The sequence below is a fragment of the Dreissena polymorpha genome, chromosome 11, assembly GCF_020536995.1.
Source record: "Dreissena polymorpha isolate Duluth1 chromosome 11, UMN_Dpol_1.0, whole genome shotgun sequence".
Lineage (NCBI taxonomy): Eukaryota > Metazoa > Mollusca > Bivalvia > Myida > Dreissenidae > Dreissena > Dreissena polymorpha.
Window position 1 is genome coordinate 53,152,454 of NC_068365.1, and position 72,089 is coordinate 53,224,542.

At 34.3% G+C, this 72,089-nt stretch overlaps 4 protein-coding genes across 7 annotated transcripts in view; all 4 read right to left on the reverse strand.

The window, feature by feature from the left end:
• Window positions 1-24,816: 24,816 nt before the first annotated feature.
• LOC127850948 (uncharacterized) lies at window positions 24,817-28,138 on the reverse strand. The gene is made up of 5 exons (XM_052384343.1): window positions 27,793-28,138; window positions 27,364-27,528; window positions 26,820-26,930; window positions 26,474-26,644; window positions 24,817-25,746 (listed from the first exon to the last, which is right to left on the reverse strand). Exons 1-5 carry the CDS (start codon window positions 28,022-28,024, stop codon window positions 25,505-25,507), a joined length of 921 nt encoding a protein of 306 aa, XP_052240303.1. The 5' UTR covers window positions 28,025-28,138; the 3' UTR covers window positions 24,817-25,504.
• Window positions 28,139-36,098: 7,960 nt separating this feature from the next.
• LOC127851580 (kelch-like protein 10) lies at window positions 36,099-49,751 on the reverse strand. Its single transcript, XM_052385418.1, has 8 exons — window positions 48,837-49,751; window positions 47,173-47,323; window positions 45,075-45,222; window positions 44,582-44,751; window positions 42,341-42,479; window positions 39,811-39,943; window positions 37,587-37,678; window positions 36,099-36,575 (listed from the first exon to the last, which is right to left on the reverse strand). The coding sequence occupies exons 1-8, from the start codon at window positions 49,644-49,646 to the stop codon at window positions 36,401-36,403; spliced, it is 1,818 nt and encodes a 605-aa protein (XP_052241378.1). The 5' UTR covers window positions 49,647-49,751; the 3' UTR covers window positions 36,099-36,400.
• A 1,755-nt stretch (window positions 49,752-51,506) lies between these two features.
• On the reverse strand, window positions 51,507-59,241 carry LOC127851639 (uncharacterized). The gene is made up of 6 exons (XM_052385460.1): window positions 58,467-59,241; window positions 57,248-57,445; window positions 56,631-56,727; window positions 53,719-53,847; window positions 52,740-52,906; window positions 51,507-52,606 (listed from the first exon to the last, which is right to left on the reverse strand). The coding sequence occupies exons 2-6, from the start codon at window positions 57,269-57,271 to the stop codon at window positions 52,571-52,573; spliced, it is 453 nt and encodes a 150-aa protein (XP_052241420.1). The 5' UTR covers window positions 57,272-57,445; window positions 58,467-59,241; the 3' UTR covers window positions 51,507-52,570.
• An 8,363-nt stretch (window positions 59,242-67,604) lies between these two features.
• Window positions 67,605-72,089, reverse strand: part of LOC127850395 (baculoviral IAP repeat-containing protein 7-like) — a 20,403-nt gene continuing 15,918 nt past the window's right edge. For 2 of the 4 annotated variants that reach the window (XM_052383413.1, XM_052383416.1), the window contains 3 exons: window positions 70,106-70,228; window positions 69,725-69,871; window positions 67,605-68,325 (listed from right to left, as the gene is read on the reverse strand). In XM_052383413.1, the coding sequence (XP_052239373.1) occupies window positions 68,081-68,325; window positions 69,725-69,871; window positions 70,106-70,228 (515 nt within the window). In that variant the 3' untranslated portion in view covers window positions 67,605-68,080. Of the gene's footprint in view, window positions 68,326-69,724; window positions 69,872-70,105; window positions 70,229-72,089 lie in introns of those variants that run through there. The other 2 variants (XM_052383414.1, XM_052383415.1) reach the window with 2 other exon arrangements.

Genomic DNA, 72,089 nt, shown 5'->3' on the forward strand with positions numbered 1-72,089 from the left:
TAATGATAAATAGTATATATCTTACATAATACTAGGAGACATCTATGATTGAAATTCAAAAGTGCGTATTACGCAAATCTACGATAGGCCAGGCAATATCAATTACGCGATTCTTTGCTAAATCAAAAGATAGGTAAGATTCTTTCACAATGAAACATCATTTCAGTTAAGCAATAAGCATTACAATCATTATATATACGTAAACGATGTACTGGCACGAGCGAAAGACAATTGCAACGTGCACAAAGTAAAAAGGACATTAATCCACGAAATTATTCTCAAATAGGTCTCGAGTATTATGGTATTATTTATTAACAATGACATTTAAATAGTACTAAAGTAAACTCTAGGCTGATACTACGATGGAACACACAATACTTTTGGTGCAAGATGCATGTAATTCATTTAGTTGCGATATTCATCTGAATAACAACCGAACTCTCTATCAAAGTTCGATAATGTGTAATATATACATACTTAAGTGACCATGTTTGAACAATTACAGGCATGTTAACTGTTATTCAATACTTGGTATATCTTATATATTCATTTTATACACGCATTATCCCCGCTAAATGAAACCCTCGGAGATATGTCCCACTTAGATACAAGCATAAATATGTTTTGGGTATTTGATAAAATCTAGATATAAACATTGTACGTGACTTCACATGCAGTATCAGAGGACACACGTTCAATGTTCGTTATGTTTTTTTTAATTTTAATATGTCAAGATCCTCTTAAACAAGTCGTTAACACTTCATGAAACAATATTGATGCAACGGATATTCGTACATCTAAGTCCGTGTCTGATTATTCGTCCTAGTAGACGTCTAAAATATATGTACACTGCATTGTGAGTTGATTAAGGCGCTTCTATCAATCTTAAAGAAACGTGTGCAGAAGAAAAAAAAACATTTCAACAATATATTAATCCAGGTGTTGCTTTCTACCATAAGTAAGCAACATGCAATTATGTCTGAATTGAGGTATGTCAATCACCACAGCTCTAATAATAAATCTGCAAACTGGACGAGTTGCAACTGTAAGTCAGTTTATTTATTCCCAGTATGCAAGTTTATCAATAACCTGAGTTTGACAATCGTACGCCCCAGCTATTAATGGCGTAACAAAAACAAACGACCGCTATAATAATTAATGAACAAAATTAAGTCCATATTCAGGATTATATATTTTTAACTTTATGACGTTCATGCAAAACAATCCAGTGGCATTGACTATGTGTAAAGCCAGTTATGTCAATTAATACACAGTTTAATTAACTCTTAGTGTTGGGAATAAAGAGTATGCGTATCCTTTAAATAACTGTTTAATAAATTTGATTCAAGTTAGCAGGGTCAGGTGCAAACTTGCTTATGAAGAAATTAAATGACTTTTTAATACATATAAATTAAATTATCAATTTTTATTCCCCATGTCTGTAATTTCGGACAATACGATCACCAGGAGAGCAACGCCCGCTCGTTTCCTATTTATGGCTGGTGACAAAGTGCTTATATAATGCGAGACCCGCAATAGGACATACAACATAACAACGATTAAAACATGGGGTAACCGCCTTGGAATGGTCCATGCAAATAACGTGGGGCTTTAAACTAGTTTAAAAGCGCGACCAAGCATTAATTACTTAAGGTACACAATATACAACAAAACAATTGCATGGTTACAAATGGTTTAATCCAAGGTTAACGCCTTCAAAGGGTCATTTTAACAACACATTGACGATATAAACTGGTTCATTTTCGTGCTGAACCTCAGACGTAGCTTACGAGTTATGACTAATATACACGTGCAAATATCATAGCATTCGATTTCAAATAATAAACATAAAAGGGTTATAAGGCAAGGAACTACTGCATTCTTAATAACATATAAATTATATTGTTTATCATAAAGTCACTATACTACACATATTCATTAAGCTTGTCAAATACACTACTATATAAGGGAGAACATTGATAATGCGCAACCAGGGAAATATATATAGGTATATGTATAGGCCCCTGGACAAACTAACAAAGAATGCAAAAAAGTGTAGGTATCGCATCCATTCCTTAGGAGCAATTATAAGAACTGACGGAAGACATCTCTTTAACCAACTGAACTCTCATGCTTTGAAGATAACCGTGTTCAATCGATATATATATATATATATATATATATATATATATATATATATATATATATATATATATATATATATATATATATATATATAATTTTCCCAAAAATAACATACAATTGTAAACATAAATAGTGTCAACAAAAATGACCCATTTAATAAAAAGATGTTTATCTCAAAATGAATAGATAATTTTCCATTATATATTTATCTAGTTGTTAATCTTTGTTTAATTCTGATGTTGTTTAGAACTTGTCCTTTAGGTTTTTTTTAAATTACATAGTAACTTAAAGTGCATTTATAAGCATATATTTTTACAAGAGGGACCATACCACAATCCTCTGTAATCATGTTGATTCTTTTCTTAACGTTATGACGATCATGTCTTTTTAATTTATTTAATTAATGGAATAAATATTATAAACGGATCGTGTTGATTAGATGTAAGTGCATTTGAATTGGCACAAACAAACAAAAACTCGATTGAGGTTTTCAAAGCATCGATTAATTTTATCTTGAAGTAACAACGTTTTATTTCTATTTATCAAAATTTATAAAACCAATATCACGCAATCAAAAAAGTTAATCATCAATTTAAATTTTTCGCCTTATCGTTCTCACAAAAGTTCATCTTTGAAACAAATTTATCAATTCTAAAAAAAAATTAATGCATTTCGATACGGCTGGATAATCTGTGTTTTTATGTGTTTTTTATTTGTATGTCTTTCACGCAAACGTTTTTCATTGAAATTTTATACGCATGGATCATTTTAAAGATATCGGAAAACGTTTACGCGTTGGTAAAACGGTAATGAAACAGTGATAAACGCAGTGTTGTAAAATGGCTTAAATATAAAAATAACAAGAAAATGACGGGGTATTACCGTTAATTACTGTTCTTAGTGAAGTAAAAACATTTCTATTTTCACGAGCGCTAGCAAAACTGAAACTGTTTAATTTCTTCTTTTCTTCTCTATTTATTCCAACAAGTCAGCGTAACTGACTTAAAATGACGGCCTTGAAAACACGATGCTGGTTACAAATAAGCACATATTCGCCATAGGCATGATTTTAAACAACGTGTAGTACCAAAATGACCATCACCAATGTCCAGTGGGTTTAACCAACACACTCGATATTTTGTCTGGTAGTTAATTGACGCAATAAGACTGAAGAGCTGTTAATTTATAGAGAAAGGTATTCAAACTGTAAAAACATGTGATTGTTTTCAATGTATGGTTAGATGTAATTAGTATTTGTGAGCGTTGGCGCTACTATTTAAACATGCTGATGTTTATCTTTATTTAAATTTTTATGAATAACGTTTATGAAGGCTGAAAGGACATTCAAATAAAAACAAGTTGAACTATTTTTAAAACATTCTGTAGTCAGATTAGAGAGAAAATTATTGGACTTTAATTTTCCAAGAATGTGTTATCAATTGGCACAAAATAAAACTGAAAATGTGAAAACTCATCTGTATCACGGATCAAAAAGTACAATCAATTTTACACTATGATTTTTTAATGTTTGATAGCACACTGTAACCTAGTAACTCGTGCAAGAACCAGAAGTTAAATGCATTTATCTTACGCTAAGAAACCGACCGTAAAACAGCCATGCAAAAGATTGTTAAGATAGTTTCCTTTACCCGATCTATTACATACAGATATATTTTCAGAGATGTGTGAACTACTATACACATCAGCATAATCGATTTTTGTTTCCAATAACATAAATAATTTGCAGTGATAAAATCGCAGTGAGCCACGTGTCTTTTTTTTACCACATGTAAAAATACATAACAATTATGCCATGTATATGAACGGAATAGTTTATTACACTAGATAACTGTAAAATGGTTTTAGATTTAGCGTATTTAACATCACTATTATCTTATATATGTTAATATTTTGCGGAAAACAGCCCTTTCTTGTTGAATGCAATTTCTCGATCGACTGTTTAAACTTACTTCCATTTTGAAATTAGTGTTGAGTTTTAATATTTTTTTTGAAAACTAATTGAGTGTGAGTTACATTCATTTTGGATTTTGTTTTGTTATGTTACAATAAAAACCTATATATATATATATATATATATATATATATATATATATATATATATATATATATATATATATATATATATATATATATATATATATATATATATATATATATATATATATATATTTATATATATATGTGTGTATTTAACGATCCGCTGTTTATTGTGTTTATATGCTTACAAATGTGGCTGTGTTACTTTTAAACCTGTGATGTTATCGTTTCCATAAACAAAGACACAAAACATGTGAATTTGAAGAACACACGAATCCCTTCTTTTGTTGCGGCTAAAATTGTTTATCCTACACCTATTTTTAATGAGCATGTTATTGACTAATTAAAAAAAACGAAAATGTATAAATTCGTGTTATTTTATTTAATTGTTATTAATGGCAATGACCATAACAATAAACTAAATAAATAACAATAAATCAATATTTTACACTGAAGTACTGTCGCCTGCTACAATTAAACATTTTACCAAGTAAAAATTATCAAATAATAAAAAATAAAATAAGTATTAAAAGACAAAAATCAGATAATATTGATTATATAACATTAAACATTTTATTGGATGATCTTATGCAAAACTTTATGGAAGATGATACAATTTAAACTACAAAAGACATAGAAAACGGGAAAAATGAAGACGATGGAAAGGGAGAATCCAAAAGGTCAGGTCCAGTTGTTCAAGGCGTATTATTGGATAAAATTATTAAATTGTACGGATTCGATCCAGGGGTTCTTGACGATACACTTGTAATACTTCTAATAAAGTAGCCAGCATTCCAATTCCTGAAATAAATGAAGAATTTGAGGACATTGACATTAGCAATGTTTAAAAGCTTATTTTAGAGCAACAAAACATAACCGTAAAAAAATCGAAGTTGACAAATTTAAACGATTCCTGAAATAAAAAGGCGAGATCAAAGAAGTGCATGTACTTGATGTTGATATTTTAGATGAATATGTAGCAAATGTTATTCTTTCATGCGAGACCAAGTCAGGAAAAGATCGGGAACCCTCAAGTATTATAAACATGTCTTCTAGCATAGATAGGGAACTATAAAACCAAAAATATCCATAGCTGATTATGTCAAACACTGGCCCCCAGTTCTGCCTATCACGGGATGCGTTCGCAGCAAGGTCAAAGAGTATAAAAAGACAATGCAAAGGCAACAAGCCGAAAGCTGCTTCTCCATTGACAGACGACGAGATTGAGACTTTGTACCAGAAGCAGATTCTTTGTTGTCATACGCCCAATGCATTACCATGTGGTACAACAACTGTGTCAACTTTGGCCTTCGGGGAACCACGGAGCAGTACATTCTCTGGTTTGAGTGAATAATTATTCGTGTAACCATTTTCTTCCATTTTTTTCAATTTTGCCTGAAGAACAAAACAATAAAGTTACATTGAATGATTACAAATAGAAAACAATATTACACAAAAAAAGTCAGCATAGTCCATTTATTTGCAAACGGTACAGCACAATGTTTTACATTTACTAATTATAAGAAATTTTTAAATCATGTTAAACTTTTATTTGTTTTCATTTTTTAAACTAAATGTTCTTATTTTTCTAGGTTTCAAATGTTCATCTATTTTTTGTCTTGAAAGACGTTACCCTCAGACAGACAGCATGTGGCACGGAGTTCCTTTAACTGAATGAGCACTTAACCAAAAACAAGGTAATGAGGAGATATTTCATGCATCCGGGAAGTGCCGCCTAGGATGTATGCCACACAAGACGAAAGATGTCACATTGCTGCCTACAAGTTGTTTGCCTCTACACTACCCAATGCATATTGTAAGCCAGGAAGTCCTTAAACAATTGCGCCAATTACCCAGGATTTGACAGGACTGAATGACGAGTGGTTTAAGATGCAGAGGGTTGGCATCAATACGATGGTACACATGGTTAAAAGAATGCTCAGGGACGAGAAAATTGCACCTACTGATATTATGCACTTCACATGCCACACAAGCATCCAATCTGTATTGAATTAAAGTGCGATTTCTGAATAAACACAGAAGACCGGATCACAAATACTCTCTGAAACTCAATCCAGTCACTGCAACTGTGACGTCCCCACTATCATCAGCACGGATTGCCATATGCGGTGAATAGACCGATGATCACGATGAAGCATCAACACTCAATTCAAGCGCTGTCAAAGCCCCTACATCCGAACCTAGGCCCGTCAATATTCCGAACATTGATATTCAGTCTTCCCGCACCCACTCGGCACAGAATCACGTGTCCCTCTCAATTTCGATTAATCTCCTTCAAACACAAGTTTTTGTTCCAGTTCTATATTAACACGTATTAACACGGTCACATGTTTCATTCATGATTGCAAATTGCGACCTTCTCCTTTTTGATGGCAAATTATTTGAGTATTATCATTAAATACTTAATATTTTATTAACAAAACATGTATATTTTAATGTATTTAATACATTTGAGTCAAGGTATATAATGTTTAATCTCTTCATTTTCAGCAATCTTAGGCTTAAGTGCAGATCTATTTCGCGTTCACGCGCAAGAAGATCGATGTGTTTTTATATTCATACACGAGTAAACATATGTTGTATTCTTAAAAGTAAAACCCACGTTTTTTAATTATCTTTTTATTTAGATTCGCTACATGTCTATGGTTTTGTAGGATAAATAGAATACTATAACCGGACCTATTTACTACCGATTATATTTATTTCTTACTCTGGATCTTTTTGGATATTTTAGGATATCTTGATGTTTCCTTCGTGTGTTTAATGTTATTCATGAAATGTTATTTCCATGTCCGCGTTAAGCACTAATTATTATATATATATATATATATATATATATATATATATATATATATATATATATATATATATATATATATATATATATATATATTCCTTGCCTGATGGTTTGATGTTAATATTTCAAAACCAACGTTCTTGCCAAGGCAGTTCAATTTTATTTTTGTAAAGCGAGACAAAAAAATATTATAATATTTTCAAAAAATATACATGTGAATCTACATGCACAGTTTATAATAGCATGTATATAGCATTTGAAATAAAATACTTATACAGTAATTTTCAGAAACATAGGATTTCAATAACTAACAATAATAAGCCTACATTTTAATATTTGTTGTATTAGTTTGCAGTCCAGTTATTATAAATTCTACACAATCCTTTACATACCGTATAATCCTGTAGAGTTAACAATATGATATTATAACAATAACATCCAAGAACAACTAAAATTAGTAATTAGCTATAGATTACCGCACTTAGTAAAATAATACAAACAACAAATGTATCCAAAATGTTAATAATTATAAGAATCATACCTGTAAAGCGAGACAGAAAATACAGTTTGCGCGAAGCTTAAATACTGAAAACAGGGGTGTGATTTCGATCGTGATAGGTCGGCTATCTTCGGACTTTCCGTTAGATAGTTTTCCACAAGAGTGCTAACTGGTATTCATCGGTTTCTCCTTTTTTGGTAAGTTCCTAAGTATGTTTTTCTGGTGAATCAGTGACCAATGAACTGGTGTTAATAGATTTTTATAATTCCTAGGTGCTGAATAAGTGACCTGCGATTAGTTTGCGTACTGTTTTTCCAACCCTGATTTATATTTTTGGAACTGGGGATATGTGTTTTGTTGAACCGAATTCTCTTATATTTATACGTCTTTAACCTCAACCGAAATATATGTTTAGTTTCGTTTTTGTTAATAAGAATTTGCTTGCGAAGTATTTTCTTGCTGTAGGAAAAGACAGGTGTAAAGATGTACTTATTTCTTTTGTTCTAGGTAACCATTTGCTATTCTTATATGATTATGATATATGATAATTATATCTAATATAAAAATGAAAATTTCATTTAATAAAATAAAATTAATAATTATTGTATATTAATCCATGAAGTCATTGTTTTGTTTTTAAAGGGATTACAATACTATGTTAGAGTGATTGTGTATAAGAATTTATCCGACTCGTCTCAAAAAGGCTTAGCAAACCACGCCATGTAAACCTTTGTTCAACTCGTCGGATAAATTCAAATACACAATCACACTAACATAGTATTCTACGTGTTGTGCAAATTACTTCGGGTGGTATGCTTTTTTGTTATATGTTTTAATATGTTTTTTTATAAAATGTGTATGAGCAATTGCCTTAGAACAGTCATTCTTGTCATATTAATACGTAATTGTCCATTTCGTTTATAAGTTTTTTAAGCATTTATTATGTATAGGAAAGATTATTGTTTCAGCAACTAAAATGATGATTTTTTGTTTTTGTGTAAAACTTATTTTAATTTCATTGTGATCTGTTGTTAGCCCCAAACAGGTTGTCTATTTGGTCGTTCAAAGGTGGTGTATTTTATGTTCTAGTTGCTTGCACTTTCTACCTGTTTGTATCATGTATATGTGTTTTATGTGTTTTGTGCCAGATTGATTGGCTATGTTTCATCTGCAATACATAGCGTAAGAACTTAGTGCTTTAAAATCCCAGTCCACTACCTTTATAACAACAAATTATTTAGTAAAAGTTTAAAAGGGTATCTTACCGACTGCACTAGGTATTTCTATACACTTGATAACTGTGTACACATCCAATAGAGTACACTACGTTTCAAACCAAGCGAATTGAAAAGTATACATGCAATTGCATCCAGTGCTTTCGAACATAAACACATTAAAAGTTAAAACACATTGCTTACAAACGCAGAATCTTTTTTTGCTAGTTTACCATGTATTAAATAATTTTTGGTGGACAGAGAATTCAATTAGATTTCTCTGCTTTACGAAATGACTCGCTGGTTCAGCTGATGTTTAATGATCGTTACATAGTGTTATATATCGTTTAAACCTTAAAATCACGTAGTACAGCAATATAAGGAAAGCTCCCTATTATTTGACGGCAATGCTTTAGAACGGTGCGGAACCAAGATCAAGCAACATATGTATATGTACGGGCCAAGTTCAATATCACCAAAAGTGTTTTCTCATAACCTTTTTATATGGCCATATCTGAAAGACTCTGGAATCTTATTTATCTGCTGGACACATATCCAAGCTCGTTTTATCAAGAATCACCACAAAGTATGACCATATGCTTCACGTAATGTATTTTAACGATGAACCATTACGAACGTAAGACAAAAGGGGCGCACAAGAGAATAAGTGTTTCTTGCTTAGCAATACAGTTGAAGACTTGATACGTGATTTTAAGATATTATGATTGGGTCGATTTGGAAATTTCATCAAAGCCATCGTTTCTGTTATAAGTAAGCAATTATATATTTGTAAAATACAATATGTATTCCTTATTTATTTGAAAAGTCCTGATGAGTCTTACTATAACATTTGTCAAATATTTGTGTCGTTATCTATTTTGATAAAATACGTTTGATTGAACAGCCTGTGGATGAACATTCCCCGTTCGGAATTCGTAAAAATACATTTGAAAAAAATATATGAACTTGTTCCTACCATGTGATTTGGAAAAAAAGATTAAATAAATATGCATTCGATATAGAATTATTTATTTACCTTAAAAGAAGCTTTTAAAGACACAAACGTTGATGTAATGCCAGAAACAATATAATGATGTATATTCATATAATGCTGTTTTAATGGAATTCGTTTGATACATGATATCTGTACCATAGTTTATCTTGTTGATTAATATATTTATGTAATGTATTGTATTGTATAAACAAATACCATAACTGTAAACATTTACATTAAGAAAACTTAATTGCGGCGATGTAAACATCATTTAAATATTACAAACGGGAGGCTGTCTGTTTCGACCGACACGACATTAGAGACTTTATAAGTAAATAAGTAGAGGGTATTACATTGAAAGCGCGTGTGTGGTTTGTAATGTTTGAAAACTGCAACACTTTTAACTATTGCTAAAGAAAAAATTACAATATGCTCATTATCCTATCGTTCAAGCACTCATTGCGCACAATGTATTGCAAGATGCGATCAACAAAGGGGCGAGCAGGGGAACCAAATAGTGTGTTAACTTTCTCTTTCATTCAGCAGTTAATTAATTATCTGGCCTAGACATCAGCTTTCCACAAAAATAGATATGTGTTGATGTATCAAATATCGTTGTGATAATGCTTGGCAGTATTTTAAACAATTTAAATGAATTCAACCATTGTCAGAAATGCACGCGAGGTGAAATTTGCTGACGAGTTCTCTTGTTTTGCGCAAGAAGGTGTGCATTTGGTTTATGCTACAGGCGTTATCAGATTTTTAACAGCTGGGTTCTCGGCACAACTAATATAAACTTTATTTTCGACACATTCGTAAAAAGAATGTATATGTTTAAAAGACTGTTACAGAAGACGCTCAATCACGTCATTCCATTGTAACAACACACGTTTATTGGTTTAAGTATACAGTATATACTGGTATGTGTTTATTGCTTGTGTGTATGTTGTCATATTAAATCGGAACGTTTAATTACAATGTTAAAAGGTGAATCAAATCAAACGTAATCGACTGCATGTCACGCGTTCTTAAATAGCGTTAAACACCAAAATGTCATTTATCATTCAACGATGCAGCATTTCAAATGCGTTGACAATATAAGTCGTTTAAATCCCTTCAACGGTGGTCTGATGTCTGTAAATATTGTAAATATATAAATATTAATATATTGTAATAGTAACAAATCAATAAAACCGATAAATGAAGTTTGTTTATTTCCTAACAGTATTTCCGTAAACCCAGATCGTAATGATTGTAGGTCACTGATAAATTCTTATTAAGACACACAAATGATCGCCATGTAAACGTGGAGCCCGAAGTTTTTGAAGAAACGTAAAATGTGTTCCTGTTTTTTTAGAAAGGTGATGATTCTGATAAATTACACCTTGATATATTTAACATGCATTTTCAAGGTTACGTTCACAATCAACTTGTGAAACAATATTTAATGAATATCTAAATGTATTTGTTGAAATAATAAATTTACCCAGCATCAATTTTTGTTATTTTTTTCCATGCAACACGGTATTATGGCAAGCGGTTCGACGCATAATCCCAAGAAACTAGGTTTCTCATGAGAACCTAGGTTCTCATTATCGCTTGAAGATTGCACATGGCTTCCAGAACCCAAGTTTTCAAATGAAAACCTAGATTTTTATAAGAACCTAGGTTCTCATTTGAAAACCAAGGTTCTGGTAAGAACCTAGGTTCTCAGAATGAGAACCTAGGTTCTCATGAAAAACCTAGTTTCTTTGGATTATGCGTCGAACTGCTTGCCATATCCGTGGTTTTCATTTGGGAACCATAGTTCTCATGAGTACGTAGGTTCTCATGTGAACCTAGGTTTCCAGAATTACGCGTCGGACAGCGTAAATTTGCTCGTTTGGAATACGGGACACATATTATTCAGGGCGCAAGATCAATGGGGTTCACATATGATTTGACACGGGCTGGACAGGATAAAAACACGCCGTTAAAAACTTTATATTTGCTGATATCTCAAGTTATTGAAATATGTTTGCTAAGTCTTTAGTGCATAAGTTTTTCTTGCAGTGTGGGCCGATATCTTAAGATTGAATGATACATTATTACACATTATCAATAGAGATTAAACTTCTATTTATACCATTATTATTGCTTTATATATCACAGACATACTTAAAATAGAAAACTGTACCGTACAGTCGTTTGAGGCCCGAACAAGGGAACTGAATATCTGAAACTCATTTAATGCTGTAACAATGAATTATGTAACGATTGATCTGAATTTGTTTCAATTTTTAGTTTCAAAATAATATTTACAATAAAAGATGTATTTCATAAACAGTTTACTTTTTTATTAACGTGTTCAGACCAATGTCGACCGATTTCTTTACTAATTTCGTTCCTCAAGAACATCCATGCACGGAAAACGTCGTACATATGAACAAGAGGCGGTCACCGACGGCTTATGCCTGTTGTCACAAATATTCACCAGATAAAAGTACACAAGTAGTTTAGCAATTCGACATTTTTGAGATTGGTTTTAGTTCTAATTTTAAACTTGACATATCAAAATGCATTAAAGCTACCTCTGCAAATTTTTCATTAAAAACGAAAAAAAGTATATGTAAAGAAATATTTAAAGGGCAATAACTCATACATAACTCATTAAACTGGAACGATAAAACGATATGCGCATCTCCGTTTGATACCTTAGGTTGATTTATAGTTTTAATTATCATACACATCGGTTTAAAAGCTCCTGAAAATGAGCGCGGAAACCGTGACGGACTGGCATACAAACCAACGAATATAATTATGTGGCCCATTCGGAAACGCATTAGAACCGCCTTATTAATACCTCTAGTTCTTTTAAGATTTCCTCTCCCGTAAAAATGCGCCCTGATGTAATTGTTTTCGGTTTCTCTTTGTCCTGTGGTGGCATTCTAGGCGGAATCGACGCATAATCCCAAGAAACGAGATTTTTCATGAGAATTTAGGTTCTTGTGTAATGCGAACCTAGGTTCTCATGAGAAACTAGGTTTATGAAATCCCAAGAAACCAGTTGTTTCATGAGAACCTAGGTTTTCATGAGAACCTAGGTTCTCATGATAAACTAGGTTTATGAAATCCCAAGAAACCAGGTTTTTCATGAGAACCTAGGTTCTCATTTGAAAACCTTAGTTACGTTAGAGAACCTAGGTTCTCATGAGAAACTAGGTTTTTCATGAGAACCTAGGTGCTCATAGACACATAGAACTAAGGTTCTCATGAGAAACTAGGGTTTCATGAGAACATATGTTCTCATTCTGAGAACTTCAGTTCTCGTTTGATATCCAAGGTTTTCACAAGAACCTAGATTCTCGACAGCTTTTCGCGTCGTTCTCTCGGATAATTTAAGTTTTCATGAGAACCCAAGATTTCATTTGGGAACCATAGTTCTCATGAGAACCTAGGTTCTCATTTTGAGAACCTAGGTTCTCATAAGAAACCTAGTTTTTTTGGGATTAGGCGTCGAACCGCTTGCCATACGGTACATATTAATTGCAGTCATTATTCATTTTCCAAGGGTCCCGTACTGGTAAAACATAATAATGAGGAAGTGGCCTAGATTGTGCATCAGCATAATGTTTTACTTTAAGCAATGAAACTATTTCAAAATCAAACCCAAGGCCATTTTGTGACAGCACTATTAATTTTTCTTTTGTCAATTATTACAGGAAATTGTTCACAGATTGTAGAATTGAAAATCTTCCAACGTTTATAAGATTTAATAGTATTATTTCCACCTTAAAATACAGATAAAAATAATCTGATTTAGTTAAAACTTAGTATTCAACGTCCTGTTCTGGTGTGCTTGCGCATGCTGTCACGTCGTTCCGCTCCATTTTGATGTTTTGCCCTTAAATTAGTATTGTGACATTTTCTTGTGTTCGTATCCTCATGAAATCGTTGGAACTTATAGTAGAACTTTTAATAAACTGTTTATGCAGTGCCCTAATGGGGAGGACATGAGCTTATTGTAAAGACGTTCCACTTCAGTTTTCTTTTCGGAAGAATTTCCCTTTGAGTAATTAAAAACTTTGTTTTCGTCCCAGATGTCATACATTTATGATCCGAATTTGAATACACTTTATATACAGCACCCATAAAGGATGGACATGTCCATATTGTAATGTTGTTCCGCACCAATGACTTTTTTCAGGTAGTAATTACCATTTGACACAACAGTGTTACTGATTGTTTTGTTCCGAGCGAGATCCCTCACACTTATGATCGTATTTTGATAAAACCGTACATGTCGTATCCTAATATATGTGCAAATTGTTAGGTCGTTTTATTTCGATGATTTTAGGAAGGTTTTTTTCCGTTTGATAAATGAATTGTTCGTTTCCTCATGACACTTTATGATTCAATAACTCCAAATTGATAGAAACGTAGATGATCCTCGCTCTATGAAAAGGGGGTTTAAAGCATGTGCGTAGGGTGTCGTCGCAGATTAGCCCGTCCAGTCCGCACAGGCTAATCAGGGACGACTTTTTCCGCCTTAACTTGATGTTCGCTTTCAAGAGACTTCCTTGAAACAAAATATACGATACAAGCGGAAAGTGTCGTACCATATTAGCCTGTTCGGACTGCACAGGCTAATCTGGGACGACACTTTACGCACATGCATTAAACACCATTTCCACAGAGCGAGGCTCATGTTTTATATGTATAGGCTGAGCGTGGGCATATTGCCGTGCTGATACCACTTTACTTATAATATATTCTACTTTATTTCTCCTTTAAAAAATGTACTTTTACAGGAACTTCGTGTTTCTCTCGAAAATCATTTACTCAAGATCCCCAATCGAAAAAACTATATTCAGTGTCCTTTTAAGGTAGACTAGCAGACATCGTGTGGTAGCACAAATCCACATCGTTTTTTTTCTGGGAGTCATTTATTTTATTAAATTTTGACCGGGAAGCACAGGCAATATAAAATAGAACCATTTATGCCTAGGAATGTCTTGTTTATTTCTTACAGAAATTCCTTCAAGCAAAAAGCGCAGACCCTGATGAGACGCCGGATCATGCGGCGTCTCATCTGGGTCTACGCTGTTTACCAAGGCCTTTTTCTAGACGCTCGGCATACATAGATTAAGTTTTCCGGAATACTTCGATAAAGGAGGAACTGTTGTTTGTTTGAACCTTCGCTTTTATAAAATTCTTTTAACCGCATATAGACACTCACTGTTAATAATATTCGTGTACTACGATATTTATGTTGTTTAATAACTAAAACTCATTGAAGTAGGTGATATTCATCTTATTTAAACTGTTAAAAATCAAATGAATGAGACTAGTTAAGTAAATTGCATACACTGAATGCAATAGAATCTCACAAAAATCACTTTATCCATAGAACGTGTACGCTGAACTTTCAAGTACATTAAATGCAGCAACAGGGGTAACTTTAGCTCACAAAGTGCGATTTAAACTCTCCCAAAACATCAAGATTATATTAATTAACGTTGAAATGGCGAGACATGCTTTGAAAAGATAGCGTTTTTATATAAAAAAAAGTTAATATTTAGAAAGATTAGTAATGCGGCTGGAATTTAGAGCATATTTATAAGTGCAGTTGTACAGAACAAGCTATACGTCTGAAGATCTTATTCAAACACAGTTTATAGTTTTGTTCTTTATAAACATGATGGTGTCGATAATAATAATAAATAGAATAACATTTATGGATAAGACAATGATTACGTGGTTCGAATGTGGTTTACTAGCTGCAAATCGAACGATAATAAGATTCAACAACAAAATAACAAAAAATGCGAAATGCATGTGTTTCTTATATTTATCGTTCAAGCATTTGCGAAATAAATGATACTTTTCTAAACAAAGAGCCGCGTCGTCTGTTTTCGTTGCATAACGACGTTCATTTCTCCCCTCAAAGATACACGTTACTCGAGTTTTATATCGGACTTAATATATAAGATCCCTGAAAATGAAACTCTATATGCATACGGTGGTGAGGTAAAATATGATAATAATTACAATTATTGTAGTTTGTTTGAAGCGAGTAAGCCATTGCATATTTATAAAATTGTACAAAAGTAAAACATAACGAATCAACAAATAATTATAAATCTGAAAACAAATACAATACACAAGTATTATTACTTAACCCATTTATGCCTAGCGTCCTGAAAAAAGGACATTGCAAACAGCGTAGACCCAGATGAGACGCCGCATAATGCGGCGTCTCATCTGGGTCTGCGCTGTTTGCTTAAATGAATTTCTTTATGAAATATTCTAAATATAGAAATAAATATACTTGACACCCCTAATTTTGGAAGTAAATTTATCCAATTTAGAAGGATGGGAGAGTCCACTGGGCATAAATGGGTTAAATATTTGCGCAACACAAACAAGCATACCGCTTGAGCAAATATCGTATATCCAGTATTTTACATTCTTTCTTTGTAAGCAGCCACACAAATACTGAGTCTGCATCCATTGACATTTTTACTTGTCGTTGATAAAATCAGTTTCATTAACCCATTAATGCCCAGTGGACTCTCCCATCCTTCTAAATTGGATCAATTTATTTCCAAAAGTAGGGGTATCTGGTATATTTATTTTTATATATTTAGAATATTTCTTACAGAAATTTCTTTAAGCAAACAGCGCAGACCCAGATGAGACGCCGCATTATGCGGCGTCTCATCTGGGTCTACGCTGTTTGCAATGTCCTTTTTTCAGGACGCTAGGCATAAATGGGTTAATCACTGCGATACCATCGACGGGTCTGCCGGCGTTGTGTTGAAATTGTGTTGCGTAAACATCTGCTTAATCCTTAGATTCAATGCAGATTGATATGGGTTAAACGTTTCAAGATTTGACGATTTTTTTAGTGATTCATAATTGGCAAATTTGTTTGTTTCGAAGTGGTCGAGATTCAAAATGGGATTAGTCTCAAATGTTTAAAGCTATCAAAACAGCTGATCATGTGGTGTTTTCAGTGTATACGTGTGTTGTTTTTAACAATCATTAACCCTCTTCAAAGTTCATATGTGACTTATAAATCTGTGTTAAGGATAACATTGTACTGAATACGTGTTAAAGAAATATTTAGGTTAATTTAGTGGAGGTATGCCTAACTTTTTTTTAAATGATATTTTACCTGCATTATAAAAACTGGCATTGCTTTAATGTCAATGTTAAAATTAAAATTTCATTTGAAATAAAATATACTAAAAGTAATGACAGAATTACATTCAATTGGCACTATAAACGTATATTGTTTGATTTTTATTCCAATATGCGTGAGTAATGAAATGATATGAAATATAAACTTTCGGTAACATGTCAGCAAATTTATTTCCAAAGGTATGTATACTGATCAACCAAGAAATCATTATTCATTAAGGCCGCTTCCAGGAACGGGACTCCGTTGCAGATCAGCAATATAATGCACAGAAATAAGCCGCTCTAGGAAAACGGAGCGTAATGCATGTGCGGTAAGCGTCGTCACAGAATGTCAGGGACGACAATTTCCGCTTTAACTGCATTTTTCGTTTAAAATAAGTACCTTCCAAGCGAAAATCCAGTTGTTACGGAAAGCGTCTTCCCTGATTAGCCTGTGCGGGGACGAAATTTTAAGCCCCGTTTTCCAAGAGCGCGGCTTAAAATAAATAGAGGGTACGATGGTGGTGCTGAAGTTCGCTGCTCAAATTGTATGACATCCTACAACATTGCAACATTATTTTCGATTGTAAAATTCTACACTGCTATGCTAGGTCGTGATAAGCAACGCGTTTCACTTTGAGCAACACATATTTATCAGAATGTGCAATAATATGGTGATAAACGCTTTGCTATTATATGTCATTTAATAAAGTTTTGCATTATTTTGCAAGAAAACGTCATCAGTAATAAAATATATGTGTAAAAATATTCTTACTTTTTTAGTCTTTTGTGTGTGTCAATTGTTAAATTATGCGACTGCACCTTTTTTCAAAAAACGAACATATACATAATTTACTGTTTGTGATAACTCTTACAGTAAGAACTTTTAAAACTTAAGATATTGTTACAAATGGTTTTTATGTAAAAGAGAATTGTGTGTTGGAAATATCATATGTTGCTCATGTAACAGCAGAAAACGTATCATTTCGTACGGTATCTCTTAAGTTGTATATTCTCATTTGAATACTTGAATTGATATAGTCCTGAATATGATATAGACCTGCGGATTTACACTTCCCAAGCTACCGTTTATTACAAGGTAAATTTCTTAATGAAAATGTTCAGATTGTGCCGGATAAGATCATAATGTAGAGAGTGTTATCTCGTTTATGTCCTTTTTATCATAACGTTGAATATGATTACATAACTGATTATATCAAATGTATATGTTATATATCACATTCTTTGTCTTTTTTGTGTGTGTCATAGACCGTTTAAACTTGTAGTTAACCACTTTTTTTATTCTGAACTTTATAAATTACTTACAGTAGCGCTTTAAAGAAATATGTTATCTAAATATGGCAATTATGTATCTTTAAAAAATCATTTATCGAGAGCAATTCTTTTTCAAATATGTTCATCTTTCGGTAATGGAAAATGACAAATGGCCTCTACAATTCAAGACAATACATACAAAACATAATAAAGTATTTTGATAAAGCATTGTCTTTAATACAATAACCCAAAGCTTAAATTTTAATACGTGTGCATTTAACCCATTTATGCCTAGCGTCTAGAAAAAAGGCCTTGGCAAACAGCGTATACCCAGATGAGACGCCGTATGATGCGGCGTCTCATCGGGGTCAGCGCTGTTTGCTTAAAGGAATTTCTGTAAGAAATATTCTAGATATAGAAATAAATATATTAGATATCCCTAATTTTGGAAATAAATTGATCCAATTTAGAAGGATGGGAGAGTCCACTAGGCATATATGGAAATATATATGTTAATATGGAAATAATATTCTACCAATCACCACAGTATGTTGAGTTTATCATGCTTGTAATTTGCTATTGCATTGCACTTTGTTTGTATTTAACTTTATTTAAATTTGGAAAAAATGCTGATTCTGCATATTTCAAAAGTGTTTAAGTTAAAATGTATTATGTATAAGACGTATAGTACTGAAGTTTTTAAACAGCCAATACTTTTTGTCGATTAAAGAGAAACAACCTAATAGTGCTAATCGGCAGAGGTTTTTGTAAATTACCTCTCTTCAATATATATTTTGTTTACCGTACGAAAGGGACACAAACAGGAAAATTAACACTTTTCTTAACATTTGTCATTAAGGCTAAAATGAATAATTAATTATATCAAAATACGCAAAAAACGCATAAGTATGTTTTTGAAATATTTTTTTCGGTTATGGATGCTCAAGAATCGAAATGGATACAATTTTAATCATGTTAGTATCGCTGTGTACGGCAAATAAATATGTGTATCTAGTACATGCGTCCAGCCGTATGCATACGATATACATCAAAATTTGATAAAATTTATTTTCCTACTTTGGCTCAATTAAATGTTTTCCACTGAAAGGTCCCAGGGACAGGGCCGTCCTATACTTGCAGGTCCCAGGGACAGGGCCGTCCTATACTTGCAACCGTGAAGATGTTGATGTACCTGCGCATAAACGTCGAAATACAAGCACATACATATCAAAATGCATACTTTTGTATGGTCTAGAGTTTAGCAAATAAAGTTTAGCGCATAAGGTGGTATTTAATCTGAAACGCTTCGGATTTGAATTCCGACAGAGACAGATGTTGTGATATATTTGTTATAATTAATCTTTGGTTTGACAATTTCCGTGGGTTGAATTAATGTTATTCAAAAGTTAATTTAACTAGCTAATGAACAATCATATATAATAACACATAAAGTATTTAATAATTGTAAAATATTGAAAATACACTGTAGTATTGACATAATTACCATTTGATGATATTATTAACACTCTCATTTTTCAATAAATAATTGCGATTTCAATTTTTGTAAACATAATACATTTAACACTAACAACAATACCCGCCTTGCTCTACAGTATAATATGTTGTGTCATACGTTACATTACCATTTCGTTGACAATTGTATTAGAAGTATAAAAGCTCTTCACATGCGATGAAGATTGAAAGCAAGTCGAATTAATGTCGCCGGTATAATTTTCATTTTTTTCAACTGATCTCGAATTACGTCTTTGTGATGATAATAATAATGGCCAAATCTATAGATTTTCTGTCGTTTAGTTGAAAGCTATAAGCAGGTGATATGAGCCGTGCTCTGTGAAAAGGTGCTTTAATGCATGTGGGTAAAGTGTCGTCCCAGATTAGCCTCTCTCCGCACCGGCTAATCAGGGACAACACTTTCCGCCGAAACTGGATATTTGCTTAGAAGATACTTTCTTTTCACAAAAATATCATAACAGCGGTAAGTGTCGTCCCTGATGAACCTGTGCGGACTACACAGTCTAATCTGGTACGACACTTTACGCTCATGCATTAAACACACTTTTCACAGAGCACGGCCCATATGGTTATCCTGTGGTTAAGCTCCAACAGATCTCCAACACAGCCTTAATCGTCTACAAATGCACTGCCATACATGGGGACTCGAGGTATATCCCGACAAAGCAGTTAATTTGAATGCTTAACTGATTACGTGTATGTCAACATACTGCTTTTTAAAACTGCGTTATATGTACACATGTCGTTGTCATCTGTATTTAAAATTGTAATTCATTGGAGTCGTGTTCTGAGAAAACTGGGCATAATGCATGTGCGTCAAGTGTCATCCCAGATTAGCCTTTTCAGATCACACAGGCTAATCAGGGACGACACTTTCCGCCTAAATTGGATTTTTGCTAAAAGAGACTTCATTTAAACGAAAAATGTCATAAAAGCGGAAAGTGTCGTCCCTGATTAGCCTGTGCGGATTGCACAGGCTAATCTGGAACGACACTTTACGCAGATGCATTATGCCCAGTTTTCTCAGAACACGACTCATTGGATCATGTTATGAGGGCCATGTTTATATTCAAGTAACCGAATTAATATGTTGTGCGTTTATTATATCGACACAAAGAAGTTTATAATAATGTCTTTCTTTTATATACATTGTATACGTAGATTTCATTTATTTGTTAAATTACATAATACTTATGTTTTTGTTCTCCAAATATGTGTGAGTGTCTAGGGCATCCCACTCCGCACCACTGTATATAGTTTACTTGAAATACATGAAAAGTATATAGAGAATACTAGGTTAGCGTTGAATACAGAGAAGTTTATGTTGCGAGGCTTAGAACGCCGGAAGCGCAAGCCTTGGCGAGCGCTTTCGGTGTTCGAGCCGAGCAACATAAACTTCTCTGTATTCAACGCTAATCCTAGTATTCTATTTATCCCATTTGATTTTTTCAACGTGACAAACATAAATAGATCTAATAACCTTAACAATAATTTTAATTCAGTCATAAAAGCGCTTAAAATCTAACAAATGTATCCATGCGTAGTGATATACATGTATTTGTTCTGGTACGCAAAATAGTCTTTAAAAAATTCACACACAAACTGTAAAACAAGTAAAAATATCACCATATGCCTACATTCAATTTTACGCAGTATGCGAATTTTAACACATTACGACCGCGAAAAGAAGATTTTACTTTACTATAATTCATATTATTTTCGAAAGAAAATGATCAAAATCCAAAATGGCGGCGATTGCTTCTGACAAAATGCTGTCGATGTCAACATACATGTACACCATCGACGACCTAGTTCTGGCTACCATAACTTTAAATGTCGCTTTTTATGATTTTTGACTGGCGCGACTTTGTACAGGTCTGTCATTCCTTAATAAACTGTACGCTGAAGTTTCTTCAGCTATCGAAGACCTTGACAATTTTGACGAGTAAACAGACAATTGCAGCGACTGACACTTTATTTGACAAAATATACGGGGCAATACGTTTTCCGACTTCGGACGACGAATTTAAGGACGCGCAGAACGTGTTTTTTTTTATAATGTTATGGGTATGCCGTGTGTGATCCGATGCATCAATGGCGTCCATGTTAAAATCATTTCCCCGAGAACAGGGAACGACAAAAGTACAAACAAAAAATCAAAACACGTAAGAACTAGTATCTTACCTTTAATTACCCTTTAAAATCCATCTAATTAAAAATAATCCATTTAACTCAATAATTGACGATTTTGCATCTAGGGTCTTTAATAATTATTTTAGCATAGTTAAATAAAGACCCTTATGCCATTCTATCACTTTATTCAAATGAGTTTATGAACTTTCTTCTTCGTCACAAGCTACGTCATGTACTCTACATTACTGCTGTCCAAATGAACCGGAGCAGTTTATCTAATAATAGCCGTTGGTAAACTCGGTTGCATTTGCAGATTTCTGCATACAAACATAATTATGTTTAAACTTGCACAATGTTTTATTTATCTATGGTATATAATTTAATATATAAATACACAAAGAATGGAAAACATTCCAGTACACAACAGATAAATGAGTAGAAAATACCCGTGTACAAAATGGGACGTTCCCCATTCCAGTGTGGTGCTATTTTTACCATCTTATACTTTACACAGCTCTATGCCTAACGTGAATTAAATAGGAAAGCAAACATAGCAGATTATTCATGAACTGTGCGATATGTGTATGGCTTGTTGTACATTCTTAATATTTAAGTTAAATGTCAAAAGTATATGCGTTGGTTATAAACAATGCAAATTACACGAAATAAGGAAAATGTGATCAATTGACAATTCAGATATGTCGACATACAGTGCATGTAGAAAACATGTGAAATAAGTCGCGTTTATAATAAATCGTCAAAAAAAATGGGGAAAATGACGCAATAAGTATGTCATTTTATGACGCCATCAATCAGCTGATTCATTAAAATTATGTCATATGACTAGATTTAAAGGTTGAAGGTCGTATAATTTTGAAGCTTAAGTTTTGTCGACTTTGTTTCTTATGAAAAATCATTCAGTGGTAAAGTAAATATAAATAAAAAAATAACAAAACAAAAATCGTGTAATTTTATATTTTATTTCAACAGTTCTTTTGGTGAATATGTCATATATATATTTTTCTGCAAAATATGCACATTTTCTTCTAATGGGTGACCTTAAAATTCGATCAATGAACCAAACAATATCGACCTAATTTTAGCGCATATCACATGACGTCATTTAAAAAGTAGTCCGTGCACGCGACAGGTATATTCCACAGTGTTGAATACAAGCAAGTATATTCCACACCGTGTTATACCGTCAATGTCGCGGTGAAAATGGGATAAAAATACTTTTGAATAGTTTTGCTTTAAAATGCTTTATATTGCAATATTTGTTATAGAAAATCAAAATATCATACTACTTAAGTCCCAAATCAAAACTACTTGATTACAAGAAACTATTATCCCCATATTATCTTACAAAAAATCATAAAAGTAATAATACAATTTTAATTCAGTATTTTTCACCGACGAGGTAGTCATGATAAACAAGTTAATATGTGTTAAAACTAGTTGTCATCTTCACACGGCTTAATCCTGATTGTTAACAGTATGTACACACATCTACTGTCATATAGCTGACTTGGAGTGTAATACTTTAAGGACGTAAGTGTTTCTGTTAGCATTATCGTATCAAATGTATTATGTGCAATAAATAAATTGGCCGTGCTCTATGAAAAAGGGGTTTAATGCATGTGCGTAAAGTGCCGCCAGAGATTAGCCTGTGCAGTCCGCACAGGCTAATCAGGGACGACACTCTCCGCCTTAACTTGATCTTTGCTAAGAAGAGATTTTCTTGAAAAGTAAAATATCTGGGGCGACTCTTTACGCGCATCCATTAAACCCCCTTTTTCCTTGAGCACGGCTCAAAGAGTCACATCATTGAGTCATGTAATTATTGCATTCAATGCACAGGCTAATCAGGGACGACACTTTCCGCCTTGACTGGATTTTCGTGTAGAAGAGACAACCTTTAAACGAAAAAATACCATAAAAGCGGAAAGTGTTGTCCCTGATTAACCTGTGCGTCCCTGATTAACACTTTACGCACATGCATTAAGCCCCGTATTCTCAGACAGCGGCCCTATTGTTCTTTTGCATGCTTTTTCTTACAGTAATAATCTGAATCAAAATTTATCAAAACTAGGCAAATACACGTTTTTTAAAACGTATACAGCAATGCGTTAGCATAGTTTTAGTTTGAACATTTATTTAACCCATTTATGCCTAGAGGACTCTTCCATCCTTCTAAATTGGACAAATTAATTTCCAAAATTAGGGATGTCTAGTATAGATTTTTCTATATTTAGAATATTTCTTACAGAAATTCCTTTAAGCAAACAGCGCAGACCCAGATGAGACGCCGCATGATGGGTCTACGCTGTTTGCCAATGCCTTTTTTTTCTTGACGCAAGGCATAACTGGGTTAATTAAGCGGTATTGAATCGAAAGCCGTGTGCATATCGAAACACTTTCGAGTCCGTCTAACGGGTAAAACCATTACTTGGTGTCTTTAGGGGCGACCTAAAGATCACTCCCGCAGTAGGGATCAAACCCTTTATCTCTCGACTTAGCCACAGCGACTTTACACATATATATATATTTGTGTCTTAAGTCCAGATTTTGAGAGACATGGGTTGGGTTTGTTTGAAAAAAGTTTTTTTTTTCTGTCGTCAGTTGCGTTTAAATGATACAATTTGTTTATGTTTTGCTTATTAAATTTCAAACGATGCTACTTGGGTAAAGGCTGATACTCGTTTAACCCATTATGCCTTGTGGACTCTCCCATCCTTCTAAATTAGATCAATTTATTTCCAAAATTAGGGACGTCTAGTATATTTATTTCTATATTCAGAATATTTCTTACAGAAATTCCTTCAAGCAAACAGCGCAGACCCTGATGAGACGCCGCATCATAAATGGGTTAAGATGATTTGGAACTTGCAAGATATATCATGAACGTGTTTAATAACGAAACCACTTAACTACATGTTTTTAAAGGTTTGTATTTGTGTTGATAACACATGATAGTAAACCGTTATTATCGATATCTTTTATTGCAAGACCGTTAATATATGTTTAACATTTTTTTAATTATCAGTATGAAACGAAGTTACAACGAGTATAACCATTCGGTTGCATCGTAATAAATTGTATACATGCATGTTTGTCGAATATTTTTGAACTTTCATATTTTTTTAAACAGGAAGTTACAGAAAACAATATAACATTCACTTGACTTGAAGTGTATAAGGAAATCACACAAATTACCGAGAATAAACAATAAACCAAACATGATGATTGATCATATAGATATACTTGTTTTGTAAATTGTTTTGATCAAAAGTAAGTACCAACAACCGTTTTATGAGGTCCCAGTCGTTTTATTGCATATATTTCTTTCACTTTTCAGTTAATGCATACGGCCTTATTAAGCAATAATTTGAACGCATTAAACACAACATAAAAATTTAACAAACGTATGATTTTTAAAATAACAAAAATCTAAGTAATTCAGTACTAAATCAATGATGTGTGCAGCAGCACAAAACTGCCTTTGATTTATATCGGATAAATACAGTGTAGTTCACATACATACTTTGTCACTGTTGGCTATATCGGATTCAATAGTCATTTTTATAACGTTCACACTGACTAACAATGATTCTGATTTGAAACAACATATTGTAACACAAAAACAACAATACAACAATCATGACCAATCACTACGCTAAACATTTCGGTCCATACTTAGCAGACATTATCATTTGAACACAGGACCGTGAATCCCTCCTGGTCCCATCTTCTGTTCCATTGGGATCTTTCTGAGATGTACTTCGAAGAGGTATAACTTGAGCTTTGTACCGTTTGATATTGCATTTGAGAGTATTAAAGTTATAAAGGGCTTCTCGTACGTCATTAAGTGAGCACTTAAGTTCATGGTCGATCATGGAGCATTTTTCACATCCTAAAATGAAGATGTAGTGAGTCATAATAAAATATTATTCGGATCCATTGTGGAAAAGATCGTCTATAATGAACAGTCACTGCAAAATATCATGTGTTACACATCTTACACAGTTTTAACGTAAACTTTGCTAGTAAATATGTGAATGGACAAAAATTTCTGACTACTTTATACAATGACTTAATACTACAATGGTATACACCACACTTGCACAACCATCATACAATGTATTTCATGTATTTGTGGCAAATACGTGTACGTGCGAATTAGTTTTCTGAAGATTTGCATTTGACCAAAATGCATGAGCAAATAACATCATTTATAATTATCATAAATGTTAAAATTCACATAAGTGCTCTATTATACAATTATAGTCTGTGGTTTGAACATACATTTCTCGTCACAACGGAAAAACTAATCGAAATGCTTTTTAAAACTCCACCATGCTACAATTTATAAAGGTTCTCACGTATTTAAATGGGTTGAGGATGTATGTTTCTGTATATTTTTGGTTGAATTGATCTTCACTGAATCGCACTTCATTGTTCGATCTTAAAAATAATGCGAACTATGTTGAAAACACATATAAAACATTATCAACCTATACAATTATCCATGAAATATTCAAAACCTCCGGGCCTGAGCGCCATCTCGGACGTTGCATGGCTTATGCACTAATGCATCTCCAAAAAGAGGTGGCGCGCGTGATTAACGGCCGTGTACATACCTGTTTCACATGTTTCAATGCTGACTTCAGGTGTCTCTCTCCACCTGCGAAGCAGAGTAATGTCCTTCTGACCTATATATGCCTGCAGAATGTGATTAATAACGCCCATATGCTGCAAACATTCTTGACATTTTCTTTTCTGATGAAGCTTTTTCAACCACGTTTCGCAAACTGAAATATAAGAATAAACAATTCAAACTCCTAATAAAGCAGCACTTGGACAAATGACGTATATTACTGTGTATGGGGAATTTGTTGAGTTCGCCATTAAACAAGGTGTATAGCATTAATGTTTCGACTGGTCATGGTTTGCCAATTACCAATTCAAATAATTTTGAAAACTGACCACAATTTGTGACACCGATCCTTGCTTCTGGAATCCAACTTCGAACAACTGTCAACAGCTCATGCTGCATGACGTGAGAGATGTCGTCGAACACAACAATCGTGAACAAACCTGCAATGAATGTGTTATTTTATGTTTTTAAATATGTCAATCAAGCTTTATGTTTTGCATTAAGGGCAATTATAGAACGATAGCAACATTTTAAAATGTGAACCACACACATTTTGCGATTTATATTTCAGGAGGGAACATATTCGGTTTTTGTTATTGAAATTTCTGGTATCTTCTCCCATATAAATGCTTTGGTATCGAAACAGTTGATTGTATTTGCATAGGTTTAATCATAATTGCAAATATAATGTACTTTATTATTAATATTTTGCGCAAACATGGTGATCAAGTGTATGTATCTACTCCGATTTTATTTCCGTTGTAGTTAGGTATTAACCTATATTTAACTGTACCAATAACCAAGTTTTAACCTAGACTGCTTTGTTAGCAAAACAATATTTGTGTCAACTAATTAGTATCTTGTAGCCCTTACATTTGGTCACTTGTTGCATATGAACTAGACGATGCGTTTGTGCGAAATCCTCCATGCAGAGAGCTATGTCTCGTCGTCCGACAGCAATCAATAACAATTGCAGATGGAGGATGCGTTTCTCTTTTAAAAGTGTAGTAAAAACAGAACGTGGAGTTTCCAACGCACCTGCAAATAATACAGTTAATATTTAATTAAAACTATAGAGTACATAAAGTGTGAAGTCCGAATGAAAACAAAACAAAGGTGGTATGAATGGTTACCGGTAGATGACTAATAAGTGAAAGTGTGTAAACCATAACCTGTAATGCATGCACTCGAATAATGGCAACAGCACTCAACAACTTCCTTCAGGTTTATTAATGATAAATTGTGCTATTAAAGAGTCCATAGCAAACATTTTACAATCATTTATACAACTGAGAATATTACCGTACGCCAACGCCGCTATTTCTTGGTGTTCGGCCTCAGACACTTTGTCTACCAGGCGGTGTAGATTGTCTTCTAACATATCCTTAGATACCCCGACAGTCTTAGAACCCACAGATTTACTTTTAAGTTCTTTAAATTCAACATCTTCAACGTCACTGGGAGCAATGTCCTCACAATCAGAAACTTTAGAGGCTGGTATCGAATAGTTTGCATCCATTTCGAAAATGAGCATAAAACAAACAACGTGAGTAATTTTAAATAAATTATTCGTTTATTTCTGAGTTATAAAGATCAAGCATTCGCTTAATCAAACAACACCACTTTCGCGTGCATGTTGGCGGACGGAAGAATGCATCCGTTATCAATTAGTAAATAACACGGTCAAACATTTATAGATATAAGGCGTGTTGTGAATGACTTCGTCAAGCCCATTGTCAAATATTTACAACGGAAATTTCAGCTTACGAAAGTGTATTACGTATAAAACAATTACATGTACTTTTTGTTTCCATGAATAGGCCATTTTCGATTAAATTAAAAAAACTTACATTAATGAGTAATGTTTCTCTTTTTAAACGCATAACGCATTGATTTTGCATGCACTAGTTTTAAAAAACTTGCCCAATGAAAGAGAACTGTATCAGAACAATCTTTGATCATGTTTCACCATCATACAGTGATATTTAATATATGTTACTTTAACTCACGGAACGCGTTTAACGCGCTCAATTATACTCAACAACATTGTTGTTCTTGCAAGTGCTTTGTAACGCGATATTGTTAAATAATAACATTCTTATAAACATATTTATTCATGCAGACCAGAGAGACAAATTATTGTCGGTATCTAGTATTATAACTCTGTATCTGTTTATATACGTAGAAGGACCACTTTAGGTATATTTCTACGGGAAGGAGGCTTCAGAAGTGATCCGGGAGGGCTTGTTTAAAACTCTCGACTGTCTGTTTGCGCACCACACTATCATCTAGATGGTTCAACAACACAAGTGTTTCCACGAAAAAAGAGTTTTTGTACTGGTTTGTTTGAGAATTATGAAGTTTGAATGCACGAGAGTTATTTATAATATGTCGGTCTAAAATGTTCGATGATGCATAGTCGGAGTAAGTTTTTACTTTGACAGTTCTTCGTTGAGGTGTAGATGTCAGGTATTCATCTGGGTCCACTGCCGGCACCATACCCCTGCGATTTTGTAGAGCATCACCAAACGATTATACACGCGCCGGTCTTGAAAATAATTCAGTTTTAAAGTAGTGAGTATATTTGTAACACATCCTTCTTCTTTGGATGTGTAGTTATTCATTATAAAACGTGCACCAAGACGTTGAACTTTTTCGATTTTGTCAATATCCTTTTTAAGTAAGGGGTCCCATATGATTGAACCATATTCAAGTTGAGATCGAACCAATGCGATAAAAGCTGTTTTACGACATTCTAGAGGACAGTGTTTTAAATTCCGTCTAAGAAACCCGAGCGTTGAGTTCGCCTTTTTGCAAATGTTTGTTACATTTTTTTTATTCATTTTAAAGCATATATTGTATACAAACATGTCTTTCATTTGCAATAAATGGTTTTAGCAAATTATACAGAAATATGCCTTATAATGTTTTAGACCTTGGTTTGTAACATTACAATCAGTGATAACAGGATATATAATAATCAATGATGTTAAAAAATTAAAAAAAGAAAAAAAACTAAAATGAATATATGAAATGATAAACTAACATATAGATAGTAGTATATTTAAGTGGACAAGCATTATGAAAATTTAATTTGATTCCATTTTTGTTCAAAAATATGCAATGTATCATTACTGAGGGCTATTTCTTTCTCAATCTGGATTTTTAATTTCAGGCTATGTATAAAACAATTAAAATTTGGTAATTGTTTCTTGTATTTCATGTTAAAGATAAAAAGTTTCATCAATACGATAATAAAATTCACAATATTATTACCGTCTATGGATTTTAATGAGTTAATTCCAAAACTAACATTTAAGAGGGATAGTTTAATGTTTAGTTGCTGTTGGCCAAGAAAGGAAGTCAACTGATTCCAGATAGGTTGGATGTATTTGCACTCCCAAAATAGATGGTCTATAGTTTCGATATTTTCATCGCAGAAGTCACATAAATTAGAGTTAGATAATTTGCATTTAAAAAGATATTTATTGGTGGCGATAATTCGATGTAGGTATTTGAACTGAAAGTTTCTTAGTGTGATGTCGATTGTTGTTTTGTAAGACATAATAAATATTTCTTTCCAGTTTAATTCATGCTCTTGGAATATATTTTGCCAATTTATTTGGAATGTGGGTAGTTCGTTAATCTTGTTGTTTATTTGTATTCTTTATAATAGCTTGTTCGGTTTTTGTTTTGTTGTGATTTTTTTTAGAAATTGAGCTCTTATGTTTTGCGTGTTGTTTGGGTTTATAATAGATTTTATATGTGATGGAATACTTTATATCAGCGTGTAATACATAAGGAAGTATGTTGCTGGGATTTCATACAAGAAGCATATTTTATGTATGCTCTTTTCAAACCAGTTTTTATAAAAGAATGTGCTATCATTTGCGTTTATGTTTTTATTATTCCATAAAATTATTTTGCTGTTACTTTTTTCTTCTAACATATCTGTGACTTTACTCCAAGCTGATAGTATATTCGATACAAACATATTCTTTTTTGCTACATCAAGAATTAGATACTCACTAATGTTACATTCAAAAATTAAAGAGCCACCATATTTGGCTAGTGTTTGTTGACAAAACAACGTCCATTTACTCTTGTTTGTGGTATCTTATATACGTTTGACCCAACTGGATTTGATTGAATTTATGAACGAATAAATGTCGGTCAGTTGTAGACCTCCAAGCTCTACAGGTTGTATTAATTGTATTCGTTTTATTTTGTCGGGTTTGCTATCCCATAAAAAATCAAATATAGATGTGTTTATATCTTCAATGATTTTATTATCTGGGTTTGGAAGAACGGTGAGTACATATATTAATTTCGGTAGTGCGAAAGTTTTTAATACAGTTATTTTTCCAATTAAGGTTAGTTTTCTATGTTGCCATGATTAAAAACTGTTTTTGAATTTTTGTAGTTTGGGTTATATGTTTTTTAATATTGTTTCATTCTCATTGTTTGTGAATGTTATGCCTAACGTTGATGCCTCGTTTGCTGTCCAAATGAAGTTCATTTCCGTTTTTAGATGAATGTTTGAATGCCTATAATTACCTACTTTTAGCACAGTGCATTTACATTTGTTTAATTTTAGTCCTAATACGTTTCAAAACAGGGTCAGTGATTCTATCAAGTTGTTAAAGGAGCAAGGATTGTTAGTGCAAAAATTAGTTGCGTCATCGGCGAATAATGACTGTTTGGTTTCTTCGCCTGGTTTAACGACTATACCGTTTATGTTTGGGTTCGATTGTATATAATAAGATAGGAGTTCTATACATATAATAAATAAAGACGATGAGAGTGGACATTCCTGTCTAACACCTCTTTCGATATTAAAACAGTCAGAGAAGAACCCATTATTTATAATAATACTACTTATGTCACTATAAAAAAGTTTCACCCATTTAATCATATTTTCTCCGAAGTTCATTTTCTCTAAACATGTGAACATACAGGAATGGTCGAGGGAGTCAAATGCTTTTTCCAAGTCTTCAAAGAATATAAGACCTGATTTATTTGTGTTATTGAAGTAATTAATGCATTCTTGTATCAATCGTACATTTTCGCCGATATAGCGTCATTTTATAAATCCGGATTGTGAACTTGAAATAATCGAAGGTAATATTTTTTAATTCTATTGCGATGCTTTTTGTTGCAATTTTATAGTGATTGTTTAACAAACTTATAGGGCGCCGATTTGATAAGGTTTCTAGGTTTTTTCCAGGTTTAGGGATAAGTGATATGATACCTTGTTTTTGCAGAACAGTTAGATTTCCATTATTGAAAGAGTAGTTTAGGGAGTTGATTAAATATGTTTTAATCTCATTCCAAAATATTTTGTAAAATTCAATTGTTATACCATCTGATCCCGGACTTTTATTATTTTGCTTTTCTTTAAGTGCCATCCCATATTTGTATTCAGTAAGGAGTCCTTCACATGAGTGTTTTTCATTATCATTTAGAGTTGATTGAGGAGTATTGAAATTTTTGTTGGTTGAGGTTTGCTTCTTTTTATAGAGATTTTCATAAAATAATCGTTGTTCTTCTAGAATTTGTATCCTATTGGTTACTTCAATATCATTTACGACAAGTTTGTGAATGATTGTTTGTTCACTTTTACGTTTTTCGATGTTTGCAAAATATTTTGTATTTTTTTCATTGTGTTCTACGTGTTTAGCTCTCGCCCTTAGGATTATTCCATTTAGTTGTCCATGATAAATGTCTTCAAACACTTGTTTTTTTTAATGGAGTTCACTTTCAATACTGGCTTTGTCGATGATATAAGTGTTATGTAGTTGTGTTTGTAATTTTTCTATATCATGTAGTGTTTTTTCTTCAAGTTTGCGTGTTTCTTTTTGTTTGAATGATGTGTATCGTATTGTTGTATTGCGTATGTTACCTTTTATAATCTCCCATAAAGTATTTGGGTTTGCATCATTGTTGTTTTGTACGGTATGTGTTATTTCCTGTTTTATTTGGGCTTGATATTGAGCATCTAATAATATGCTGTTATTTAATTAAAAATAGCCCGGCCCTCGTTCTGGTTGAATGTTGTTTAGTTTGCGAGCAACAAGGGAGTGGTCAGTCATGAAACCTGGTTTGATGCAACAATTGTCGATTGTATTACATAATGATTCCGATATAAGAAAGTAGTCTAGCCTGCAATATATAGTTGGTTTGGAGTTTGAATGCCATGTAAATTTGCACTCGGATGGATTTAATGTACGCCAAATATCTAACAAGTTACAATTTTCAATTAGGTCATTCAACAATGTCCTATTTTTCAGATGTGTATATAAATTGTCATTTTTCTTGTCTAATATTGGATTTATTACGGTATTAAAGTCTCCGCCAATTATTATATTTTTATCTGAATTATCATTAATAAAGGTATGCAATGTTTTGTAAAAGTTACTTTCATCTAAGTTAGGACCGTACGTTTGTTACATGATTCGACCAAGTTAAGTCATTTGATATGAGTAATCCGAGGTATGGACCTGTAACTCAGTAGTGTGACATTTTTGTAATAGACGATTATGTGGTACATTATGGGACGCCTTACTAAAATCCAAAATGGCAATATCAACTTGTTGTTTCTTTTCAAAAGATGTCAGTAGATCATGCATAGTTATAAATTATTGTGTCTCTGTAGAATAGCCGGATCTGAATCCATGATTTATAATTGTCAGTACACTATATTTATCAAAATGTTTTAACAGGTGGCTGCATATAATATGTTCAAGAATCTTGCTCATCACTGATTAAAGGCTTACTGGTCGGTAGTTCTCAGCTGAATTCTTGTCCCCATTCTTAAATACAGGCGCCACATTCGCGTCCCTCCAATCCTGGGGTAGTTTACTGGTGTTAACGAATACTGAAAGATTTCACTCAAGCCCGTCGACAGTTCATTTGCACAAGTCTTTAAAACAATATTCGGGATACTCTCAGGTCCACATGCTTTAGACACATTAATATTTAAAAGTTGTCTCAATACACCTTGTGAGTTCATTTGAAGATGAGATATCGTCGGTAAAGGTTGAAAATTTAAGTGTTGTTGAACCGAAGTACCATTGTCTATTGTAAACATAGATTTAAATTGCGTCACTAAAATTTCTGCCTTTTCTTTGGCAGTTATGCGTGTCCATACCGTCATGTACTACTTTATTTACATGATCCCGTTCTGCTCTACGGAGGTTTCTTTTGCATTTTTTTTTATATTGTTTGAAACGGCCCCAAGATCCTGTTTTCTTTGCTTGTTTATAAAGACGAGTCTTCTTTTTCGAAAAAGACGAGCTTTCTTTTTCAAAGATTGTGTAATGTTTCTGTTAAGCCACGGTAGGTTTTTTTTAGTTTATGTATTTTCGATGGCACATGTTTTTCGACACTGTTTTTAATACCATTTCTAAATATAGACCACAATTCTTCAGTGTAAGTATCACCATAAACTTTTCCAATAATATTGTCCGAAATTCACTGGCAATATTCCTTGATAGCATTCCAATCGGTTGTATTCTATTTAAAAACCTTCCTAGGTTTAGTGTTGATAGAGTGCGGTTTAATGTCTGAATCAATCACTACCATGTCGTGATCCGAGATACCAGGTACGTTGGTAGTACGCTTAATTAACGACGGGTTTGTTGTAAATGTTAGATCAAGTAAATTTCCTTGACAAGTTGTATCAAAACGTACCTGAGTTAAGTTATTTTCACTCATGATAGCAATTAAGTGCTGTTGGATAGTTCTATCTTTAATGTCCCCGGTACACACCGTAAGGGTGGTCCAATCTATGTCAGGACAATTAAAATCCCCTGATAATATAAGTTCATTCGGTTTACTGCCATTAAGGAGTTCTAACGACGATTAAAGATTATCTAGGTCCGCCATCGATCTTTTCGTCACATAAAAAGTTCCGATATAAAGAGTTTTTCTTGATTTCAAAGAAATCTTAACTTCTTACATTTCACAGTCTGTTATAAATTCAATACATTCGACTTGACGTGCAACTTGGATCGCATAGCAATAAAAACACCACCACTGCGCGTGCCACGACCATTTCTATAAATAGTGTACTCTTCAGGAAAGATTGATGATGATTTAGTTGCGTTTGGCGATGTTTTTCCCGGTTTCACGCCTTGTAGCCAAGATTCAGTGCCACAAATAACATCTGGTTTTATATAGCTTGTTGCAAGTTTAAATTCTGATGTTTTGTCACGAATACTTCTACAGTTAACGTTCAAAATTCTCAAGTTCTGTTTCGGTGGTAATACATAAGGAGATTCATTAATGTCTGATTTACTAGATTTCTTCCTCGAGAAAGCACGTGAAGAAGTTCTTCTGCTATTTGTAATACTACTGGTGTTGTGCCTCGGGCAACTTGTATGTAAAGGGTCGAAGACATCGGATTGTATCGAATCAACTGTAAATTTAACCACGGATAATGGTTCAATAGAGTTTGAAAGTTGGAGTTCATAACTTTTAAATGTAAAACTGTTACAGTTCAACTTATCACATTTGCAACATTTACAAACAACACTTGATCTTTCCAAATCTTTAAGGTCAGTAGTACACATAGATAAACAAGACTGGTGGTACCAAATACTACACTCATCGCACACTAATCCCTCCTGGGACCAAGTAACAGGCATGCCACACATTGCACAAGGCCATATAGCTACAGTTCTAGCTGAGCCAGGGTTTTGTTATATATCGAGAGACAAAAGTATAATAGCAATCTGTAATCCAATCATTGTTTCTGAAAATGCTCTGTGTTTCTGGTGAAAAAAATCATAGACCTAAATTATACATGTTACACTTATTGTTCCATGATTTATACAAGTGTTGTTCTAAGCTGTTGTTCCCACAGTAAAGTACGAAAGCCAAACAAAGAATTGTTGACCACGTGTAGGACGCCATGATGGAATGGTGGGTGGGGTATGGTGCGCGGCTGCTGGGTGGAAAATTAGCCTGACATGAAGTTACCCGGCTTACTCACACACATAAATCGATTGATTATGTTCTATAAAGTTATTTTCACTAAGTGTCCGTGGAAAAATATCATTAATTTGCCTACATTAAATTTAAAAATGTGCAGACATTTAGCACGATGGAAAAACACAACTACTTCGTGCGCATGCTCACTCCTCCCAACTCGAATGTTTCGGCCACCACAAACTTAGACGACTTGCTTGTATAAAAAAATATTTCTGATAAACTTTGCAAGGTTTAAATAAGTTGATGCACAACCTATGCGTAACGATTACTAAAACAATTACGATCGAATTTGTGTAAAAATGAACCTAACTCTGGGAAAACCGGGTTTAATCCATGTGCGTAAAGGGTCGTCCAATATCAGCCTGTGCAGTGAGATCAGGCTAATTAGGGACGACACTTTCCGCTTATTGGATATTGTCTCAAAAGAGACTTCCTTAAAACTAAGCAAAATTTCATAGAAGCGGAATGTTTATTAGCATGTGCGACTGTCCAACCTGGGGCGATACTTTACGCACATGCATTAAGCCCTGTTTGGGTTGATGTAATGTAAATATAATTGTAATGTGATACACGATTAAAACGAAACACAATGGGAATAATAACAAGATAATATGTCATTTAAAAAAAGTTTTTGACAAACTATCAATAACAAACTATAAAAGCTAATAAGAAACGAAACGTTTTAGAAATAAAAGATGTACACTATTGTTCCGTAAAAGTCGTAAGAAAGTGTATTTAATCAGTAAAAAATAATTTTAAAAAAAGTGTTTAATTAACTTATAAAATCGTGAAGAATAAAAAAAACAGAAGTTAAAAATCAAAATGTCTCATGTCTTGTTTAACTTTCATTGTTATATTTAAATGCATACAATAAAACACAATTTTTACTAGTAAAGTTATTTCATTTTTTTCGGTATTAGTCGACGCCCATCTCGAGCGGAGGGGCGGTCTGTGCTGCGGTATGAAGCCGCGACCTCCGGCCCCTTTCTGGCTCGCGGTCTTTGGTGATGTAGTCGTTGATGTTGGGCAGACCAGTTGCCACGCATGCGCTGAGAGCACTTCGGTAGAGGTTCATGTCGGAGGCGTCATACCTATTGAAAGAATTCCAATCCAGAGCCTCGACACATAGATTAGACTGGTACCGTACAATATTCAACAAAGAATGCCAATCTTAACCATCGCACAGAGAGAAGACTGGTTTCATGCAATGTTCAACAACGAATGCCAAGCTTCAATCTCCGCACAGAGATTAGACTGGTTCCGTGCAATGTTAAACTTAAAATACCAAGCCTTAATCTCCGAACAGAGATAAGAGCTGTTCTGTTACTGTTAAACCTCCTAACATAGATTCGACTGGTTCCGTACAATGTTTTACAAAGAATGCGTACAACTGTTTAACAAAGAATGTTAAGGCAAAACCTCACCACAGAGATTAGACTGGTACAGTACAATGTTTAACAAAGAATGCGTACAATGTTTAACACAAAAAATAAGGCTAAACCTCTCACAGAGATTAGACTGGTTCCGTGCAATTTAAAAAAAAACAAAGCTAAGACTCAATCTCCACCAATTTTTATTGACTTTTGTTTTCATTCGTTATATTTTATTTTATTATAACCTGTTTAAAATCAATACTAAATAAAGGCTTTATCGATCAGGGAAATACGTGTAAACAGAATTCGAAATCCTCGCTACGTTTTCGATTGCGTATTACCATACTAATGTCACATTTCATCCCTTTTTCTAGTTTAAGATAAATCCATCAAAATGAACACATTTTCAGAAGAACAGTGTGTAAATGTTTATATTAACAGAACTATTACACTAGCATATTTTTAGTTTTGGTCTTATCTGTATTAATCTCGTTGCATGTGCATTTCGCTGCGCTTCTTGTGATTTATGTGTTAGCACAAACCCTCGACTGATTCATATTTTTGGAACGATCGAATAGCGTACTACTCCGTAAGCTTTTTTGCATCAAATTGTCATTAAAAAGAAAAAGTAACAAACTGATAAGCCTTGTGTGGTGTTTGGAAACCCATTATAAACTAGAGCTAATGTTGTATGGTAAACGCTGCAGAAGTACGGCGATTTTTACCCACCATTCGTCAACGGATCCTTCGTAACATTCCACGTTAAAAATGGTTGTTGTCCCGTTAAAGCCTCCAATCACAAAGATCATGTCGTCAAGCACCTGAAATACGTGGAGCAGTTTTATAAGTCACTCAATTCGTGTCGATAAGAACCTGAAAGACGTGAAGCAGCATAATAAGTCACCAAGCCAAGCGCCTAAAAGACGTGGAACAGCATAACCAGTCACTACGTCACGCACCTTAAAGACGTGATGCAGAATAATAAGTCACTAAGTTAAGCACCTGATAGACTCGGAACAAAATAACCAGTCACTAAGTTAATATATTTAAGCATCTGAAATACGCAGCATAATGAAGCAGCATAATCAGTCACAAAGTTAAGCACCTAAAAGACGTGGAGCAGAATAACCAGTCGCTAAGATCCTGTCGCTAAAACCTGAAAGACTACGACCAGCATTATAAATCACTAAGATCATATCGATAGGCACCTAAAAGATGTGGAGCAGCATACTCAGTTACTAAGTTCAAGCACCGAAAAGACGTGGAACAGAATAACCACTAAGATCCTGTCGTCATTACCTGAAAGACTTGGACCAGCATAATCAGTCACTAAGATAAAATCGTTAATAAGATATATCGTTTAGAACCTGAATTATGTGGAGCAGCATAATCAGTCACTAAGTCAACCACCTAAAAGACATGGATCAGAATATCCAGTCACTAAGATTCTGTCGTCATAACCTGAAAGACTCGGACCAGCATAGCCACTAAGATCATATTGTTAGCAAACTTAAATACGTGGAGCAGCATAATTTGTCACTAAGTCAAGCATACAAAAGACGTGGAGCAGAATTACCCGTCACAAATATAATGTCATCAAACACCTGAAAGACGTGGAGCAGCATAATCATTAACTAAGAACATGTTGTTAAGTTTCTAAAAGACGTGGAGCAGCATAATCATTAACTAAGACCATGTCGTTAAGTTTCTAAAAGACGTGGAGCAGCATAATCATTGGCTAAGATGATGTCAGCAAGCACCTGAAAGACGTGGAGCAGCAGAATAATTCACTAAGATGATGTCAGCAAGCACCTGAAAGACGTGGAGCAGCAGAATAATTCCCTAAGATGATGTCGCTATGCACCTAAAAGACGTGGAGAAGAATAATCAGTCACTTAGATCGTGTCATCAAGCACCTGAAAGACTTGGAGCAGCAGAATCATTCACTAAGATAATGTCGCCAAGCACCTAAAAGACGTGGGGCAGCAAAATTAGTCACTAAGATAATGCTGTCAAGCATAATCAATCACAAGAAACAAAGTTTTAAACTTATGACATGGGCGATACATTACGCAGAATCACGGAACAATGTCCAGAAGTTTAGATGGACGATACATTACAAAATCGAATGCATAGAACATACCGGAAAAAAAACAATACAATTATTATATTGATCAGAGTCAATTACAATAATTCCTGAAGGATATTCCAGCCTATGATTAGCGCATGGAAGTAAGGTGTCTTTCGAGATTGGTGCCCACTGTCCAGATACCAGTAAGTCTTTTCGGGCCGAAAATATGAACCCGTTAGCGTTAATGTTTATTATCTTCGTCTTATGTTTTACTCACATTATAATAACGATGTCTGTTTCGTACGTTCGCGTAGTTCATATTGTTTTAAGCCTTCGTATATTAATTGAAACGCACAGGATGCCACATGATGCGACCCTCCGGCGACTACTTTGGACATGTTCAAAGTAATCCGATTTTCTAAAGTAAGATATTCAAGCGGTAATCACGACTTTAAATTGATATGCGAATTTGTATAAATGATCTAAATTTCAACAAAAGATTTGTCAAATATTATAATTTCAGAAATATTTGTTGTTCGAAAATGACGATTTTTTTCAAAGTCGTAAATAAAACAATGTTTGGTTTATAGCCTTGCGTTAGCTTATTCAGTACATAGCAAGGATTTGAATGTAGTTGTATTTGTTTTGAACCCGTTAAATTTTGATAAAATAAAATAATTGAGCGCAATAAAAAAAAAGTGTTGGCACCAATACGAATTATCACAGATTTGTTATTGTCAAAAGATTAAGGTTTTACATTATGTATATGATAAGTCTTATATCATAAACTTCTCGAGGTAAATAAAGATTTCTAAAGTTATGGATGCCGTGAAACGAAATAAATTCTAGATTTTTTCCGGTGTCATTAAATAACCTCCTCACCGCTACGGCAAAGTTGCTGCGTGGGCTGTACATATCAGCCACCTGTGACCACGTGTTTGTAACGGGGTTGTAGCGCTCGCATGTGTTCATGCGACTCTGACCGTTGAAACCGCCGAGCACATAGATCTGGCCTCTGTAAGGGAATACAGAAGTTGATGACACTGTGTACGGAAAAAGATATATTGTCAGTGTTTTCTTTTCCCCTAGAAAAGTATAAGGATCGTTCGAGCCTGTATGGCAATGAAAGGAAAGCGAAACAATAAATTAATACAAACAACGTTTTTAATAATGAGAACAAGTTTTGCGTTTGAAAACCTACGGAGAACAAGTTCTGGTAACGTGTATTAGAATTTCAAAAAAGGATAACAAATTAAGAATGTTTAAATAAGCATTATGGGTGGACTTTAATCAGAAAAATTATTTAAAATGACATCATCTGTGAGGAAAACCAATTAACATAAACATGTATTGTAAAATGAATGGTAAAGGAGTCACAAACTAATACACATCAGAGCCCTGACAAGAAATGAATGATACATCAGCTGATCGTCTAACGAACGTTACTTGTATGAGCCAATTTTGATGACCCTAGATCGCCCAATGTGCTTTGGTAAATGCCGAACTCAGGATCATGATTTAAATGTAAAAGCCTTTATAAATTTATTAGTTTAAACCTATTTATTTTAGCTCGATTGCATCGAAAGCTCCCGGCTTGTTGAAACGCTCTCGAGTCCGTTTTCTGGGCATATAACCAGTACTTGGTGTCTTTTAGGGAGAACGCCCCCATGACCTCCCGATGGATAAGCGGACACCATACCCATTACGCCATGTCGACCTTTATTGTAAATTTATTATAATCTGATGTCAAAAACCAAACTTCAAAGCTGTGTGCCAAGGGGTTTCAAATTGTGTGATCTAGAACTTAACAATTGGATCGCCCGATATGGTATGGTAATTAGTGCCGAGGGGTTTCATATTTTTTTATTAAATTACTCTGCTATATGATTTTATATAAGACATTTCATCCCCACATTTCCAAGCGGGCCTACTTAACCCCAGAGAAATGTTTTAAGCAAACTTTATAGAGTACCCCTATACCGATAAAATATTTAGCCTCTTCGCATTGGTGCTTCAGAACATAATAGTTGTAAAGCTTTTTCAGTATAGAAGTCTATATCAGTCACGTGACCTCTGCGTCGTAGTCAATTCTAGCTTGAGAGGAATGATTTGAACATTGTTTGTAGAGGAAGATTATAAGACGTTCCACAACAAATATAAAACCGCTGACCAATGCGGTTTCAGAGATTATAGCATTATTAACAGTTTAAGTATATATAAATAGTGTGACTGCTTCAAAATTTAAAAATTTATTAACTATACCAATATATATTAATTGTGTGACCACCGGACGTGGCCAGTTTTAAACCCGGAGAATATTTTGAACAATCTATATAAACAACTACAATAACAACTCAGCCCCCCCCCCCCGCGGACGTGGAAAATTTTCACCCAATTTGAACGAACTTGGAAGTGGACCGACATACGCTGTTACTTGAAAAATACCAAACCTTTGGGTCTTGCGATTGCATTGAAGGATAAACAATGAATATTACAAGATTTTAAAAGTTATTTTCTTATACAACTATATATAAATCATGTCAATACCCAGCGCGGTCAGTTTTGAAACCCGGGTCATGATTTGAACACACTGTGAATAAGACCACTATATGATATTACGCACCAAATATAAAAGCTCTGCCTCTTGCAGTTCAAATACTTTTCTTTTCATTTTAAATCTAGTCTAACTTTTGTTAACCTGCAAATGTAAGGGACTGCCTCAAATTTAACAATGTTGGAAGGGGCCACCCAGGGATCGTACCAAGTTTCGTAAAAACCTCCCAATGGATTATTAGGAGATGAAAGGAGATGGACGGACAAATGGGGCTGTCATAAGCTAACCCTGGGCACGCCGCGCAACGGTGAGACAATTACATACACCTTATAAGTACTCGTAAAATGTGTTAAATATAGTGGACATAATAAAAGTAATAGACCTTCATACATGTATACTTACTGTTTAAAATGGGATCAAAGTCAAGAACAATAATTTCATTATGACTTACTACAAAATTGAGATTAAAATACAAATGTTTGATCAATAAAATGCCCGAGTTTATAAACAACTAAAAGTGTAGCACATGAGAAACGAAAGTTAATTATAGAACCCAGGGCCTGGTTGTTCAACCTTTAACGGCCAGTTAAGCTTACAGCCTTTAATTTTTGGATCAATTTATTTATGTTACTTAATTGTTAAGCCTTTAATATATGTGTTAATTGTAAACAAATGTGTGTCCTCTAATATTTTTTTAATGTTTGATAATTAATTTGCTTTTAAAATAATTGTATCTGGGTATGAAGTCAACAAACTGTAACTTTAACGGACAGTTAAAGTTTTAAGCAACATGGGCCAGTAGAATAACAGCTTCTTTCGCACTTTGAAGTTGTCACACGTTTTCAAGTGCGCATGTACCTGTAGGCGATGACGCCGACGCCACTCCGTCTGCTCCTCATAGGTGTGAGCATGGTCCACTGATTGGCCCGGGGGTCGTAGCACTCGGCGTGACCCAGGCACTCCGACCCGTTGAAGCCGCCACAGATGTATATCCGGTCTGAAAGGAGGTTGATTTTATCCATTTGAATCTTTCTTGGAAAATTGGGTTTAATGCTTGTGTGTAAAGTGTCATGGCAGATTAACGTGTGTCTAAACATGGACCTTCGTTTAGCAAAGACTTTCTTTGAAGGAAACATTCCATAAAATCGGAAAGTGTTGTCTCTGATTAGCATGTGAGGAGTGCACTGGCTAATCTGGGACGGCACTTAACGCACATGCATTAAGCTAGAAAGCCAGAAAGCGGCCCCAATCATCTGAAAAATGTATGTTTATTTCACTATTGTTTTAAACAAAACTGGGCAGGCGAGATTAGTTGGTAGGGCGATTCCCAGCTTCGAATTTAACGTATTTGGTGATTGGTTATTGGTTATGAAAGCATCAAATACGTCAGTTAAGTGATGTCAATTAATTGTCTTTACATCTTTCGATTGTTTTGTGTTAATTCAGCCATTTTCTTTTGTTAAATTAATTTCCAAAAAAAACTTGTACCTAACGCAATTCACATTATGAGAATAATATAAATTATAGAAACATAGACGACACGTGTTTACATATCCAGGAGCTTTTCTTGTAATTCAATTCCAGACGTAAAAGCCAAATAGTATTTTCACTACGCAAGGTAGGCCATTCCTACCTTGATTTTAGTATTCGAACAACAGACTGTCATATAGATTCGAACAACAGACTCTCATGCGAATATTTGAACAACAGACTCTCATACGGGTATTCGAACAACAGACTCTCATACGGATATTCGAACAACAGACTCTCATGCGGATATTTGAACAACAGACACTCATAAGGACATTCGAACAACAGACTCTCATACGGATATTCCAACAACATACTCTCAAAGGGATATTCGAACAACAGACTCTCATACGAATATTCGAACAACAGACTCTCATTCGGATATTTGAACAACAGACTATCATGCGGTTATTCGAACAACAGACTCTCATACGAATGTTCGAACAACAGACTCTCATGCGGATATTCGAACAACATACTCTCATGCGGATATTCGAACAACATACTCTCATACGAATATTCGAACAACAGACTCTCATGCGGATATTCGAACAACAGACTCTCATACGAATATTCGAACAACAGACTCCCATGCGGATATTCGAACAACAGACTATCATGCGGATATTCGAAAAACATACTCTCATGCGGATATTTGAACAACAGACTCTCATAAGGACATTCGAACAACAGACTCTCATACGAATATTCGAACAACATACTCTCATGCAGATATTCGAACAATATACTCTCATACGAATATTCGAACAACAGACTCTCATGGGGATAATCGATCAACATACTCTCATACGAATATTCGAACAACAGACTCTCATGCGGATATTCGAACAACAGACTCTCATGCGGATATTCGAACTCGCCTTACTTTACATGTTTACATTAAAGAAGAGTTTTATTTTGTCCCACTATTTTCGTGTTTTTTAGTTGTGTTCATAGCTTCAGGTTTGAAAATGTCTTGTGAAAAGCAACTTTTTTGACGGACGTTATATATCGTGAAATGTGTACAAAGGGCTTACTTGTTAGAATAAACCATAAGGTTGTTCATCAATATATCAAAATAATTAATAGTCTTAGGTTTGCAGAAATAAAAACACGCAAGACGAGTCATATTGCTTAATTCAACTAGTTCAGGTTTCACATTCCGCTTTAGTCAAATATGTTTTAATCTTATTACAAAATTATAGCGCTCACTTGAAAAATGCATTCAAGACCCAATATATCCGGATTCCGCAATTTTTGCCTCGTTTTGTGAAAACAGTAATTAATGAAAATGCGTTTATATTGTTGTCCAAGATTAGCTATTGTAGTCCGAACAGGCTGATCAGTGACGACACTTTCCGCTTTTCTGTTTTTTTTAATGGAAGTCTCTTCTAAACGCTAATTTAGTCTTTGCGGAAAGTGTCATCCCAGATTAGCCTATGCGGACTGCACAGGCTAATCTGGGACGACACTTTACGCACATGCATTCAGCACCCTTTTCCAAGAGCGCGGCTCATTTCTTTGTGTTCAGTCTAGAACTGTGTACTGGTGAACTTCAAATCCACTCACTGTTCGAGGCGGCGGCGTTTGCGTCGCTCCTCTGGTGGTTCATGGGCGCGATTAGCGACCATTGGTTCTTCCGGGGTAGGTAGCGCTCGGCGGTGTTCTGTCGCACGTGACCGTCAAATCCACCCAGCGCGTAAATCAGGCCGTCGAGCAGGGCGACGCTCACGTAACACCTGAAGACAGCGAAGCGTACATTAAATAATAACAGAAATTGCTTATTATTAGTAGTAGAATTAGGTAACAATGGTGTCGCTGTTGTAATAATAGAAGAACTAATAGTAATAGTAGTAGATACCAAAGGCAGAATAAATGAATAAGAGTTTTGTTTTCGGCGATTAATTTTTTATTTTAAAGGTAATATGGAATGAAGGTTGCTGATGTATTCGTAAATAGAAGATCAAATTAAAATGTGTAAGTTACAACATTTTGCATTCAATAAATGTGTTGTGATGGTTAAGTTTAGCAATTTTGTAAATTAAAATGCATAGACCTTTACCTTTTTGCGTTCATCGGAGATACTTGGGACCAAGTTTTGTTGACAACGTCAAAGCACCGAACGCTGTTGAAGTACTCGTTGCCATCGAAACCCCCAATAACGTAGATCACGTGACCGATACAGACTGTGCCGTGGTACGCCCTCGGGCCTGCAAACGATAATTATTATAATAATATATATTATTATTATTATTATTATTATTATTATTATTATTATTATTATTTATTTTTATTATAATTATTATTATTTATTTATTTATTTATTTATTTATTTATTTATTTATTTATTTATTTATTTATTTATTTATTTATTCATTATGTATTTATTTATTTATTTATTTATTTATTTATTATTTATTTATTTATTTATTTATTTATTTATTTATTTATTTATTTATTTATTTATTTATTTATTTATTATTATTATGAGAATTATTATTATTATTTGTAGTAGTATTATTATTGTTGTTGTTGATGTTGTTGTTGTTGTTGTTGTTGGCGATGGTAGAGGTTGGTGGTGGTATTGTTAATTTTTGACACAGTATGACGCTGACGGTACTGCAGTTCACGCATCGTCTGGTATTGACAAATTATTATTTCACAATAGTATGTACCTGAAAATAATGTCTCGAATATATACTTTTTACAAATGACGAGTTGTTTGTGTAGATCTATATTCATTTTCAAAGTTTGACATCGACCTCAACAGTTGCTATTTACGCGGGAAAAATAGATCCGATAAGTTTTCAGGACAAAAGTGTGACACTCGTTCAAAGTAAATATCAAGGATCGACAAAACACAAATCTTTGGTTGATAAAATGCATGTTTAATATTTTACCGGGAGGCTTTATTTGCAGAGAATTCATCAATGAAAACACATTTAAAAAGCATTATATTGTCTATTGAAAAATGATGATTACTCCTTCTACAATTATATTATTTACACCTACCTTAAGATAACTTAAAATCTGTTTATGGTTTTAATATATTACCTTTAAATTCAATCGATGTCTACACAAAAGGAGTTTCATTAGTTTTCGTAGATCAGCAGACCACGGCAAAGCTGATAATTCACCAAAAGATGTTATTCGGAACTCAGCGCACACTGGTTTGTCCCTCTAATTTACATGTCGTGAAATAGAATTGACTTAAATCCAAGTGGGCTATGCAGTGATGGAATGTCAATTATGTTCCCATAATATATATATATTATATATGTCTTCAGTACTATTGCTATATGTATTATCACCTAATGTACTAAATATACTACAAACGCCTCATGATACATACTCACTGGCCTTTAAACAATACAAATGAAAATATAAAAGCTATAAGTATTTGCTTCGAAGTTTATACACACAGTAAAATATAATGAATTAATACATAATAATCATTTTACTGGTGGTAACAAAACAACAATTCTTTCGAATAACTTTGGAAAACCAATCATCAAAAATGCATAAAAATATATTTCGGACTAGTATTTTCTTCCAGTCGTCCAACCGACCGCAAATTGTGATTCCATAATGAGGGAAAGAAAGTAACTAATTTCAACAAATATGCTCGGAACAAGTAAATTCTCTGCTCCGCGGTATTACAAATTTCTCCTCCATGTAAGATTACACTAATTCAAATTCACATAGGGTCCTATTATAAAATTGCCAACTTTAAAAGCAATTATCTTGCCTTACCTATACATACAATTTTGCAATACTGGTATCATTTTTTAAAGATGGATCTGCTCGCCTCCGATAGTTGCTGTCTAATAGATACCTTCGCTCAACCTTCTCGCAACTTCTAAGAAAGAAAATTCGCTCATGCGCAAGCACCATCGGAAAAACGGGTTTCGGCAGTGAGATTTCAACAAAGCACAGTACTCCAATAAACTTATCCTAAATGTCCCCTATGAAATGCATAAAAAAGTATTGCAGACGCCGAAGGATACATGGAATAACCATACAATCTTTAAAACCATGGGTACACTCGCTAAATGGCTTTTACATCAGCAGAAAAAGGAAACTCTGTATAAATAAATATTAGTTTCGTATGGACCACGGAGGGAAAAAATAACTTAGTAAGTAAGCTCCATTATGTTTACCTGCATCCATGGTGTCGATGATGGACCACGTGTCGGCGCGTGTGTCGTACGTCTCCACGATGTTCGTCGGCGACCCCCCGCTCCAGCCGCCGACGACGAAGAGCAGCTCGTGGGGGACACGTGGTCGGGCCAGCGGGTTGTTAATGTCCACCTGAAATGGACCGTAGATGTAAGCATAAACATGTTTGTTTAAGCTCGATGTCATCGAAAGACCAGGGCTTTTTGAAACGCCCTCGAATCAATTTCCTGGTACCTGTATTTGCATCTATCGGGGGAGATTTATGGAACGCTCCCACAGTGAGGGTCGCACCCGTGACCTCCCAGTCACTGGGTGTACACCATATCCTCTTTTCTACGGCGACATGAAGACCGCAATTGTTCATAACGGTTGTAAGTTTTTAAGTATGTATACATCGACTGTTTTAAAAGAAACCATCGCTGAATAAGCGCTGTCACGACAATGATGAAAACATCACAATAAAAACTCAATATTATTGTTATTAATTTTGGTTTATCAGTAAGTTAACAACAAAAGAATGACAAATAGTTAGTTGCTTTACAGTCGAAACACTACCGCACACGTTGATAATCAAAAAACAAATGATACCCCTTAAGCCCGTTCTTTTTTGTCAAAATATTCTAATATTGCGATCTATGTCTGAGCGATTTTTAATTAGTGAATTTTTATTTAAGATTGAAAAACAACAAACAAGATTTTTTGGTTGTAATTAACTCTCAGTGTGTCACTTTCGTAAATGAATTCAAAAACGTCTTTAACAGTGAAATAGCCTAAATTACAATAGCAACATTTCGTAATTCCATGTAATGGTGTTTCATAAGCCATAATATACATGACCGATTATACACGTTATCCCCAGTGCAGAAAGTGGGTCGCAGGTACAAGTAAAACTTTATACTATGTACACATATATTCAATTATATGTTAAATATAGATGTTTGCGACATGATATTCGTATGGTGTTTTGCAAAATATATAAGCTCGGTTAAATGGTAAATTCTGAGAAAAAAAGCTAATCTCTACCTGATTTCAAAAAATAAAATGACATTTTATCAGCTAATAACCGTTTTAAAGTGAAAAGCATCATTTAGACGTGTGCGAATTGAAATAAAGAAAGCATACTTTAACTTCATTTAATGCAGTCAATTAATCCGCCAATAAAGTTGTTAATACTTGGCACATAAGCACGTAATATTATCATTTTATATTTCCGTTTTGTATTTTTCAAAAACAAAATCAAATGAAATCGCAGATAACTAAATAAATATCACAATTCAGTTGCTAAAGCTTTCTACCATATAAAAGCAACTTAATATGTGAGCCTCGCTCTATGAAAACGGGGTTTACTGCATGTGCATAAAGTGTCGTCCCATATAAGCATGTGAAGTGCGCTCAGGCTTATCAAGGACGACACTTTCCGCTTTTATGAAACTTTTTGTTGACATGAAGTCCCTTCTTCACAAAAATCTAGTTTATGCGAAAAGTGTCGTCCCTGATTAGCCTGTGCAAACTGCAAATGTTTATCTGGGATGACCATTTACGCACATCCATTAAGCCCCATTTTTCCAGAGCGAGACTCATATATATGTAAATGTCGGTGAAGAATATTTTTAACATCTAAAAGCGACAAAGCATTTGATCTCACCACTTTTTCCTCCTCCATTTCAAGGTCATATAGAAACTTGAGGGTCTCGATGATGATTGGCTTACAGCCCTCCGACTCCCTAACATAGGGATGCGTCTTGACTCTTTCCACGAAGTACTGCGTGGTCAGGAGACCAAGACGGATAGAACGCATCAGTTTGGGAATCGAACTCTTCCGGCGCTCCGGCTCGAAGTCGATCCAGCGCAGAACAGCGTCGAACACGAGCTCCTCGTTTCGCACGTTCAGTTCGTCACGTGACATGATGTCGGCCAATTCGTCGGCGCTTAGCTGCAGGAACTCGTTGCTGTGCACCGCGACATGCGCGAAGTTTTGAAGTACCACCGTGAAGCTCTTGCACTCGAGCGTGTGGCAGAAATACGCTTTAGCGAACTTGTAGATACCCACGCAGTTGTCAACGTTCAGGGATCCGGTCAAGTAGTCGCAGCAGGATTTGACGATTCCCATTACGTGGAATTGGTCGGCGACGCATAGGAGGAGCTCGACGTTTTCCGGGTTGATGTTGATTGTACGGGTGTACGCGTAGTCGATGATGATTTTCATGATGTCCGCGGAGACGCCTGGAATCACGACTTCCCGCATCTCGGTGTGGAACAATTCGTTCGTGAACAAGGACCGGAAGTACGGACTGCATGCCGACATGATGGCGCGGTGAATTGGGAAGCTGTGGTTTTCAACCTTAATAATGGCGTCCGTCAATTGCGCAGACTGTCGCAGTTCGTTCAAAACTTTGCAAGGTGGTGATATTAAAGACACTTCCATATCAGAGCTACTTGAATCGAATTCCGTCATTTTCTCTTCTTAATCCGTTTTTTACCGTATTTTTATGCTATACCCACCCAAGTTCTGTTTCCCCGATCGCTAGCGGTAGTCACGCAAACATATGACGTTATGACGCACTAGGCGACGACGTCAAATCGCGATTAAATGCACGTCATTTTTCGCAATGAAAAACGTCGTAGAAGCGGCTTTTCAATTTACATGAACATGTTCACAAGTTGTCAAACTGATTTGCAAAAATGGTACATACAAGCGAGTTAACACTTAATACTGAATGACCGAGGGGTAAAAGTATAAGTATTTCTCAGATGTACTTGGTTCAAATCTGTGGAAAGACTTAATTCTTATTTTAATACAATTTATTTTCCCTCGAACGCGAAGTTTCCTCGTGACAAATGTCTTAAATTATAAAAAGAAATGTTCGCTGAACGTTTATAAAACGATGTATATATGTAAGACATTGATTAAAAATATTCTTATAGACATAGAATTTTATTTATTAAGTTCCTTAAAAGATATTAATTCGTTTCAATATTTGATACAAGTAAGTGTGTGTCAAGAGTGTTCTCGGCGTACCAATATACTTTTGACAATTGGGTGTGTGTTTTTCAATTTATTAAACTTTCGGTTATTGATGTTCACGATGCAATAACATTTTGTTATAAAACTATATAGAGACCTGTTAAAAGTGCTTATTCACACATTTTCATAATTTTAAAAGGTGTCATTAAAAGAATTTAGAGATAACACATTTAAATGCCGAAAGCAAAATCAAGCAAGCGATTTCGCTACGGCGTTCACAAAGCGTTGCTGTGAATGAACGCAATGATATTGTTTTGAATTGCAAACCGTAAGCGCATAGTAATCGAATGCCCCGCTTTTTTAAGAGCTTTTAAGACCGATAAGGATGTTCTCGGTGTCATCTTTGATACGGAGCAACATCGGAGCGTTTGAAATTTTAACATGTCCATGCGATTTGGAATCCGCTGGAATCCCCTTCCCTCCCTTTCCTCCTCTTGAACTTTGCCTCCAGGCAATGGAAGTCTTGGATAAGCAACACTGACCAAGGTAAGGGCACCACATATTCAAACAATATGTTTTTCTATTTTCTATTTCTCAAGTAAGTCATTCTCAAAATGCAAAATTGGGGTAAGCTTGACGGGGGGAATGCGGTCCATCCCGTGCTTACTCGTGTGTCGCATCGTGTGTTCGCTATTTCGCTTAGCATAGTTTGAGATTGTGAGATTTATTTTGGACTCGAAAATGTTGGTTCAATAAGCCCTAAAAAGTCATTTGGTAAACTATAGCATTAATCAAATATCGTGATGTTTTATATTGTTCTTATATATATTAATATTATTTTCACCAGAAAATGCCGTATTATAATTTTGCGCTTTACATATATGCGTGAATATATTGTATTGGATTAATTAGTACTTCCACGAAATACTAGTTTCACGCTTCACAAAAGAATTTCGTGTGATTAAGTTACATATCTTAAAGCCAACGTCCATGGAAAATAATTCATTTTTAACGGGCATAAGTTTAATTATTTCCCTGAAACTCTGTATTTTATAAATGATGCATTTTACTCAGCTTATGTTCGAATGTGTTTGATGTGAATGGAAAATAAAAATTCCTGTACGTTTGGAGATTTCTTGGCGTGTATTCGCACTTCCTACCCTAATATAGACAAGGGCAAGAAAACGACAACGAGAAGCGATGAGGTGATTTTAATTTCGTGTTTTCGTGTCGTAATTTCGTATCGTTATTTCATTATCGCATTCCCTCGCTTCTAATCCTTAAGTCGTAAGTAAGAAATATGGAGCAACCTTAACGGAACATCATAACAAAGCGAAACAAGTTGCTGACCTTGTTTACAATATCTCCCTTTATGAAAATTATAAAAGCATATCACAATTACACCAAAGAGATATAAAAATGGTGCATACATCAAAGTTTCTACACAAAAATACCTTTTATTACATAAACATTGCATTTTCCAATATAATATTTTTTTTAAACTAAACCACACTAAAATGGAAAAAAATGGATGATAGAACGATAAACACGCTTGACAGAAAGTACAATTCGTCAATAGTATTTGTTTAATGATATAAGGCGACTGCTTAATCTGTGGATCCCGCCGAAGAATGCCAGCATAAAGTTTCATGTTGCTGATTGTTAACTTAAATTTGCCAAATAAGTAGCTCGTATATGTCAATTTGCAGACAGAAATAAGCTTTTGGTACTAAGGGTCATCATCGTAAAAGAGATAAACTGCAGTTTTCAAAATACTCGGGGTAGGTGGGAATATTACATGATGTATCACATATGTTTAACCCTGATGGCAGATATTGTCGACGAAATACGACGCAAGTAACAATATTACCCTTATAGAAGACATACCACGAATAGCCCTTTCATACAGAAAACAGTTGAAAAATATCATGCTGCATAACAAAAACAATATACGGTAGTGTATATACATTTCCTGCCTTAGTGACGGATACCTGTGGAACTGACAGATAGGTGGCAGTTTCACGTTTCGCTGTTTCAAATTTCATTTGTTGTCATTTATGTTTTAAATTTAAAAAAATGATTGCCATTCCATTCGAGTACTTTTAGACGTTGTAAACATGCTTTAGAAATGTAAGTTTTCATGTAACTAAATCACACAAACTTTTGGGGCCACGTTCGATTTTTTTTTAATTTCCAATTACTCAACACACCCTTATGCGCCGTTTAAAGTCTGAATATCCTACGAATTCCTGTCCTCCAATACTTGTCTGTGTGTTCAGTGATTTCCATCGCTTTCCCACAGTCCACGGTTGGCGTCAATTCGTTTGAGTCTTCCGACAGGCCATACAAAAGCGCTTTCTTGTGAAGGGCGTTGTATTCATTTAGAATATTACGCACTGCAAGGCGCTTGGTCGTCAATTGTTGGTCAATTTTACGATATTTGTTGCAATCTGGAATAGAGACAGAACGTGGTGGTGGACATTTTAATTGAATTGCAATATTAATATATAAATATTGACTAGCACAAATGCAGTTATAACCCCCTAATTCCATAATTCCAAAATAAGTTTGATTAAACCGCACTTGACTGGCATTCCTTGATGTCGAAATTAGGCAGCTCGGGCTAGACATTCCTCCACATCCACGCCCTCCATAGTTCCTCCTCAAGTAGGCGTTTTTGGCCTCCATGTGCTCTAAACAGTTGAGGCATTCTGTCAATTTTCCGGTTTTCTCCATGAAACATTCACAATCTGTAACAAAGCTTAGTATGAATGCAGTAGAAAAACAATTCTTTGTTGTTTTTAATGTCTATTTGATCTATTATACTTACTGCGTGTATACGCCAATTAAAACATTATTGAGCGAAATGCGCTAATACTGTTATAGGGCATAACTTACTACCTTATCTTTTTAACGACAGCCATTAGAAACAAGAGATATCCCAGGACAGCGCGCACGAATCGTGTTATTTTTGTCAGAGTTTCTAGCCTTTTTCAAGCTCTCGATTTATACTGTATAATTTATCGTTGCTTTCAAGTATTTATTATTTTTGTTATTAAAAATATCCCTAGATTAACATTAATCTTGATTAGAGCGGAAAACATGAGTCTGTATAGTATAAGTAACAATGACCTAAAATCCCTGACCTCGACCCAATGCGCCTCGTATTCAAAAACAGCTCATGCGTAAAATTTCAAAGTGTTAATAGGCCCTTATTTTTGACAGATTTTAAACACGAGTAAAATATGGGGTCGTTTCAATATAGTTAATAAAAGTTTGAAGTTTGAATGATATCTCTCACGCCATATCAGTGAAATAAGTTTACTGAAAAACTGTAACTCGCATTTATAGTGAATATGCAAATGTCTTAGTTTAAAATGGTTCCTCATTTTGAAAACTTCAAATAAGATCTTCCCAATTTGGCCGATGTGATATTTTAAATATAGATAATACATTTCGGTAGCTTACCAAAAAACTTACAACTGCCTATGTAGTGCATGAGTCAAACAATATGTAAGTAGATTTCGTTTTAAATATTTATATTACATAAGTTAATTCAAACCCCATATGTTCGCCTCCACTATGGTGCATCCCGGCAGCCACTTCCGAACTCGGTCCAAATGCTTGCCGGCCTCGCAGGCCTGGTTCACAACAAGGACAAGCGTCTGTCTATTGGTCGCCCTGTCTTCGACTGAAATTGGTGTCGTAGCACACGTCACCAATCGAGCTCAACTAACAGTTTAAATGTCAGTTGAATAGATGTTGTTCTAAATAGACAATGGAGGATCTGTATTCTATTAATATTAGATATTTGGTACGTGTATCAGTTTATAATGATTAAATATTTGGCACAATTCTATGTGTCATTTGAAGATTCTAAGTTAAAGGATTTCTTCGCATATAGTATTCTACTGCATACGTAGAAAACAACTCGAAACAATACGCGGGATTCCCGCATTGAGAATGATATAAATACGACGTGCAAAGTGAATTATATCTTTGTTGCGCGTTTCTAATTGAACACTTGTGATAAATATATCTACATGACCTCGTTACAATTTACAATGATCATTCGGAAACAACGTGCTGCATAAAATGTATAACGACACAATAGCATATTACGGTAAAAAATGAAAATGTTAATGCGGGGTTTTCTGGACCGAAGGTAGGAAAATTGATCCTGTCACACTTTTTATCAGGTCAATGTTGCACATAGAAATATGATAAAAATGTTGTACATGTAAGTGAACGTCGAACAAAGTTTTCCATTTTGCATGTGTTTATTGCGTGAACATGCTGTGACAGTAAACATAAATTCGACGTATTATTAGGTCATGTTGTATAGGCCATGGTATACCGTAACGTATCACTTCATGTACTTAAAAGATGTGCGACCGGGCCGCCTGTCGTACATTATTAAAGTTAGCGGCAAGGTTCATTAGGAATAGTGGTTTATTCATACGGATAACATTGTGGCACAGCACTAACGTCAAAACATTTTCTACTTACCCAAGTTTTCCAACCATAAAAACATTGTGACTTTATAATGACGTTCAGTAGATATAGTAGATTCCAAAGTGAATTAAAAGCAACATATGATATTAAAAAAAAAGAAATGCTTTTCCTTCCCATGTCATACCACTTGATGATAAGCGTGATTTTCTGAGTATATGTTCCTTTTACCAAACGTACCATTGATACATCGAAGCAATTACCTTATATAATGTCATTTTTAGACACAATTATATAAATTAATTTAAGCAATCTAGTATTATTCCCAATGGCTCAATTCAACAACATCAAATAGGTACATAAGAGAAAGCGATAAGTACAATCATCGGCAGTAGATCCAACATGTTTGTAATAACATGTGAAATAGAATTTATCGTGCGTTCCTGATAGTAAATCTATGGTTATTCATTCTACAGGAAACATTATGATAAGTTTGTCCGGCGTATTGTTAATTATCATTATTACATGTGATAAGAAACATGCCATTAAGTGAAAAACAATCAACATCATAGTGTAAAGCATATGATAAACCAGTAACACTACTATTGTGAACATATGCTAATATAATTGCAAAGTCTACATCTTCTTCTGTTTTATTGACCCGATTAATGTATTTTATTACTGTTATTAGACCACGAACATCTAACACTATCTTAGGTCGTTTATAGGCTAAAATCGACTTAAACGAATGACATCCCAGTTGTTGTGGAAGATTTGGGCAATATTAGAAAGTGATGTGTTTAAACGTGCATTGCTATTTAAGAACTTAGTAATTCAATCCATCCAAATACACATCAACATCAGGACACATATATATGAATTACATTTAAATTCAACAAAACTCGCATTCTAGGTTATATGCAACACAATTGAATGACGTATCCTTTGTTCCTATAGTTACATCCATTCCTCTAGATCCAGCCAACCCCATTGTTTGGAAATTATAACATATTTCTGATCGATAAAACATTAGTGATTTAACTCTATTTAGAAAATTCTATCACATAGATGATGTTTTTGTTTCAAAGCGCCTTAATTTAAGATTTTGCATGGAACAAATAATTGTCGTAAAAGTATTATCAAAATTTGATGCACATGTTGTGTAAAAGATAATATTTTTAAAAATATTCATTGTTAAACAATATGTTGGTTAATATAAGGCTATATAAATATTTTTTCAATAATTTCAAAATGATTACAATAGTAAAGTGTCCTTTCAAGATAATTACTTAACAGATTGAAAGTAAGGATATAAACAAATCTGGGTGAATTCCCGAGAATTGGACTGTTACTAACGAAATAATCGATCTATAAATTGTTTTGTGTTTATTTTGTTGTAAAGAAATACAATGTTTAATCAAACGTATTAAATGAAATAAAGACGGAATCAATAAACAAATATGTTTTCAGCGTTTTAGTATCGGTTTAGGTATATAAAAAAAATAGAAATAATGGGAATTATATTATGATTATTTTTTCGGGGAGCACGCATAAAAGGAAGCTGAATATTGTTAGAAACTCGTGGTTAAATATATAATCATAAGCTCTTTTTTTTACAGGAAGTGCGTTTCAAATACAAATTTATATACACTGGATCGATAAAAAGAATACACGTTAGATAAAAAAAAATGGGTCGCTAGAAGACGCTCACGTGTAGCGGATTCGTGGTCTAGTGGTAACACACTGGCTTCACAATCCAGAGATCGCTGGTTCGATCCCCCGCTGCACCTAACCTACTAAATCGTCTTTCGCATGAGACGTTAAACCGAGGTGCAGTGTACTAGGTGCTATACACCGGGCACTAAAAGACCCAGGGTCACCTCTGGAACGGGGTGTCTCCTGTATCTTGCACTATCCCCCGTAACCAACTAACACGTCTTTCTGGGGGCGATGGCCATATGGGTGCACTCGATAAAAAAGAAAAACAACAACAACAACAACAAGAACAACGAAGACGCTCACGTGCTGTAATTGGGCGAAGGTGGATTTGATTGGAGACCTCAGCTAGCGCGGAGACTTGATTTGCCACGTCTGTAAGCTCAACATTAAACATCAGCATCTGAAGGTATAGCAACTTTTCTTCGGAGACCAACTGTCGAAGAAAATCCTGTATTTTCGCGCACCCATGATATGTAATCAATTATCACGATAATTAAAAACCTGTTAAATAATATTAAGAAGGGAATTATGGAAAACTGAAACAAAGATGTATCGGATACTTCCATCGATGTAACAATTACTCAACGTGAGTGATTAATTAATAATTACCCAAACGTTTAGGTCTGTTTTGCAGCCTTATCTTCTGTCAACTTTGTTCACACAGCAAATAATATAGTAAAGAAATACTGGCATCGTATCCTCTGTCTATTCGTAGTATGCATACGGCATAAATTGTTCATCTGATCAGGTCTTAATTGTAATTACGACATGAATAGATGTACAATTTATCGTATACATACTAAATACATATTTGGTGTTATTGTTTTTTTTTTCAAAACTTAAATATTTTAAGAACAAGTGATAAATTGGCTATTGTTTATTTATCAACAATTGTTTGCAAAAGTGATTGTATGATTTACCATGAGCATGCAGTTCGATGGCATCCAAAACAGTTTGTGGAAGCTTGCTTAGCGTGGTCTTTAGACGTCCTTCTAGTTTCAGTGTTCGTAAGTTCTTGTTGAATAACTCGCTCAGTGGATCAACACGTGTGTCTGTCCGAATTGCTTAGTGTATGTCTGCATTACTTCCCACTCCATAGGTAAGCATCGCTCTGCGATCTGCATTAAACATATTAAGTGTTTCTTCTAAGTGTTTCGCCCGGTCTGCTTTAGTAAAGCAGCCGTAGTCACTGGTTCAGTAGTGATCAAACTTAGCATTATTCATTTCAAATGATCACGAGAATAAGAGGTAAGATAATAAAAAGTGATTATTCCTTGAAAAACGAGAGCATTAAGGTATGATATACAGAAAAGCAATTTCATGCTCTACCGTTTTTAATATGTTAGGCTCGGCACGAATAAACAAACACATGTGTTAAAATTAAGAAATAGTGTGTGGTAAACTACGAGGCTTTTGTGAAATATATGCAGTAGGATGTGAATGATCTCTGTAGAAATTATATTTACAAAGGAAACCGGTATCAGAAAAAACTGGTCTTAATGCATGTGCTTATGTAGTTCGAATCGCGTATAATACGTTTAAGAAAGAAATACTATCTACATTGTATTTTGTGATTACATTAGATATTCGACTCAGTTTAAATCCTTGTTCAACACATATTTATTGTGTGAAGCAGTTGAAACATCAATGGAGTATAAAACTTATCATGTTTTATGCGGTATATAAAGTTAAAGTTGTCAGAAGAGGTGCACGTGTCCACCATTCATCATCCCTTGTAAATTCGTACCTGTGTAATCACAACCGCGCATCATTAGTTCGCGACCTCGCATAATATTCTCATTTTCTTTACAAAGTGAGTATTTTATTATAACATCCACCTGTTTAGGTCTGTTTTGCTACGATATCAACTGTCAATTTTGTTTACACAGCAGATCATATAGTAAAGAAATACTAGCATCTTATCCTCCGTTTATTTGTAGTATGCATACGGGATAAATTGTACATCTGATCATGTCTCAATCGTCATTGAAACAGATGTACAATTCATCCCGGATGCATACTAAATACATATTTGGTATTGGTTTTTCTTCAAAAACTTAAAAAAGTTTAAGAATAAGTGAAACATTGGTTATTGTTTATTTATAAACAATTGTTTGCATAATTGATCGTATGATTTACCATGAGCATGCAGTTCGATGGCACCCAAAACATTTGGTGGAAGCTTGCTTAACGTGGTCCTTAAACGCCCTTCTATTTTCAGTTTTTGTAAGCCTTTCTTCAGCATCTCGCTCAGTGGGTTAACACGTGTGTCTGTCCGAAATGCTTTGTGTATATCTGCATTACGTCCCACTCCATATTTAAGCATCTTTCTGTGCTCTGCATTAAACATATTAAGTGTTTCTTCTAACTGTTTTGAACGGTCTGCTTCAGTGAACCAGCCGCAGGCACTGGTTCAGTTGTGATCAAACTTAGCAATATTCGTTTCGAAATATCACGAGAATATGAAGTAAGCGAGAAATCTGACTATAAATCCCACTAAACGACTCATTGTATGTGACTGATGATCGCATTTTGATGTATAGTGTTAAAAGCTGAACTGTGCCAAATCTGATATCAATTAGTATAACCTACATGTACACAGGGCACTAATTTTTAATATTAGTCATTATCAATTACATGTTTGAACTTCTGAGAAAATTAATACAGTGGAACCCTTCTGAACCGGACCCTCCCGGCACCTTGTGAAAATTCCGATTTCAGGGTCTCCTTTTGAAAGAGGAAATAGAATCAGGGTGCTGGATCACTTGACTTTGTGAGGTTCACAATTAATCGTTAATTGATGTAAACACGCGGGTAAGTGAAGCTTTGTTTTCAAATAACTTGTTATATCATTTTTCTTAAAAATTTGATCTAGTGCATAAAAGACAGATTTTAATGCTGCTAATGGAATTGTGAAATGCATTAGAATAACTTTATTTAATAAGTCTTCTTGGCCAAAAAGTCTACGTGTACAGCTTCATGTACACGGCTATGCTGCACGCAACGTGAAATTTTTGCATCGATTTCAGACGTATTCAGGGATTTATTTTTTAATCTTAGTATTGACATAAAAAATAATAATAAACTGTATATTATGCGCTTAAGAAGTTTGAAAATGTTTTTAATAACTTGAGATATTTTCAAAAATAAAGTTCTTAAGGGGTGTTAACAATCTGTTCAGCCCGTGTGAACGCCCCAGTCAACCCAGCAGAATCATGCGCCCTGAAAATAATGATAAACAGAATTTTACATGGTTAGTGTGTTAAAGCACACACTTTAACGTATTTGTAGATGAATAATAATCAATAATAAGCATTTCGTATAAAATAATACATCTTGGTAGTTAATATATTAATACGAAAGTTTTATCAATACATTATCAATATCGAAGCAATACCATTGCGAACAATCGATGGACTCAGTTTGATATTGTCTTCATGAGACATATCTGCATGACATTCGTATATTTTAACCTTACTTGTATATTCGCTGAATTGTAACTTGATAAATGAATACTTTAAAAATTCATATGTATAAGACCTTAAAAAAGCACTTTAAACAAAAAATGCATGATTAAACTTCCATTGCCTTATTGAGAATGTAATACGGTTTTCTACGCTATAACTATCACGAGCGCAACGATAACTATACCTTGCGCACGCGAAAGCTGTGATAATACATCTGTGCTGATATCAGCTCGATACAAGAGGGCAGGAAATAATGTTTACTATACCTTTACGTTGATAACGACCTGATACAAATGTGTCTGAAATAAGTTTTTGTATCAGCCTTATATCAGTCAATGCGTAGAGGTACGTCATATCACTCCGAATGAACTGTAAAATCATCATTTAACGTGGACACGAATCAGATACAACAAAACAAATTGATACCAAAAAATAAAGTTAGACACAAAAAGCAACAAAATATCAAACAGTATTTTTAAAATATTTGTTTAAGTGCTCATGACGTCATTATAAACAAGTCAATGGTAATACCAAATATTTATTCCCGCTAAAAATGCAGCGTCGTAGCGATAAAAAGTGATTATTCCTTTAAAAACGAGGGAATGAAGGTATGATATATAGAAAAGCAATTTGCTGCTCTACCAATGCGCACATTCCGAATTTCTTTAGCAATAAGCATGGTGTAGTTAAAGACAACCTCGTTATTGAGATATCATTCAGTTTATAATTTACACGAGGAAGCGGAATTAGAACAAAAAATGTTTAAACCTGATTGGAAATATCGCACTTAAATATATAATAATAATTCCTCTCCTGTTAACATCGTACGGTAACATGTGACTTCGTATAATCTAGATTGTTTACAAATGCTTTTGTTTGTTTTAGATACCTAGTATTTTGAAAAAAAGTTAATAACTTCAATCGGAACTTAAATGGCATGTCGATAATTCAGAATGTGACTTTATACTCGAAATGATAAAAAATAAATTTGAAACAGAAAAACGTTTTTGTCGATGATATCAACATATACATATAATGTATATGTCATTCCTCATTTAACATCTAAAAATGTAACATTTTTTGGAGATTCTCTACATAACATAAAAAAGACTCATAAATTATATAAACAAATGCAATTTAACGTCCGAACTATTTAACAATTTAAAATATCGTAAGCAGCTGAAGTTTTACAACAAAAAAGCCTAAAATAGCATTGATCTGAGAAAAATAGTTATTATTTATTCCTTGTCCCTTAAACTGATATACTTGTGCATTTCTTGATGTCCATATAAAATTATATTACTTAAGTTGCTCTGCAATTCCAGAGAATTTAAATCAACCATCAGTTAGCAATACAAACAAATCATTTAACCCTGTTCAACAGATGAATACTCCGTACTTCACGGCGTTGACAGTATATTGCTATGTCTGAAGCGTATATTTGCTGCTGTATATTCTGCTTGACATATATATCGCTCCTTTAAATCAATGCGGTAATACATGTGTGATCATGAGGAAACGTGGGAAATGTATTTGATCGCAAACCTTACAATGAGCAGTATAAAGTCAGAATAGCCTTTGCATTCCGGTCCTCCAATATTTGTCCATGTGTTCCGTGATTTTCATCGCTTTCTGGCGGTCCTTGGTGAGCGTCCACCCTCTGGCTCTTTCGCATAATATATAATTAATCGGTAATATTACGCACGGTCATATTTTAACCCATTTTTGAGAAAAACAATAGTTTTATTATGAAGTTAAAACTAAACTGAAATTCTTCAGTCCATGGATTGATGCATTATTCGTAATTTATTTTTAATTTTCAATTGTGTAAATTAACTTCAGATTAAAAGACGCAATACAGTAGGACAGAGATGGACATATATATTTTCAGATTGACTTGATCTTTTTCATGGTTGGTTTTTTCTTAGTTTTCAGTTGTTTTGCTCCGACAAAATGCAAAGTTTGTCTGTTTGGAAGGTACTTCTTTTAAAATGAATATACATTTATTCCATTGATCATGCTGAGTGTATGATCCGTTTTCGGCTGTCTAAATATGTTAAGTTACAATCAAAAATAGTTGCAACATGTTTATATGTGATTTGAAGTATACAATTTGTCTCGTCTTAAAGACACACAATTGACAATTAAGTTCCCATTATGGTTGTATCTGGGAAATAATAATATCATATGTGTTATACTATTAATACCCATGACACACCGAGCTGGCGTTCTCACTGCATTTTACGGCAACCCCGGATGTGCTAGGATCACCAAAGACGCCGTTGCGTTGTTGTTTGACCGTGTGAACGCATGATGAATGCGTCGAAACACCAAGAAAGCCGAAGGTGACGACCTAATACCCCCGTAACTCAGAAGTGGCGACCGTACTACGGCTAAAATCAATAGACTTTATTCGTAGACGATAAAGGACTCTGCAGCGATCATTCTAATCTATGGGGCTCGTATTACTCTAGCGTTCATGGTCGTCGTGCGGTCGCCGTTTAAACATCAACATCGCAGTAAAGGCAAATACGAAACGCCAAGAACGTAATGATTTATTCGAAAATCGCCGCGTGAACGCCCATGAATCGTCTTATAAACTTAGTGAAAATGCATTTGCCGTGGTGAAAAACGCTATACTATTTTTAATAAAGTTTGATTTTATTAAGAAATCGATATTATTATAACATATTGTTATGATATGATTACAACCTGCAGAGGACGAGGGTTTATAAAGAGACAACATCTGCGTGTGTTTATAAAGTGTAGTTAACTTAATGACTTTTGAATTGGTAAACTGCTTACAATAAGTAACAATTTCCAAATGAAAGTGTGTACTATGTTAAGGGACTACCATGATATGACTGAATTACTGTTAATCATGGAATGCAATGTCCCATTTAAATACAATAAGACTGCGTTGTATGTAGTTTATGAAATAATATGAATACGTTGTAATTTTAAGGTTTAGTTAATTAATAAAACTCTAAAGTTTTGTCTGAATTTGGATGTTATTTTTACACGAGTTTTGCCTTTACCATAAGGAACTTAGAGCATGTACTGATTAAAGCCCAAAGTACTAAAGAAGCACAAAGATTGTGAATTAACAATGGTTGTGTTATCAATTTTGTGTTGCAAATTATTGTACAACCCCACAATCGGTTGTAAAAAATGACTTTCCCTTTTGTAAGGACACATTTAATATATGTGTCAGCTATCTATGTGATGATTTTGATTAGTTTAAATATAAATGTTCCTATTCTAGTCAGAAGTTAAAGATGTGGATATGCATATAAATGATTGTTTTCAAGTTGAAAGTAATCACACTGATGGTCAAAGATTTATTACAAAAATACGGAAAGTAGATAGAACACATTTCCTAATTCCCAATCGCAATGCAATGCCTACTACAACATTATTTGTAACTCTACTTGAAACTTCAAAATCGTTTTTTTTGTAAAGGTTTAGGCAAATTAGCATATCATTCAAATTTTCACGAGATTCATTACTTGCGCAGTTTTTTTATTGATATATATAATTTTTAATGTGAACATAAACAAAACTTTACACATACAGGTTTTATTTTTTTTTTCAAGATGGCCGCCAAGATGGCCGCCAAAACCTATTAATGATCATTACTATGTAACTATCAATTCAAATCTGATGTTTTTGGTGTCTATATCCATGTTTCGGGGGCCAAAGAACACTTAAAGATCATCAGACATAGTGCACGTTTTTTATGAAACACATAAATCCAACATGGCCTCCAGAAATAGCCACCGCCACAATGAGAAGGATCACAAGTCCATAACGTTTGACTCAAAGATGATGATTTTTATGTAAAACGTCATAGATTTGGAGACAAAAACACTTTGATTGAATTGTTTATATCACTAAGCAGTTGATTCATCATAAAATCCAATTTATGACATTCAGCTGTCCACTATCACCTGATACACAATCTGTATTCTCGCCGATTTAGGTTGTGGGGCTATGGACAGGATCATTCCACTGTTGCTTTAACAATATCACCGTCTTCATCCCCTGGTGACACAAATACATAACATCCCCTTTTAGTCAGAGCTGTGCTGATCATAGCAATCATACCTGCTTTGTTTTTGTCACGATAAAAAATGCCTATATTTTGCATGATCAAGCTGCTCGTACTCTAGTTAACGTTTTTGTCGTCAGTTCTGATGTGTGATATCTTTGATATAAGGACTTTCTTCGTAACCATATAATGCATGTTGCTTATCCGTGAACTTTGCATAATACTTGGCAAAGAGCCAGCACCAAGCACATAACAATCTGATTCAGGAAAACAGTTAATCACAGTCTCACTTGATATGTTTACAGCTTGATCTCTCATTGACTGAATGATCTGAGGCTTGAGTGCTTTACAAAGTATGATCTTGGCTTTAAAGAGTGCTGGAGGATAAGGACTTAGTTTATACGACAATATGTCTTCAAGGAAAAGATATCCAGACTTTGACACTACCAGGAAATGCTAAAACAGAAGAGTAGGATAAATAGCACTGTCTTTAGCAATCTTTACAGCGGAGCTATTCCCAAGATTTTGGTATCTGTCTTTTCTTTTAGATTTATAAAACAAAGGTCGACTTTCCTATGATATCTCTTATGATCTTGTTCCCAATCTACTGAAATGCATAAAGATTCACATCTGATCCAGTCACTAGCCAGTTGAAAGTGTTTTTCAAAGAGGAGCAGCTGTGTACGGTGAGCAGATTGCAATCCCTGTCTGCATTTCTTGAGATCAGAAGCATCTCTTTTGATGCGCACCTAAGTTGAGTCTTTGTGTTGTGGACCTGTGGTATAGGCCAGTTCTGTGAAATTCTGCATTTCACGGTTGAACTCGGATGTTACAGGTACAGAAAGTGTCCAACAGTTTTGCATTATTTCGTTGTACCCACTACCGCGACTGAGACAACCTGTGTTCTTAAGAGACCTCATCAATGTTTGCTCTATGGCAAGATCACTGCTTAGCCAAGCCCAGGTCTGATTGCTCCTAAGAACAACGTGAAAACCATTAACGAACTTTCGATGAATTTATGAGTGCGTTTCATATAGGCTGCTCATTCATTGAAGATTGTTATAAGCAGATCGCAGGAAATTGAAGTACCCAGCTGCCTGAAAATGCATCATCCAAAGACCAGTACAACCCGCCTTGATGAACACCCTTGCCTGGGCAAGTTCATTTTTCTTCTTTTCTGTAGCTGTCTCGAATTTGATATAAATGTAAGAACATGAAGCATCTGCGTCGCCACGCCCCTAAGAACGGACGAGTACAACTCCTCTGCCTGATCAAGCAGTATCTGAATCTCGGGCTCTTCCTGATTTGAGCTGGCTTTGTAGGTACTTGTCAACACGGAAATTGCCCCGAATAGTCGTCTGTACAGCTTTCCCCGTCATAATGTGCATTTTCTCCATGAGTGTATGAAAACACCCCAACATCAGAACAATACTTTTCAGGCAACTACTTTGTGGCATATCAATGATAATTTCGGCAGCCTTCCAATACCAAGGTTTGCCAAACGTAGACATGGAGGGAAGGCTGTGCTTCATGGCAAGGTTACAAACTGAGTCTTATGTTGACATAATGCACGACTTATTCCCAGAATATAAATTATTATAGGCAAGAATTTGACTGACGACTGCTCAGGATGCTGGTATTCCGGAGGCAAAATATGCATGATTCCCTGGTGAAGCTGAAGAAGACTTCTCACAAAATATCGACCCTCTTGTTATAATACAAAAATCACATCAGATCCTCGAATACTACCCCAGTGCATGCCTTCCTAACCGGTTCTCCAAGATTTCTCACCAGCTCTGTGGCCTGTTTTGGCGGAATCAGAGAATTCGTCCGTGATTGGGGGGGGTATAGATGTATTGACGTCCATCCCATGAAAAGTACATTTGCCATCAATGATGACAGTATTGTGATCAACACTATCGGCGGCAGGGAGAACAGACATCTCCAGCAAATCGTTATCACTGGCCAGGATATCAGTTTTCACAAAATCCGCTGCATTCGACAATATCCTTCGGACAATGTAAATGATTGATTTGAACAGCAGGTTCCACTTGTAGTGGTGCAATGACTACTTCAATAATAGCATGAACAACTGCCTCAACCTTGCGCCTTGTGTCTTTTCCATAGAATAACCAAATGACATCTTTACGGGAACCACAGGCCTCTAAAACAAATTGGTCAGTACGTACCCAGCCAAAATGCTATATGTCCCATTTATCTTACAACCACAGAGTATGCAGTCTTTATGACTTTCAAAACCTCCACCTGATTGCCTTATGGTTCTCTTTTGTTCAGAACTACAACAATTAGTTTGCATTGCTGCATAACTTTAATGTTTTTATCATTTGTGTACTGCTGACAAAATATTTATGTACTATAGTGCACACCAGATTCATTTATTCCCTTCATTCCCTTCCACTGAACAGCACCTCCGTTATTGTTTGAAATCTCAATCTCCTCCTTGCATATTGAACACAATGCCTTATGACACAAATCTTGCCTGGATGTTTTTGCACTCATTATTTAACCATTTATTACAAAAAGAGACAATAACTTGTTTACTGCTCTGAATTGAAATTCTTCAATTAACACAGTAAGTGCCTAATGTAATGGCATTGTTGACGCAACCCTTAATAACAAGCAAGCATGATGCAGTGTTTATGTTTGTATAATGGTGGTCTGTTTTTATATTTTGTTGTTTATGAGGATGGAGCTTCAATAACAAAATACAAGGTTATACTAGAGATAAATATTTAAAACAAAACATGAAAATATATTAATTATAAAATTGCCAAAAAGAATAACATGTTTGAGTCAATAGTTATTCACTTTCGGTCATTGTATTAGCGGTCATTTGGATATGGTGGATATTTCTGTTACGTGTTATACTAACATAATTTTTTATTATCTTTATGTGTTATTTGCCCCCAAAACCTAAGTTTATACACCAAAATAACGAAATTGAGTGGATACTCACATAGTTATGATCATTAATAGGTTTGGGTGGCCATCTTGGACGCCATCTTGAAATAAAACTTTCCGGTGGTCCAATTTTGGTAAACTTTTTATAAGTTACAAAGGACATTCTATCCAACCGGGATCAGTTTAAATACCTTTTGTAGCAATTATTTGGGGTTTAAGTGTGTTTTTTTTTCATATATTGACCCGACTATATATGTATATCTTGTTGTTGTTATTTTTATCAATCTGCCATAAGTAAACATATTCAGCATGTTTAATAATGTTAAGCGAATATAATGTATACATTTTTTTTGTTCCTGCGCAAAAATTTCATTATATATATAATTCTACGTACATTCAATACTGCTTTCAAATTGTGAGTTTTTTTTTGTTTTCTTATGCTAATCGGTCTTTGAACAATGCGTGAAAATCAAGAATGAAAAGCTTTTTTTTTCAAAATGCAACCGTTGATTCTTAATGTATTTGCACACGCATTGAAACATCATTACTTTCTGTAAGTTGTGCAATTTTCTGTCTCAATAAGCTGTTCAGATTTTCAAAACATTGTCTGCGTGTGTGTTTTTTCTGTTTGTGAACTGAAAAACAGTACGTGTAACAATCATATCGCTTGTTTTTACATACATTTTACTAATCGACATACGAATGTTTTTAATTGCTTGGGTTCCATAGAAAAATGAATCTCTCAATATGAAATCCTATGTTTTGTTCCCTATTAATTTAATAATGTGAAACTTCTGGAAACAAATAGAAATAATTGACCATTTCCAACATAACATATGATTTGATGAGCATTTATTCAAAGAATACCGTGTCATTGATGTCAAATATGCCAACAGAGAAGAGGGTGAATAGATGTTACTCGCGGCATGCCGACTCTCAAATTGTTGACCTTTGTGGTGAGTTAATGTAAAATAGTTTGAAGCATGACAAAAATACTGTTCAGCACAGCTCGGACGGACTAATACCAGCAGTTGTGGAGGAACTCGCACAAGCACATAAACCAGACCATTGTGACAGTTATATCGAACTTTCAGGTTTCAGAAAGCGGTCTAGACAATTATTGTTATATAGTATTCTCATAGTCAAATAACTCAAATGAAACTATGAAACAAAAATAAATATATATATAATTGTTAAACATATTAAACGAACAATGTTTCAATGTGATAAATTGAAGGTAAACATTTATTATAGATGCATAACATACACATATTAATCATTGTAAGTCATATTCTTGATATACCCGCTGTCGTTCATTTCATAAGAGTTCGCACAGTTCCCTTGATGTCTGCTCTACAGATCGGACACTTCCTAAGTGCTGGGGCGCAGTCTGCACACGTGACAAGGTGGCCACATGGAAGGAACACGATGCTTACGATGTCGTCTAAACAAACCTTGCAAAATGATTGTTCCTTTAATTTCTCGTTCTCCTGCTTTATGTCTTCTGGGTCTTTCAAGTCACTTATTTCATTCATTGTCGAATGGCCTCCAACTGCAGCTTAAATGAAAATGTCTATGTATGAATATATATGATTGAATTGTTGAGCAGTAGTAATATGATATAAAATTAATCAAAAGAGGGAAAAAAACTGAAGCATAGAGCAAGATTGGAGGTCTCAGAACAAAAGCAATTTATCATATGGCGCAATATTACTAAAACATCATATAACATCTTATTTCTGTTAATTCGTCTTGTTTTTATAAAAAAATCTTCATCCTTTAAAGTTCTTAGAATTGAAACAAATCTTTTTCACACACATTTATAAGCACAACAATGTTATCTTGTCATTTCGCCCCTTTATAAAACACACCAGTGAGGTCACAAAATACTAATGAATCAAAGAAATTAAAATTTTAAAAATCCGTTTGCTTCCAAATCACGCGATAATACATTTGGAATTATATGCAGAACCAAGTACGAAATCATTCCAATATATTATACAACTGCACTACAATTGAATTATTTACCCCGCTCTTTATAATTATAACAATAATACAGGCACTATAATCCCTAATTATAAATTGATGAAATTATTTATTGCTTTAATGATTTAATGTCTAGTTATTCGTAAAGTAGTGGGATACATAATTTATATTGAACGCAAGCAGTGTCATATGCTATGCATTTAAAGATCGAGCACATTTATCTGCCGTAATGCTGTTGTACACTCCATGAGAATCAACTCAAAACATAAAAATGAACATTTTGTGAATACACGTCTAATTTGGATATTTAAACTTAAAAATACACTTTGTTTTGAATTTAAAAAAAAAGCTTAAGAAGAGGGTATAGAAAGACTCTGAATGAATGGAAATGGATTCCATGTACTTAGGTGCAGTCCCCTTAAACCTTACCTAAATTTACGCTACGAAACATATGGCCAATATGAACTATTGTAACGAATATCAAGAGCTCACTTTGATTTGGCAAGCAGATTTTTTAGTTATTATAAACATTTTTCAATTTTAATGTTCATAAATGTTCATGTATTCGTTTGAAGAAGACACCTTTTCCGAGCAACTTAATTGTCAGAACTAATATTTACACTGTCTAACATAAAAAACAGTCTAATAAGAGCATCCTTCTTTTGCGTAACAATATCAAACAACCTGTAATAAATGTTTGATTTGTAGTAAAGGTTATAATTAAGTGGTTAATCGAAGGATCAGCCCCAAGTTGTATGAGATTAGGCAAGTATCCGGAAAACTTGATAGATGTAAGGGTATGCCAAGCAAGTCGTGATTGTACAGAACAGGGGACAAATAAGATAAAACTTTATACAAAAATATCGCTTTAACACGTTTTTAAACGAAACAACCAAAGCAACATTAAAGGAAACGCTATTTTAAACATGTTAAGTTCCCAACAACATTAAATAAAATATTGCAAATAATACTTGAAGACTCATTGTTGACAAGAGAATTCCTGGCAGGCGGCTCCGGAGCATTTCCCAATTCATCATTGCGTTGAATGTTGGTATCACATACATTTATTTGCTCAGCAACCTTCTGTTGCAGTGACGTTACCGTTACAATGGTGTTGCCTTAAGAAGATATTGCAGATAAACAAACATTCAACATAAATATGCTCCTACAAGCATTTAATACATGCGAGAATGTGTTTGCCAAAAGGAATAGGATAATACATTAAGATCTAAAAGTATTATAGAGTATTTGTGTTATTTAACCATTTGTACAGCACAGATCAGATCATACAGCTGAAATTGACTTAATCAGTTTGTATAAATGTGTGTTACAAAGCTAAAACATATTCTTACTGTTGATTGCTAACATATAAACAATTGCTTGTTTTATTTGTTGCGGTGTGTATTCTGACTGATCCAAAACCTTCTGGGCAGCTTCACTGACAAGGTTCTTATACAAAGTGTTGGATGACAGGTCTGAAATATAATTACAATATCTTTTTAACTGTATGTTTTATTACTATATTATAATAATGGTGTTACATGCCAATTATTAGTGTAATCTTTTAAAAAAGACACAACAAAAGTTCATTAGACAGCGTGCTTGACTTTTCTTCCACCTTGATTGTATAATGTTCCGTATCTGTATGTCAACTTATATAATGTACACAACGATACGTGAAATAGCATATCAGTAGTTCATGTACAATATAAACAAACATTTGATAATTAACCAAACAAATGAGACCATGCATAGAAGATTTTTCCATTTCCCCAATTAAGTAAAATGAATTTAATTAACTGTACAAGCATGGTCTGCATATAAGTAATACCCACCTACGTAAAGTTAATGGTTGGAACCTGTTATGTATTTTTTTATTTAAGTAGAAGTGACCATGATTCGACTGGAACGAAAAGCGAACCAAACATACGTGTTCATGTAGGCTACCTAAACAACTGGAAAATACTTCCATCCAATGCAAAATTACTGAAAATTATCTTCCTCCAAATTTAAATTTAACAGTTACCTTGACCTTGACCCAACTGGCCTCAAATGCAACATGCTCAAGATAAGGCTTGTTGCAAACAAACGTTGACCTGAATTTTCTAAATACAAAGTAAAAGGTTTGATCAGAGATTTTGCAAGATGATCTCTTAAATTTCTATGCGATATCGCAAGTAGTTGCACGCAAACTTTAATCTACTTGTAATCTTTTACGCAAACCTTAATCGGGATTTATCAAGAACGAAAAGTTGCATGATCTTGCCAAACAGCTTATCACATTATTCTGTATTGGACAATGATTGTTCATAAAGATTTTGAACATATGTATGTACATTTTTATTTCTATAAGTGTAAAGAATATAGAAATATGGAGTAGTTACACGCAAATGTTAACCAGAATTTCTAAGTACAAAAAGGGAGGGGGGATACACTTCTTCTAAATATCAAGTTAGAGTTAGTGAACTAAGTCAGTGACCTTTTCATGATTTTATTAATAGACACACGTAAAAACAAATGTTTCAGATTCGCATATTTTCGTTGTAGTTATGATATTTGTGAGAAAACTGTTATACTGAACATTTACAATGCTCTTAAATATCCATTTTATGCATATTTTGGCAATTTAACAACCTGAAAATTATTAAGCGTTTCATCGCGAAGCGACTGAATAATCTGGAGAGTTCTTTTATTGTCGTTATATTTTGTGCTTCTACAAGGATTGCTGACATAAAGTATAAAATACATCACTCATTGAATGAGAACGGATGGCCGAGGGGTCTAAGAGATGGACTTTCACTCCAGGGGTCAGTGATTCGAGCCTAGTTTAGGGTTACTGTTATTTCTCACTTTAATTTTATTCTTGTTTTTTACTGGAGCTTTGTAGATACAATATTTAAATTTATCAATATAAAGCATTTAATGACAAACTTCAATACATGCCAACAGCAGTGAAAATGTACCTTTAAACGTGTAAGATGCTTCAATATAATATCTGTAGTAAAAATATTGATATGAAGATGTTGCATACTTACCTTAACCAAATCTCTCCCTTTTTAAGCATTCATTTGCTAATTTGCAGATCAGAGTTATGGAACTCGGTCAGTGACCTCAAACAATTAATTACAACCTACAAATATCTTAAGATTTAGCTGCATACTTGAAGTAGAAATGTGATATGGGGATGATGCAAGTATACCTAAACCATTATTTTAATTTAACAAAGTGCAAAATTTGGAACTATTGCAGGTCAAAGTTATCAAACTTGGAAGTTTCCAACACACAATGAACCCAAGCACACGTGTGAAGTCTAAATTGAATAACATTGGTGGAAAC

Coding starts and splice junctions, on each gene's coding strand:
- LOC127850948 (XM_052384343.1), bottom strand. CDS start 28,024: ATGCTCATTTTCGAAATGGATGCAAACTATTCGATACCAGCCTCTAAA. Junction 27,529..27,792: donor AATAGCGGCGTTGGCGTACG/GTAATATTCTCA, acceptor TATTATTTGCAG/GTGCGTTGGAAACTCCACGT. Junction 26,645..26,819: donor GATCGGTGTCACAAATTGTG/GTCAGTTTTCAA, acceptor CTTATATTTCAG/TTTGCGAAACGTGGTTGAAA.
- LOC127851580 (XM_052385418.1), bottom strand. CDS start 49,646: ATGACGGAATTCGATTCAAGTAGCTCTGATATGGAAGTGTCTTTAATA. Junction 47,324..48,836: donor AAATGGAGGAGGAAAAAGTG/GTGAGATCAAAT, acceptor GGTCCATTTCAG/GTGGACATTAACAACCCGCT. Junction 36,576..37,586: donor GAAGGATCCGTTGACGAATG/GTGGGTAAAAAT, acceptor TTCTTTCAATAG/GTATGACGCCTCCGACATGA.
- LOC127851639 (XM_052385460.1), bottom strand. CDS start 57,271: ATGCCATCGAACTGCATGCTCATG. Junction 53,848..56,630: donor CCTTCGCCCAATTACAGCAC/GTGAGCGTCTTC, acceptor CACCAATTTCAG/TCGAAGACAGGGCGACCAAT. Junction 52,907..53,718: donor AGTGGAGGCGAACATATGGG/GTTTGAATTAAC, acceptor GCTTTGTTACAG/ATTGTGAATGTTTCATGGAG.